The sequence below is a fragment of the Rutidosis leptorrhynchoides genome, chromosome 6 (assembly GCF_046630445.1).
Source record: "Rutidosis leptorrhynchoides isolate AG116_Rl617_1_P2 chromosome 6, CSIRO_AGI_Rlap_v1, whole genome shotgun sequence".
NCBI classification, from domain to species: domain Eukaryota; kingdom Viridiplantae; phylum Streptophyta; class Magnoliopsida; order Asterales; family Asteraceae; genus Rutidosis; species Rutidosis leptorrhynchoides.
The window spans coordinates 284,621,045-284,693,133 of NC_092338.1; the positions used below are offsets into that span (position 1 = coordinate 284,621,045).

At 33.6% G+C, this 72,089-nt stretch overlaps 1 protein-coding gene across 1 annotated transcript; it reads left to right on the forward strand.

Annotated features, from left to right (window-relative positions):
* Window positions 1-24,863: 24,863 nt before the first annotated feature.
* Window positions 24,864-29,732, forward strand: LOC139851468 (protein STRUBBELIG-RECEPTOR FAMILY 8-like). The gene is made up of 16 exons (XM_071840516.1): window positions 24,864-25,201; window positions 25,628-25,760; window positions 25,874-25,945; window positions 26,036-26,101; window positions 26,235-26,306; window positions 26,392-26,463; window positions 26,607-26,678; window positions 26,762-26,827; window positions 26,936-27,001; window positions 27,103-27,416; window positions 27,606-27,859; window positions 27,957-28,228; window positions 28,315-28,450; window positions 28,684-28,823; window positions 29,062-29,218; window positions 29,297-29,732. The coding sequence occupies exons 1-16, from the start codon at window positions 25,099-25,101 to the stop codon at window positions 29,447-29,449; spliced, it is 2,148 nt and encodes a 715-aa protein (XP_071696617.1). The 5' UTR covers window positions 24,864-25,098; the 3' UTR covers window positions 29,450-29,732.
* The last annotated feature ends 42,357 nt before the right edge of the window (window positions 29,733-72,089 follow it).

A 72,089-nucleotide genomic window follows, 5' to 3' on the forward strand; every position in this document is an offset into this window, starting at 1 on the left:
ATTATTATTATCATAAAGGATACAACTTCTTATTTATTATTTAATAATATTTTTTTTTATCAAATAACTATACATAATACATAAAACTGAACTATATTTCTATTTAACATACATAAAATTTAATATTTATGAAACATATGAGTTATTAACACAAAGAAAATAAAAATATATAAATTATTCTATTTCAATTATATGTGTTAATATATATATACTTGATATAGGTTCGTGAATCCGAGACCCACCCTATATTTGTTCAATGACGATATATGTATTTTTACTACAAAATACAGTATGGTGAGTATATAGTCCCTTTTAAACTTTAAATATTTTTGGGCTGTGAATACATGCGCTGTTTTTATAAATGATTTACGTTATGGACACAAGTGACTAAAATTACGTTCTACATGAGTTTGAATCAAAAATCCCCTAGCTTGGTAACTTTAACTATTGGTTTATGAACTGGTAGGCGCGAATCCTAAAGATAGATCTATCGGGTTTTACACCCCCACCCAGATGTTGTTCTAGTCACTACTAAACTAGAAGAACGGGTGTTTAGTACTTCGAGGTTAACGGAACGCACTTGATTCGGTGCACATATTATTATAACTCAGGGGTACACACTCTTGTTAAGGCTAGTTACCGGGTGCCCACTGCTTGGAATGCTTTTTATACACTTGCGAGTGTATTATATTTTTATATATGAAATCTTGTGGTCCATAGTTATAACGCTGCTAGCATCAAACCTATATATCTCACCAACTTTATGTTGACATTTTAAAGCATGTTATTCTCAGGTACGAATTGAGTCTTCCGCTGTGCAATAGCTTATATTAAGGACCTTACTTGGAGTCGATCATCGCAATGGGACCAACTGTTGAAGACTTTGTCCGGGAGGATTAGTTCGGGTCTCTACAGTTGGTATCAGAGCGTTGGTCTTAGCGAACCAGGCCTTGCATTAGTGTGTCTAACTGGTAGTTGTTAGGATACATTAGTGAGTCTGGACTTTGACCGTTTCTGCCTGTCAAAAATCTTGCTTATCATTTCTAGTCGGAAATCATCTGCTTATCATCCCTAGGGAATTTCCTGCTTATCATTCATAAGTCTAGACACGTCTTACTGCATTTAGTGCATCGATAGTGTATAGACAAGATTCATATCTTAGCATATCTGTAGACTTGCCTGATATATGCCGTAAATTCCTCTGTAGTCTACGAAATACATATAGATATTCTATATAGTTATAATATCATTCGATATCCGAAAATCATTTCACGTCGAAGATCTCTTCCATCCACCAAATTGCCCTTTTCAACCTGAAGCGCTTACTGGCGAACCTGTTCGATAAACCATTTTCTCTCCCCTTTTTCCGAGTATCCCATCACGATTACATACTATCCCATAGTTCGAATCTTATTCATTCACTCGCTTCAACCGTCAATCATTCCGTAGTACCAGAAGAAGTTAACGCACTACGCGCTCGTGTGACGACTTTGGAGAACTTGGTGCGAAGGTTACGAACACCAGCAGCAGCACCAGTAGCATAATCAGTACCACCATCATCGACGTCGACAGTACCCTTATCATCTCTAAACCATAACCGCGCCGTAACTCTCAATATCACAATCTGTACCTCAAATATCAACATTACACGCCTCAATATCACCATCTGTACTTCGAGTATGAACTTCATTCTACACATCGATCTACATCGGCTATCTTCGCTTTACGTATCATTCTACCTCATTTTTCCTCGTTCGACATGGTGAATATGTAATTTCTAAAGTTTTAGAGATTATGTAATCTAGTATTAACGGTAAATCAGATGAGTTTTTGACTCATCAAATCCATGATTACATCCGATGAAAATATATATGCAAGTATATTTTCATAAAGATTGTAATTAAAAATTCTTTTGTACAAACTGTTAATGATGAAAATATTTTAACGGGTGGGTAGTACCCGAGGAATATTTAGAATTCACATTAATAAGTTACACTGTACATTCTTCGAATCTGATTCAACGATCATTTACTATCCTACTTACAACTACCGATATACGTATCCGTTCACCACAGAATAACCATTTCTATTCAAATTTCATATTTGGATTTTGACCTATCAGAATCCAACAAGTGGTATAACGAAGAAAACATTGGACAAAAATAAAAAGTGTTAGAAACAAACGAATTAATTAATTGGAATTGTGATAGGATTTCACGCTAACTGTTTCGGCTAACTGTTCCCAGCTAACTGATTAACATTTAATTTATCGCAATTTACATTCTCGCAATTTTATTTATCGTCATTTAATTTCTGTTATTTACTTTTACGCACTTTAAATAACGGGACACGTATGCAAGGTTTCGACTTATCATATAGACCCATCTATATATATATTTCGGAACAACCGTAGACACTCTATATGTGAAGGTGGGAGTTGGCTATACAGGGTCGGAGTTGATTCCAAAATATATATATACCTTGAGTTGTGATCGACACCGAGACCGGTACAAGGGTCACGATACGTATTATTTAATTTGAATATTATATATTAAATTATATATGAATCATTGAACCATCGGACTATTGACTGCTAACTTTGGACAATTAAAATGAATGAATTAAAATGTTGATTATAACATATGAAACTAAACAATTCTTCAAGTTTGCCACTTGATTTCATCCTAAACTTCCTTTGTACCTCGACAATTACAATTCATATTCAAATCGATCATGATTCTTGAAAACACCTCGATCGAGAAGTTGAACCCGCCACACCTTGTCTACGGAAGAAAGATTTATGCATACAGTTATGCATCTGAAAAATTCTCGAACCTAAATTCATAGTTTAACACGTACGTGTGTTAAATCCTTTATCATTTATTAGCAAAAACAACCTTGCGATTCCTTTTCAAAGTAGCCAATTTTGTCACGGCTCCGGCAAGTTAACCCCGATTTTTCATCAAGATTAGTCTTATTATAACCTCGATATATATACGTCATTCTTTCGCCATCGTTACCAAAGAACCTTTTATACTTCACAACATCATCAGCAGATGTACCAGCAACTCGTTATCCCTTTGGCGAAATCCGCAATCAATATTTTGAAAATTTCGCAGAATTATTCCCGTCATACCTAAAAAGTCTATCCCTAAGAATTACATATTTCGAATGTGAAGTTCTGAAAAACACCCTGGACTATGAAGTAGTTCTCGAAATGCTGATGAAGCAGCAAAAACCGTAAACGACCTTAACAGTCAAAAGTTACGATGAAGTAAAGTATGTTGGAAAAGCTCAGAAGAAAAGGGTTGAAATTGGAAAACGGGTTGAGCAAAGTATGAAGGAAACCGTGAACAAATTATGAAAACCAAACTCAACTTCAAAGGATTCAAATGATTCAGTGACTGCTGAAATCGTTAGTAAGAACCCTACTCCTTATTCTAAATCTTTTCGGATGATATCCTTCATCAATATTTTATCTTAGAGATTATAAGATATTTTCATATCTTCCGTTATGCATATTCTTCAAATTTCTGGAGATATTATTCCTATCTGAAATCATTTATCACTTCGTAACATCTGCGTTACAATATAAAAGAAACTGTATTAGTTTCTAAATTCTGAAACCTCTAAAGTTAAAATATGAATGTTTTGAAGTAGTGTTAGGAACTGACGCATGAATTAGTATAATATAATGAAACTTGATCAACTTCATTATATTACAGTAAGTCATGTTAAGTTCCTAATGGAATGTGATGATTTACAGTACCATCATCATGTGCCATGTTACACGACTCTTACATTCTAACCAATCTCCAAACGTATTAGAACGTATTACCCCGATAGTTCTATTTTTCCGGAATATTCTGATAATCTGACCAATCAAAATCGTGCCATTACCGTTTCTTTCTAAGAATATTAGTTATGTTCATTCCAAATTTCATACTTACGAATTCCGGACCATTACTCGCTTGGCTCGAGGACGGGAAGAAGAAACGAAAGGAGATCCTATTTCCTAAATCGCCGAAGAACCAAATCTTATTACGAAAGATTTTCTTTAAATCTTGTGAATTCCGGAAATCAATCATAATCACGTCATCAGTTAAAACGATATCATATTACTCATTTTACTCTCTTTTGTGATAGCTTCGCTCGTACGCTTCACATGATCGAATCGTTTTATCAACATTACTCAATGATGATAAAACTCCATTATTACCTCATATTCGTCATGAAAACATTCCTATTGTTATTTATGACAACCTCTACCAAATTTCGGGGACGAAATTTCTTTAACAGGTGGGTACTGTAACGACCCGGAAATTTCCGACCAAATTTAAACTTTAAACTTTATATGTTTCCGACACGGTAAGCAAAATCTGTAATGTTGAGTCTAGAAAGTTTGAAATCTATATTTAAGTAATCAATGACCATCGACTGTCCCCGACGATTCACGAACAATAGTGTCTAGATAAATAAAAATATATATATGTATATAAAATTTGATACATAAATTTTTTTTATAATTGTTACTAATATTAGTGTTACTATTATTAACATAATTATTATCATACTTAGTAAGATATGATTCTTGTCATTTTTTTTACTTCATTACTATTAATAAAACTAATCGTTAATATTAATATTGTATAGATATATGTATATATATATAACAGATAATATATGTATAATATATGTATAACAGATAAATAGATATAATACGGATATTTATATGCATCATACTAATAAATGTGTATGACAACCATAGAATCAAAAATATGTTCAAGAATTACCAACTGTATTTGATTGTACCTGCTAATCCTAAATTTTGCTACTAAATCGAATAAAATCTCGGATCCAGCCAAGGTTTGTTACAAGTCCATATCAGTTTTATTTTTTTATATTTATTTGGTTGTTTGTTCTTCCTTGTCTTGTACTAAAGGCTGTCACTACTTTATCCTATAAAGGAATCGTATTGTTAAAATCTTGCAATCACCCCATTTCCATATTCAATTAAAATTCAATACAACTTTGTCTGGTTGAATTCAAAAACTGAAACCCAAACAAACTCGAACAACTATTGCTACTATACTTCTAATTCTATTTTTCTGTTTGAAACCATCCTAACAACCTGCAACGTTTATTTATTGCTACTTCTGTTCGACTTCAACTATCATGTATCTTCCTCTCTTTCTCATAATCATCACCGGCATCATATACTAATCGCCTCCGTCGCCACCCATTTCCTTTGTTTCTGTTGTAAACCGAAAACAACCATCTTGATCAACCTACACCACATCTCTTTATCCCTCTTGTTTCGACAACCCACAACCCATCGACAAACACCCATAACCCATCAAGACCCCTCACAATCAAACCGAACCATTCTACTCCAACAGTAACATGAACTTCAAGTTATGGTACTGTTATGCAAAACCCATTTAAACACCACCATGCATACCCAATATGATTTGTTTTCTGTGTCCGGTCAAATTACCTCAAACCACTATTTCCTGTTAAATATCGAGTACCACCCAAAAACCCTTCTTCATGTTTCTTTTTTTTCAAACACCACCGAGTACTACGCAAATTTACTACCTATGATTTCTGTTTCTTCAACCACCAACCACTACCTTCAAGCATCACCAATCCCCACTAACACAAATACCACCATCGGGTATCATCACATCCAACACCACCCTAACCGTTTCCTCTTTCTCCCTTCTGTCATGAGCCACTATTGTGGCAGCCCGTAACCACACACCACCATTACTTAACCTACTACCGCTGCAGATACTTATGTTCTATTTATAATTGTTTTAAAGGCAAACTAGGCTGCTGTAATTCCTCTCGATAGATAAGAATAATGATGACCATAAATTATGCAAAAGTGACGAGTTAATGGGATGATAGGTGGATTGTAGGGTAGGAAGGTATAATCGATATCTTTGTTGCAAGTGGAAGGGAAATTTTGGAACGGGCTGGACAAAGACATTCATTCCACGCACTAACACATTTAACAAATTAAAGGCACCGACTATCTGTTATTTTATTGACTAAATTTAGTGGGTCGATTAAACTGTATTTGGGATTGGGCTTTAGAAATTCAATTGATTAAATTAATTGGGTTATCAACGTGTGGGCTTGAGAAAAATAGTGGTGGGTCGGTTGTGAAACAAGAAATCACAAGAAAACTTCTTGTTTCGTTAACGCTCGATATTATTGATGATGTGATGATGTATGGGGATATGATGACACATGATAGTAATGACGATGATTATAGATAATAATGGTGAGACTTAATGTTTAAGTATGATGATAAAGATGATTAAAGAGTTAGATGATGTTAAACGGGTTCGTATACATTAAGTAAATGATCACGCAAGTTTTAACTAAAACAAACTGATGGATATATGGTTGGAAGTGTGTGACGAGAGGTCGTGGGTTCGAGTCCCTGTTTGTCAAATTCTTTTTGGAAAAGCTGTTAAAGGTAGAATACTCGTTACTTTATTTACTACTATTATTATTATTACTAGTATTATCATAAAATTATCGTTCTTTATAAAAATTATCATATTTTTTTTAATCATTATTATTAATAAAAGTATTGTCATCAAAAATACCACTTTTATAAATATTATTATTAAAAATATTATTTCAATATTATTATTATTTTTAACCTTATTATTATTATTGTCATTATTATTATAATTACTATTATTAGTATTATTATTATTATTATTATCATAAAGGATACAACTTCTTATTTATTATTTAATAATATTTTTTTTTATCAAATAACTATACATAATACATAAAACTGAACTATATTTCTATTTAACATACATAAAATTTAATATTTATGAAACATATGAGTTATTAACACAAAGAAAATAAAAATATATAAATTATTCTATTTCAATTATATGTGTTAATATATATATACTTGATATAGGTTCGTGAATCCGAGACCCACCCTATATTTGTTCAATGACGATATATGTATTTTTACTACAAAATACAGTATGGTGAGTATATAGTCCATTTTAAACTTTAAATATTTTTGGGCTGTGAATACATGCGCTGTTTTTATAAATGATTTACGTTATGGACACAAGTGACTAAAATTACGTTCTACATGGGTTTGAATCAAAAATCCCCTAGCTTGGTAACTTTAACTATTGGTTTATGAACTGGTAGGCGCGAATCCTAAAGATAGATCTATCGGGTTTTACACCCCCACCCAGATGTTGTTCTAGTCACTACTAAACTAGAAGAACGGGTGTTTAGTACTTCGAGGTTAACGGAACGCACTTGATTCGGTGCACATATTATTATAACTCAGGGGTACACACTCTTGTTAAGGCTAGTTACCAGGTGCCCACTGCTTGGAATGCTTTTTATACACTTGCGAGTGTATTATATTTTTATATATGAAATCTTGTGGTCCATAGTTATAACGCTGCTAGCATCAAACCTATATATCTCACCAACTTTATGTTGACATTTTAAAGCATGTTATTCTCAGGTACGAATTGAGTCTTCCGCTGTGCAATAGCTTATATTAAGGACCTTACTTGGAGTCGATCATCGCAATGGGACCAACTGTTGAAGACTTTGTCCGGGAGGATTAGTTCGGGTCTCTACAAAATGATATTACGAACAGGTTCGCCGGTAAGTGCTTCAGGATCTTCGCCAAGAGGGCAATATGGTGGATGAAAGGGGTCACCTACTTCTTGTCTCTAATGATTTAGTAGACTACGAACCCATCAGATGAATTGGGGATGGCTGATTGGTTGATTCATTCATTCTGGTGACGCTGCTTTCGGAGCTTAGGTGAACATCCATGTCGGATTAGATGTCAGGTTCCGAAGAACTTGAACTAGTGACGAGTTCTATTTCGTACGATTGAATAAAGGATGTTTCGATATGAAATGATTTTTAGCTACCGAATGGTATTCTAATTACATAGAGTATCTATATATATAGAACAAAAGATTTCGTAGATTACGGAGGAATCTTCGGAATATATCAAACAAAGTTTATAGTAACAAATACGCTAAGATATGAATTAGCAGATACGCTAAGATATGAATTTTGTCTATACACTATTCATGCAATCAATACAATAAGATGTGTCTTGACTAAGAATGATAAGCAAGTGATTTTCGACACGAAATGATAAGCAAAACATTTGACATGCAGACACGGTCAAAGTCTAGACCCACTAATGCATCTAAACAACTAATAGTTAGACACACTAATGCAAGACCTGGTTCGCTAAGACCACTGCTCTGATACTAACTGAAAGGACCCGTTCATAGGACCCGTTCATATACATTATAAATGATTCACAATAGTTGATTACATCGTGAGGTACTTGACCTCTATATGATACATTTTACAAACATTGCATTCGTTTTTTAAAAGACAAACTTTCATTACATCGACAGTTGACGGCATGTATACCATTTCATAATATATCCAACTATAATTGACTTAGTAATAATCTTGATGAACTCAATGACTCAAATGCAACGTCTTTTGAAATATTTCATGAATGACTCCAAGTAATATCTCTAATATGAGCAAATGTACAGCGAAAGATTTCTTTAATACCTGAGAATAAATATGCTTTAAAGTGTCAACCAAAAGGTTGGTGAGTTCATTAGTTTATCATAAATAATCATTTCCGATAGTATAATAGACCACAAGATACTCATATTTCAAAAACAATCTGTGCAGGTCTGCTCACTACTAGAAAATCATTCATATGATATATAAACACATGGTAATCGACCTTAACAAGATGCATATAGAATATCCCCCGCATACCGATATTTCGCACGGTCATGCAAAAGCATACAAACAGGCCACTCTTTTAAATATAATGGTTGTGTACACCTCACAAACAGATCATATCTTTTAAAGCTGGCGGTTGTATACCTATTTCGAAGTACTAAAGCAGTTCAAATTCTCTGACTGGGGCTTGTGAGTGCCCATAGATCTATCTTTAAGATTCGCGTCAATTAGGAGCTCAGTTTCCTGATTCTTAGATTACCAGACTATAAAGGGGTGATATCCGGTGTACTCGTAACTCAATTGTAGAATGTTTTTAAGTACTTGTGTCTATTTTGTAAAACAGTTATAAAACAGCGCATGTATTCTCAGTCCCAAAAATATATATATTACAAATACATTTAAAAAGGGAGTAATGAAACTCACACATATAAATATTGTAAAATAGTTAATAAAGCATTTGCATGTATTTTCAGCCCAAAAATGTAAAAGGTAAAAAGGGCAAATGAAACTCACTATATTGTATTTTGTAATAAAAATACATATGAAGACATTGAACAATGCAGGGTTGGCCTCGGATTCACGAACCTATATTATTTGTATATATATTAAAACATATAATCGTAATCAAATAAATTTATATATTATTATTAAAGATGTATTTGTTATATTTAATAATTTATAAGTTTCTTTATTTATTTATATATTTTCATTTTATATATAGAAATATTAATGTAGTTAAATTTTGTAATTTAGATATATATTTACTTTTTTTATATATAATCTTTATTTATATACTTATAATCTTAACAACGTTATTAAAACTTTTATTTTCATAATCAATATTATTTTTATAATAATGATATTAGATAATACTTGTTAATAATAATAATGATAGTTTTTAATTATAAAGGCAATCTTGTTATGTATGAAATTTTCAGTACAAAAGTTAATCTTGATACTAATAATAATAAAAATGATAATAATAATAATAATAATAATAATAGTAATATCTATAATAATAATATCTATAATAAAAATACTTTTACTAATAATGATGTTAATAATGATATTACTAATAATAATGCTTCTAATAATAATAATAGTAATAATATATTATTTAGATTATGACTTAATTATAGTTTTACTCATTTTCATATTTGTATTCATAATTAATATGCATATAATTATAATCATTACTATAAATTTTTATCATAATACTAATAATAATAATAACAATAACTAATAATAACAATAATATTAACAATAATAATAATAATAATAAAAATGATAATAATAATAATAATAATAATAATAATAATAATAATAATAATAATAATAATAATAGAAGTAAAGATAACAAGGTATACCCTTTAAACTCCTTTTCTAAAAAGAATTGGCCCAATCGAGGTTCGAACCCCCGACCTCTTGAATACCCGACACTACACCAGACCATCTGCTCCATTTCATTTATCTGTTTTAAAACCCACTCGAATATATATAGCCCGTATAACTGTCTGATTACTTTCTTCTTCTTAGGTTTCAAACTAAAATCAAACAGATGAGTTTTACAAATCAAAATAACAATACAAATATATTTTTTATTCTTCAGTATACTAATAATATATTAATATTAATGCTTAAATAAAAAAAATATAAAAAAATGAAAACAGCAACTGCTGCTGTGCTGTTCGTAATGAAGAAAAAAAAATTTAACTTTTAATTTGTGGAACGTTTTAGATAAAGCTTACAACACCAATTGTGTTTTAATTCATTCCCTAAAACTTTCTAAATTGTCACTTTAACTGTAATCATAACAGATATCACGAATTTGTTTGAAGAACATTAGTTGACTTTTTAAAAACCAAAACTTTGACTCAGCAATTCGAATTCGTTATAAAGAATTGAAAGCTCATTATTTGCAGAAAAATTAAATGAAACATTCCTAACAAAACTACATTTATAGATTTTTAAATTGAATTCGAATTTAGGCTTTTGCTATTCAAAGTTATGAACAATCTAAACTTGAAATTCAATTGAAATTTTTAGAACGTTTTAGTTAGTAATTACAACATGAAATATGCTCTAAACCTTTTCTAGAAACTTTGTGAATCCTCAATTGAACGTTAAACATTAAAACGAACTCGAATTTGATTTTTTTTCATATGTTTGACTTTTTGAAAAATAAGCTTTGACTCGTAAATTCGAGATTAATAGGAAGAATTAGGAGTTGAAAACTTACAAATAGTTAAAATGGATCATTCCTAACAAGACTGCATATCCATATTTTTAAGTTGTGTTTGAATTTGAGTTTTGATTAAAAAGTATAAGAACAGAGGATGACGAGTTGATTTTTGTTTCAATTATAAATGCAGAGGTTGTTATATATAATGAAAGTTTATGTTCTTGATTCTTGATTGACATGGACGTGTAACAAATTCGACAGAAACAAATTCCGTTACAATATTGATGGATATAGCTAACAATTTCGTACGTTTATTAATTTATATAATTAATATATTAATAATAATGATAATAATAATAATAATAATAATAATAATAATAATAATAATAATAATAATAATAATAATAATAAATAATACTGATTTCCTTATTATTTATATATCTCTATTTTTGTATATCTCTTTATTTATTTTTTATAGATTATAATTAATCTTAATATTAAGTATAACTATAATAATAATACACTTAATGTTATAATATTACAAATTTATAATAATATAATAGTAATAATAATATTACGAATGATAATGATAATAATTACCATAAAATGTATAACAATAATATTGTCAATAACAATAATACTAATATTATTAATAATAACAACAATATTAATAATGATAATACTTTATCAATCTATATATATTAATTTCATCTCTATAGATTATTAATAATACTAATATTGATGCTAATATTGGAAGTATTAACAATATTATTATAACAACTATAAATTTTTACTTGTAATTATATTTAATATATTAATTTTACATTTTATTACATATGTAACACTTATTTTGTATAATAACATATTTAAATATTTAACGTTTATATATTTTATATATATTATAATATAATAATTATTAATAGAAATCATATCTATATATGTTCAATTTAAATTACACTAAATACTTATTTTACATATTTGATTTTATTATTTAAATTATATTTTATTACTTTCAATTATTATCTATATATTTACATTTATTTATATATAAATATTTTTATTTACAATATTGATTCGTGAATCGTCGGGAACAGTCAAAGGTCAATTGAATACATGAGCATAGTTTTCAAAGTTTTTGAGTTTGTAACATTACAGACTTTGCTTATCGTGTCAGAAACATATAAAGATTAAGTTTAAATTTAGTCAGAAATTTTCGGGTCGTCACATTGATTTCATCTTAAACCTCGTTTGTATCTTGATAATTACAATCTACGTTCAAACCTTTCATGATTCTTGAAAACACATCAATCGAGAGGATGAACCAACCGCACTTCATCTATGGAAGGAAAAAGTTATGCATATAGTTATGCACCTGAAAACACTTGGAACCTGAGTAAACGTTTAACACGTATCTGTGCTAGCTCCTTTGGCGTTGTTATTACCGAAAATAACTTTGCAATCCCTTTCCAAAGTAGTCAATTTTGTCACAGCTTCAGCAAATCAATTTTGACTTTTCATTCGAATAAACTCTATTATAAGTTTGCTTTTCATCATCGTTACCGGGGAACCTTTTATATTCCGTCACATTATCAGTAAACTTACCAGCAACTTCATTACTCATTGACCTAAGTCTCTTCGAAGAACTATTATATTTGATCATTAAGACCTTATCATATATTCATCCGTATCTTGTAACGAGAACTATCATATCAATTACCGAGAATCAGCGATCAGTATTTTGAATTTTGCAGCGTATTTACATCAACAGTTATATGTATACATATAACATTTATCTCTTAGAATTATGACCTTCCATTATGAAACTCTGAAAAGCACCCAGTCTACAAATCAATACTCCAAATTTTGAAAAAGCTTAATGAAGTAACAAAAACTGTAAACGACTTTAACAGTCAGAAGTTTGATGATAAAGAATAGTATGTTGGCAAAGCTCAGAAAAATGGAAGGTTTAAAACTGGAAAACGAATTGAGAAAACCATGAAGGAGGCTATGGACAAATCACAAATACTAAACCTGCCTTCAAAGAATCCTGATGTTTCTGTTTCTGATGAAATCTTTAGCGAATACCTTACTTCTTAATTGTTTTAAATCATTGTGAATGAATTTCTTCATCATGCTATGATTCTAAAAATTCTAAGATATCATCGTATCTTTCATTATAAATATCTTCCATATTTCTGAAGATATTTTCATAACTACTCTTATCTGAAATCATTTATCTCTTCGTGATATCAGTGTTACCTCAGAAAGGAAATTGTTTTAGTTTCTAAATTCAGAAATTTTCGAGTTTAAAGTATGAATGTTTTTTGAAGTAGTGTTGGGAGCTGAAGCATGAGTTAGTAAAATATAATAACACTTGATCAATGTGATTATATTACAGTAAGTCATGCTGAGTTTCTAATGGGACGTGATGATTCACAGATCATAACGTCATCATGTGCCATGTTACATAACTCTTTCATTATGCTTAACTTCTGAACATATCAAGAAAGTACGTTCTTGATAGTTCTATTCTCAGCGTTTCTGGTAATTTGACAAATCAAATTGTGCTATTACGTTCTTTCTTGTTTAGAACATTAAGTTCATTCGAAACTCCATACTTACGAATTCTGGACCATTACTCGCTTTACTAGAGGTCGAGAAGAGAATAAAAAGGCAAAGAGCTCCAAAATATAAGAGAAAATATAAAGCCCAATAACAACACGGAGGTTACAAACCGTGGATAATAATACGAATAACAATATAAAGACACGGTAGAATTAAGAATAGTATCAGCCCAAGGAAATAGTAGAAGTAAACGGATTTTTCTGGTAGAAGATTGAAAAGAAGGATGACAGAAATGATAATTAGGAAAATATCAAGGATTAGAACTGGATTAAGCAGTTTCACAATCTTTTGGATGTATGAACTAATAAAGAAAGTATAGGAATGGTGAAAATAATGGAACGAAAAAAGTTTAATTTATAATGGAAATATCAGATAGAGTAATGAAGGCAGATCGCCGTATTTAATTATAGAGATCTTAATTTCCTTATTCGCCGAAGAATCAAATCTTTTAGATTTCGAAGTTTTTCTTTAAATCCCTTGAATTCCGGAATTCAACCAAGACAACGTTAAAAGTTAAGAGGCACCTTATTTTCTAAATTCAACCCTGACTACGTCAAAAGTCAAGAAGAATCTTATTTTTCTCAGTTCACTATTTTGTGATAGTTTCACTCGTACTCTTCACAAAATCAAATTGTTTTGTCTATATTAATCGATGATGATAAAACTCTAATTTTCAGCTCGTATGCGTCATGAAAACATACTTATTGTCAGCCATGTCCATCCCAATCAAATTTGGGGACGAAATTTCTTTAACGGGTAGGTACTGTGATGACCCGGAAATTTTCGATCAAATTTAAACTTAATCTTCAAATGATTTAATGTTTCCGACACGATAAACAAAGGCTGTAATGTTGAAATCTCAAAAACTTTGAACTGTGTTTCATATATTCATTTGACCTTCGACTATTCCCGACGATTCACGAACCACTATTTGAAAATAAATACATATATATTTAAATATAAATATATAAATATGAAAGAGAAACTTATGTGATTTAATTCATTTGTGTAAATAAAAATAATATATAATATTACTATAGATCTATATATATATATATATATATATATATATATATATATATATATATATATATATATATATATATATATAGATTTAATCAAGAGGGAAGCACTTTTTTGGGGGGAAGTAATTTTTTTTCGTTTTTTGAAAAAACTTTGTTCACGAACATTATAGATTAGATGAAAATATGAACATTTAAAAAAGATACTTTGTGATGAATGTCATTATTTTGGTGTAAAAATGCTCGAAGAAAAAAATAAAAACATTCAATGCATTGAATATTTTGCTGCTGAGTTTTTTTTAAGGGGTTAGAAATTAGGGTTTAGAAATTAGGGGGTTATAAATTAGGGTTTAGCTATTAGGGTTTAGAAATTAGGTTTTTTGGTTTAGAAATTAGGGTTTAGAAATTAGGGTTTAGATTGAATATTTTAACACGAACGGTTTAGAGTTTAGGGTTTAGGGTTTAGGGTTTTGGGTTGAGGGTTTACGGAGTAAACCCGAAAACCCAAAACCCAAAACCCTAAACGCTAAACCCTAAACTCTAAATCGGGTTAAATTCTAAAATAACACTTCACACAAGATGAAAACAAAACGATGCAAATAAACTCAGCAGCAAAACATTCAATGCATTGAATGTTTTAATTTTTTTATTCGAGCATTTTCCCGCCAAAATAATGACATTCATCACAAAGTGTCTTTTTTAAATGTTCATATTTTCATCTAATCTATAATATTCGTGAACAAAGTTTTTTCAAAAAACGAAAAAATAAAAAAAATAATTTGCTCCCCCTTCCCCCCAAAAAAGTGCTTCCATCTTGATTATGACCCTATATATATATATATATATATATATATATATATATATATATATATATATGATTTAGAATTTATTTAATAAACGCTCGTAGCACTCGGTTGTCATCTTGATAGTTATTAATCAAGTTAAAAATGAACTTATGTGATTTTAAAATAAACGGTGATCCGAAAATGAGTTCTATAAATTTTAGGCTTACTAAAAATGTATTTAGAATTTAGTTATTAAATTTTAACACTTTTTATATTTTACCCATAATTGAGAGGGACAGTTGATTTAATTTTTATTTATTAAATTAATGATTGAATTTTATACCATAATGACCAAAATAAATAAATACATTTAATTTAAAAATTTGGGATTTTTAGGAACACCTTTTTATTTTAACTATTTAGCAATGAACTACGATTTAATATCCGGGTGAAACTGTCGGTAGTATACAACCAACTAATAATCACGGAATGCTAAATTATTGTTGTTGATTGATCTCCACTAACTACCCCTTTGTTGATTGGTTTTCCCTTATGCCTATATTACATATACATATAAATACATATATGCTGAATAAGGAAGTCACCACCTCCCAAAACCATTACTTTCACCAAAACCCACTTGTCTACTTCTCTTATTTTGTTTCTGCGAATAGATAGGTCATCTCAAACCACTTGATTTATGTATATACATATAAGTATGCATACACAGAATATAACTCACATTATATTGTTGCTTCATCCAATCACCCTGCCAATTGAAACCACAACGAACCATTTTTTTTGTTTTGTTGATATGGTTAGATCAAACCCAAACCAAATCACTTATACAGTTTGCAAGTTGTCATATTAATTTAAACATCCTCGATTAACTTGAGGCTCATCCTATCTGTTACTTGGAAGATCATCATCACCATTGTCATGTTTTCACCATTATTACCTCAACCCACTATAACTACATGAAACCCACTTGAAAACTCAATAACCACCTCACCTCATATTAACCGAAGGCCAAGAGCCACCATCATCATATCACCACCCTACGGCCATCAATAAGAACCATTTGTCGAGCAGTTTTTCTGTCGAGACCAACTGCTGCTGTTGCTATTTGAATGATCCCCACACACCACCACAGACCACTATTGTCGAATACTACACTACTACACTCTACAGTTACTATTTCCATGTCATGAAACCTATGTTATATTCACGCTACTGCTATTATGTCATTTCTATTTTTTTCTTCTTCGAATATCAACAACCAACGAAACTGTTGGGGATATGTTGCCAATAACTCAAAACAACCAACACCTTTTATGTTTCTTTCGATTTAAACCCCAAGAACGAAACTGCTATATTGTTTCTGTTTTCAGCATACCATCGAACCACTACCACTCTCGTCACCATAGCCACCTCCATCAAAGCACCCTTTTCCTATTTTCTGGTCACGATAAAACGAGCATAACCTGCATAATTGCAGCCCCTTAACCTGCAACTTTGGGCTCAAGATTAACCCAACAATGTACACTTTCGAAACCAACCAAAAACCCACCTGTTGCTACCATTCTTTTCTGTTTTTAAACGAACTCACAAAGACTCCAACACCACTGTGTACTGCAGCTGCATCTATGTTCTTGATTATGCTCGATGTTATGATTACGAAGTATATGACAGAATTTGATGTAATGATGACGAGATGATTGTGTTATGATGATAATTCACGATGATATTGTTATGTTTCCTGCTGCAATACGATTTCGTTCTATTCCATTAAATTAGCGATGATGATAGTATGAGGATAAATGATATACATAAATTAATGAATAAAGGTGCACATAAGTAAAACAAGTTGCAACATATTGGCCGACCAGTGGGAAGTGGAATGGTCCACATGTGGTTTTTGCTTATCTAATACAGAATGTTATAAAATCTGTTGAAGAAATCTGGTACAAATTTCGTGGGCTTTTTAATCTATTTTAATGGATCGAGATTTAATTAAATAATTGGGCTAAAAGATTAAGCTTACTATGTTGGGCCGTATAATTTATCTTCTGTTGTGTCGAGGCTTATTTTTTTATTGGGCCGAGAAGTTTAGAAATGATGAGGATTAGATAATAGGTTACATGGTAATGACAATTATGACAATGGGTATGATGATGATGAAATCGTGAGATGATGATGTTATGTGCATGATCGTGAGCGATTATGATGATTGATGCATGACGACGATTAGGAGGGTATAATTCCTATTATTATTAGTAATATGATTACTATTAATATTTTTATTAATATTAATATTTTTATTATTATTATTATATAGGTATTATTATTATTATTATTATTATTATTATTATTATTATTATTATTATTATTATTATTATTATTATTATTATTATTATTATTATTGTTATTACTAGTATAAAAGTTATCATTATTATTATTAAGGTTATTAATATAATTATTATCAATATTATTATTATCATTACTAAAATTGACATTATTATAGAAATTATCATTATTAATAAAAGTATCATCATTTTTTTTATTACTAGTATCATTATTATAATAAAATATATGATTATTATTACCAATATTACTATTAATATTATTATTATTATTACAATAAAAATTAGTTATATAAAAATATATTTAACAAAACTATTTTAATATTTTTATATATTTAAAGTATATAAAATAAATATATTTAATTTATTAATGATACATATAATTAAAATAACAACCATATCACTAATAATATGTAAATTTGCTCGATTACAATTATATGTGTTAATATATATACATAAATGATATAGGTTCGTGAATCCGAGGCCAACCTTGCATTGTTCAGTTCCATCGTATGCATATTTTTACTACAAAATATCGTATCGTGAGTTTCATTTGCTCCCTTTTTAAATGCTTTTGCAATATATATTTTTGGGACTGAGAATACATGCGCTTTTATGAATGTTTTACGAAATAGACACAAGTAATCGAAACTACATTCTATGGTTGGATTATCGAACCGAATATGCCCCTTTTTAGCTTGGTAGCCTAAGAATTGGTGTTTATTATAATTGCCACCAATTAACGCGAATCCTAAAGATAAATCTATTTGGCCCAACAAGCCTCATCCGAATTACGGATGCTTTAGTACTTCGATTTATCATGTCCGATGAGAGTCCCGGAATGATGGGGATATTCTATATGCATCCTGTTAAGGTCGGTTACCAGGTGTTCAATCCATATGAATGATTTTTATGCAGATGCATGCTATTTATGAGAAATGAAATGAAAATCTTGTGGTCTATTAAAATTATGGAATGATTGATTACAATAAACTAATGAATTTACCAACCTTTTGGTTGACACTTTAAAGCATGTTTATTCTCAGGTATGAAAGAAATATTCCGCTGTGCATTTGCTCATTTTAAGAATATTACTTGGAGTCATTCATGGCATATTTCAAAAGACGTTGCATTTAGGTCGTTGAGTTCAATAAAGATTATTATTAAGTAAATGACAGATTAGGTCATTTATAATTGGATATTATGAAGTGGTATGCATGCCTGTTAACTTTGGATGAAATGAAAGTTTCTCTTTTAAAAACGAATGCAATGTTTGTAAAATGTATCATTTAGAGGTCAAATGTCTCGCAATATAATCATATGTTATTGTATTCGTCCTTACGGATTAGGACGGGTCGTCTCAGAGTAGATGTGGGTGGGCGGTGGTGGTGGTAGGTGGGTGATGGGTGGAAGTGGATGGTGGTGGTAGGTGGTGGGTGGTGGTGGTAGGTGGGTGGAAGTGGATGGTGGTGGTAGGTGGTGGGTGGTGGTGGTGGTAATAGTGATGGGGTAGTGGGAAGCGGTGGTAGTGGGAGGTGGATGGTGGGGGTAGGAGGTGGATGTGGTGGGCGGATGGTGATGGTTTATGGTTGTGGTGGGTGATGGTGGTAATGTGGGTGATAGTGGGTGGTGGTGGGTGGTAGTGGTGGTACGGGTGGTGGTTGGAAGGTTAGTGATTATGGCAAGTGGTGGTGGATAGTGATGGTGGTGACTAGTGAGTGGTATTGGTGGTTAGTGGTGGAGGTGGTTAATGGTGGTAGTGGTTGGTGGTGGTGACTGTTATTAATGGTTAGTGGCGATGGTGGTCGGTTGTGGTGGTGATTGATGGTGGTGGGTGGTAGTGGTGGTGGGTTGGTAGCTGTGGTGGGTAGAGGTGATTGGTGGTGGTGAGTGGTATTGGTAGTTGTGGTGGTGGGTGGTGGATGTTGGTTAGAGGGTGGTGGTTTGTGATAGTTTTGGATGAAGATGGCGGTGGTGGTGGGTGCTGGTTGGTGGTGGGCGTTGGTGGATGGTGGTGCTGAAGTGGTAGTTTAGATAATATTTTCATGTGAAAAGTGACATATAAGATGCTACTCTCTAATATATAAGTACCATTAATTAATATTAATATCAAAATTACAACAAACTCATTATATAGGTTAGTGTTAAAAACATGAGCAATCTATCTATTTGGTCATGAGTTCGAATCCTCATGCGTGCTGAAATATTGTATTTTTCAGCATGTTCCGTGTAGCTCAGCTCGTGAAGCTCGACTCGTGTTTAAACATACACGAGCATACGAACTATTCGAGCCATAGAACTGATTAACACGTTCGACTATTAAACGAGTTTTCGAGCGAGTCGAGTCGATATTAACCTTTTCATACTCGACTCGTGAAACTAATCGAACACTATTTTTTGTTCAAACTCGGCCCTAGTTCGAACACATCAAAGCTCGAACTCCAAATAGACGAGCTCGAACAAGAGTAGCTCGTTAAAAGTTTGGTTCGTTAACAACCCTAAGCTTGGTACTATTAACAGGGTTAATTGGTCATTTTGCTAATAGTTCAAGGGTGAGAACGGTCATTTGCTAATAGTTTAATATATATAGAGTACTAATCACGTGGGAGGTATCATTTGTATCGTCACCATTTTACTTCATCCTAAAAAATTATGGTGTTCATGCAGTGGTGATTTATTATTTTCGTTACTATAATCTACATTATACGGAGTACTAATCACATGTGAGTTATCATTTGTATCGCCATTTTCTTCTAGTAGTTTGGCTGACGACTTCATCCTAAAAAATTAGGGTTTTCATGTGGTGGTGATTTTTTATTATCATTACTATAATCTACACCATTTTCGTTACTCATCGTGAAAGCAAATGGGCTTAGGGTTTTGCATTTCGTTCTTTGTGTTACGTGTTTGTTAGATTGACATCTTACCGATAACGCGTCAAAATTCATGTTTTTGATCGCGTTATACTATCCATTTATAACACGTTATCAAATAAAACGCCTAAAAATTAGCTTTGATTGGCTTCTTTTGTAGATATAGTAAAAGTGAATCCAATGGCGCAAGAATTGAAGAAAACGGAGTTATAACGAAGAAACCGGAGCCAAAACAGTGAACGATCGAAAAACGCACTCCAGAATAGTATCACGGGACAAAATCAGCCGGTACCCACCAAAAAGGTACCAGGGCCAACACTCGCCGTTGATGTTGGGACCGGGCACCTACGGTACCCACTGGGATAGCACACACGACGTTGGATGAATTCAAAGGTGAAGTAGAATTATTAATATTAATCCTAGAACATGTTATAAGTCTAGAACATGTTGTAAGAGCAGCGAGTGTGTTTAGCGTTTTGGAAAATTTTTTTATCGAAACATTGCTTGAAGCCATCTCTCCCACGTTGTTGCAACATCTCTAAACAACTTCTTCGATGAGACACTACTCGATGCGTTTTGTCCATTTTTAATTTCTTTTCGGTTGCTATTTTGTGTGGTAGAATAAAAAGAAGAGATGTAACATTTAATTTAGGAAGAACTACGATGCTGAAATTTAACATTTTGGACAATATCTAAACGGAATGTTGTATGAAGCTGCCTCTCCCACGTTGTCGCAACATCGCCGTCCAACATCCCCGATGAGAGTCTACTCAACGCGTTTTATCCTTTTTAAATTTGTTTTCTGGTTGCTATTTTGTGAGGATGAAAGAAAAAGAAGAGCTATAAGGTTTGATTTAGGAAGAATTGTGATGTAGAAGAAAAATAATAAAGAAAATGGAGATGATGAAAATAAATGAGGGGAAATAAAAAAAAAAAAATGGAGATGATGAAAATAAATGAGGGGAAAAGGGAGGGTGATGATTTGTGTATAACCACTTTTCATTCATATGCAATTAAATAAATATATTTATTAAAATGTTGTAATGTACAATGACACAATGTCATAAACTATATTTGGTAATGTATAGATAAAAATTAATTTTGTACAAAATCACTCTCGTATTAAAAAACACTAGTTATTCATGAAAAGTTGGATGGTGTAGTCTCTAAGCCGGATTTTTAGAGGTCGGAATGGTTCATCGAAACTAACTGAGTATCAGTTTTTAAGTTTAAAGATGAAGGTTTCTAGTTTTATAGTAATCGTTATTTTTAGTAAAAATATTTCTAAAAAACACAAAAATTCACAAATAAATTAAAATTAAATTAAACGAAATGGATCACTTTCATAAATTCCGCCAGGCAAAAGTTGTGTTCCCAAACATAAAACTCCAAAGTCAAATGCTTGGAAAAAGTGCCTTTTAAAAAGCATGGTGATTTTTTGGTCATTTTTATTGGTTTCTTCTGCTCATTTGGCCTCCCTTGGAATTTACCTGGGTACCCTTCTCGTCGGTGATCATTAAATGGGTAAATGATTCAACTGTGATTTGCACTCCGTAATACTTACCAAGTGGTATGGGTACTTTATTCATTTACACCACCTGAAATCCACTTTACAAGATACGGAGTAGGGATAGCAATGTCCATCATTATTTTCTTACCAACGAATACGTTTTGAACTCTTTCGAGTTATAGCTTAGGGATATGATTTCCAGAGAAAATTTTGATCCGAAGAAGGCAACTCATCTCCTTAGCAAGAAAGTGAATCCATAATAAAACACTACTATTGAATATTCATCTGATCCAATTCATTTAGATACGATATGAGTGATCTAAATAGATTAATAATAGATATTGAAATGAATATGGATGATGTAATATTTTGTGGATCAAATATGAATAACAATTTATCATTCATGAATATATTCATTATCATCCGAAATATATCCATACATACAAATATATACATATATACTTTATAAAATATATGCATGTACTTCTACGTATCAATACATATACATATAACTTATAAAATTTTAAAGTTATTAACAAAAATAAGGGTTATAAAAGTTACAATAATTAAATTACTGTTTTTTAATATTAAATGTCACACATTTAGATTGGTTTAAACGTATATTTACTTATATTGTAACGTATTTTGTTCATTTGAAGTTACACTCGACGACAAATTACAATCAAAACATGTGTATTAAATCAAAACAATAAAGATTATATATTTACATTTGTTATAATTTATATTTCATTTTCAAAATCGCCTTTAGATTAATATCTTATAGAATATACAATGAATATCCATTAAGCCGCTTAACCTATTAGAAATTGAACATATATGGATCTGAATATATTAAAGAACGAAAATTAAATGAATATGACATGTGCGAATCTATGTTTTGGCTTGTGGGGTTACGGATACCACTAGTTTAAAAATGTTGTGTAGAAAATACTTTTTAAAATATATAGAACACTACTAAATTTAAATACAAGATTCATATATTTTTCGAATTTATTGCTTTTCCATTAAACTGTATAAGAAGCCACAAAATTTAACTAGTCGAAAATATGTATATTTTGATTTGTAGTTTTTTAAACATAAACAACAATTAAATAACATTAAAATACAATTACTATTGAAGTTGTGAGATGGTCCAGCGGTTGGTGGCCTGCCTCCTTTAAGGGAGGTCAGGAGTTCGAACCCCGTTGGCTACATATTAAAAACACAATTTCATCCCTGCTATGAAGTATTCACTAATGACACTTTCCCTATATCGTTTGGGGGGTAAAGGGGAGGGGGTTTTACTTGGTCGTGCCCTTGGATTGGTTTCAAGGTTTCCTCCGGGCAGCGATAGGGGCGGGGTTATTATCGCTGCATCAGCATAGTCAAAACGGGAGATGATCGCAACGGGTGGTTTAGTCCCTATCGAGTGATCCCAATCGCTGTTAAAAAAATATATGCATTATTCGATTCATATTCAATCTATTGCGATCTTTAATAAAGACTATATCAATATCAATAATACCATGGGCTTTTAAAATATAAGAATATATGTAAAAAAAAAATACTTGTGGTAGTATTCCACGCAATAATTGCACACTAATTTTTGTTACTTTAATAAAAACTTTAAGTGGTAATCAATTTGAAAATCTATAACATAACATAACATGTATTATTATATTATTATAATAATGTATTATTAAATTAAATAAGAATAAGAATATAAGAATTTATAAAATCCATACTAAGTCAAAATGAACAACAATTAAAGTACGATGAATTCCTTGAATATAATATATGATTTTTCTAACATAACCCTTAGAGTTATGTGTAAAAAATAATTTTAGCACTAAAATGTTATATATAAAGTTAACCCAGTTGGTTAAGAGCAATTTTTTTACAGAAATGTGAATGATTATATAAGCAGTACAAATATTTGATGTATGTCTGAAAAGTTTAAGGATTTCTCTTATGGCTATCTTTATATAAATTCAAAATATATTACTTAAAAATGAAGAAAACTAAAAGTTAGTTGTGTTTTCAGATAAATAATAATAATAATCAAAATAAATAATAAATATTATTAATTTAATAATAATACCAATAATAAAAAATTATAATGATGTCAAACTAACCGTTACTAACCAAGAGTGACTTAAGTCAGTCATCAATAAGTCCATAACGAACAAAAATGAACATCTTATCGATGGCCAAAAGATCCACAACCATCATTAACTCAAATTTGGAACAATCGAATAGGAATCAAGCCCGACATCAACGAGCTCATGTATATACTTAACATTTTTCACTTCGATGAAATCACAAAAGTAAAGAATCAAGCTTTTTAAATAAAGCCGAAGACTTAGCAACTTTCAAGACATCGCCAACCAAACAAGCGACCTTAACTCTATCCAAAGATGCAAACTTGACTAGAACCATCAATCCAAGTATATATAACGGTGATCGTAGTTTGACTGCATTGACTTTGATCTATGAAGTATGAACTATGGGAACACCTTTTTAATTTTAATTATTTAAAATTTAAATTTATACAAGTATATTTTGAAAATAATATTTAACTTATTATTAATTATTATTTTAATATTACTAAATACGGAGTAATAAATAAGTATTAAAAAATAAAAATAAAAATAAAAATAATGGGGTTGTTCGCCGACACCTTCCCTGTGGGTTTCACTTTCTCTCTCTTCATTACTCTGCAATTCAAGCTTCGAATCTCTACTGCTATTTACTCATTCATTCAATCCCTTCTTATTAATTTATTTATAATTATAATTATTTATTTATTATATTTCTTATCATTATTATTAGTTTGTAAATGGCAATACCTTCCATTACCAACTGTTTTTCTTCATTACACACTGTCTCCGTTTACTACATGTCAAACTCTGCTTAAAAAATTAATCATACCAAAAATGGTGATAAATCAACGTCATCATTTTCTTCTGTTAATCAACTCAGTTGCAGCGATCTTCGTTTTCTTAGGTTCCGTTCACGCCACTACTGATCCAACTGATGGTAAGCACTTAATTTATTCACTAATTTATGCCTTTTCATTTACACTTATTACTGTATTATTTTCTCTTTATATATATATATATATATATATATATATATATATATATATATATATATATATATATATGTATGTATGTATGTATGTATGTATGTGTATGTATGTATGTATGTATCATTTCAGTTTTTGAGTAATTAGTTACTTCCATAAAGAGATCTATTCAACAACGATTCGTGCTTTGATTTCTATCAAGCAAATTTACCTCTATTTTTATGCTCTCTGTTCGATTAGGGTTTGTGTGTGTATATAGTTTATAGAGTATTTTTATTTTATTTTATTTTATTTTATTTTTTGAAAATGAGGTTTTATGCATGTTGCTGGTCAATTTGTGTAAAGCATAATAATAGTTTCTGTTTGTTTGTTTGTAGTTCAAGCACTAGGGGTATTATACACATCTTTGAACAATGCTGCACAGCTAACAAATTGGAAACCTAATGGTGTTGATCCATGTGGAGAGTCATGGAGAGGGGTTACATGTGAAGGCACTGCTGTTGTTTCAATGTGAGTTTGTTCATTTTTTTCAATTTAGTTATACGCTTTGTAACTATTTATTTTTATTTGATTCTTGGTTTGTTGAATTAATTGGATTGGATTCATTGCTGTTGTGTTGACAGTCAACTTCCTAATTTGGCGATTGTTGGGACATTGGGATATATGTTGTCTGGCCTCGCATCATTGAAAACATTGTAAGAACAAAATTCTTTATCTTTGCTAAGACTAATGTGCAAGGTTTTTGTGAAATGATATTCTAATTATCTTTTTGGATTTTTTTTTAGGGATTTGAGTGGAAACGACATTCATGATGCACTACCGTATCAGCTACCACCAAATCTCACTAGCCTGTAATTTGTTATCTTCTATTTAAGTGGATCGTTCATTCTTCTTTTTTTTCCCTTTGCCTTCATGATTATAACTTTTATATCATTCTGATGACGATGATGATGATAATGATGATATGTGTTTTCAACCGTGCAGAAATCTCGCAAACAACAATTTAAGTGGAAATCTCCCGTATTCTATTGCGTCGATGTATAATCTAAATTACTTGTGAGAGCTATACCCTTGTAAAATGACAATCTTGTATGTTTTTTATTTACAAAAAAGTTCAAATCCATTATCTTTTGGCTTCCAGGAACCTTAGTCGCAATGTGCTTACTCAAAATATCGGAGATATATTCAATAACCTGACTAGTCTCACTACATTGTAAGTTTGAAGTGAAATACTTGCACTCTTGCAGACTATATTATGTTTGATGCATGCATTTAAAATTCGTATTCCAGATAAATTAACATTCTTTCATTATGCATACCTTTACCAATGTTCTAACTTGCTACAAGTTGATGCAGGGATCTCTCAAACAATGGCTTTGCTGGAGATCTACCAAATTCGCTGAGTTTATTGTCAAGTATTTCCACTTTGTGAGTATCTTTTTGTTCGGCAATTTGTTCTAAATATCGGTTAAATATGTTTGCAATTCTCATGATGATTTCGTTTGCTGCAGTCATGTGCAGAACAATCAATTAACAGGCTCTTTAAATTCATTAGTTGGTTTGCCTTTGACTGATATGTAAGTTTCAATTCTCGTGTACAGTAGTCATCTTGCTTTGTGTTGGTTATCTTATGCTTTTTTTTTTGTTGAAAAACTGGTTATCTTATGCTTTATCTTTATAAACAGAAATGTAGCAAATAACCACTTCAGTGGATGGATACCACATGAGCTTCTTTCTGTTCCTACTTTTATGTAAGTTGTTCTATTATGATTAATTATTATGCTGCTGCTTATGTGTTGCATGCCCATGTATATGAGGTTTGTTAGACTCAGTTTTTTTTTTAATGAAACAGATACGATGGGAATTCGTTTGACAATGGACCTGCTCCTCCTCCACCTCCATACACTGCGCCGCCTCCCGGTAAACCTCACAATAATCGCACACGTTCTCCTCCGTCAAGTACACGTGCGGGCCCTGACGCACCCTCATCGAAAACGAGCAGTGGAAAGAAGTTAGGAATCGGAACTATTTTAGGCATAAGTTTGGGATCTGCATTCTTTATACTTGTTTTACTTCTTGGGCTTCTTTTATGCTTTAAAAAAGGGAAAAAGAAGGAATATAATGCACGAACTTCCACAGTAAACCCTCCTATCAGTAGTGAGAAAGGTTCGTCTCATCTTTTATTTTTCACATCTATTATAAATGTATCACAAATAATAAGTCCTTGTGAACAATATCTATGACTATGACTGTTAAACATGATGCAAGGAAGTAGAATTAGATTTTTTAAATTCTTGGTATTGTATAAAACAAATATTCTACACATTAAAATAACGTCGTTCTTATCTTCTGCAGTTACTGCAGAAATGCAAGAGCAGAGGGTTAAACCCGCAGTTAGCAGCATAGTTGATTTGAAGCCCCCGCCAATAGAAAACTCGACATTTGAGCGTGGAAAAAGTGGATCTACAAAGAGAGTGAAATCCCCAATAACCACTAGTTCATACACTGTTGCAACTCTTCAAACCGCAACAAACAGTTTTTCTCAAGATAATATAATCGGTGAAGGTTCTTTGGGCCGTGTTTATAAAGCAGACTTCCCCAATGGAAAGGTACATATATATTTTTCATTAAATATCTCTATTGGTAAAAAAAAAAATAGTGGATATTTATTCTAATTGTGTACAAAAACTTGTTTCTTTTTCATAGATCATGGCTGTTAAGAAAATAGATAATGCAGCATTATCATTGCAAGAAGAAGATAATTTCGTTGAAGCTGTCTCAAACATGTCTCGTTTAAGGCACCCGAATATAGTTTCACTGGCGGGATATTGTGCTGAGCATGGGCAACGTCTTTTGGTTTATGATTACATCGCAAATGGTAGCTTACAAGATTTACTGCACTTTGCTGATGATAGGAGCAAGACGCTGACGTGGAATGCACGTGTTAGGGTCGCACTTGGTACTGCTAGAGCTCTAGAGTATGTCACCATATAAACTTATTAAAATTTCATCTTTATCGGTTTTGTTTTGCATTTACTAATAGTAATAAATAAATATTTACCAGGTACTTGCATGAAGTTTGCCTACCGTCTGTTGTTCATAGAAACTTAAAGTCAGCAAATATTTTACTTGATGAAGAGCTTAATCCTCATCTATCAGACTGTGGTTTGGCTGCCCTTACACCCAACACAGAGCGAGAGGTAATTTTGACCGAGTAATCCCGGGTTTCGACCACTAAGATTGACTGACATTGACCAAGTTTGATCGAGTAATTGAACCCAGTACTCGTACCAATTATAAAACCGAGAACTTGGCGAGTACTCGCTGAGTTTCAACGAGTTCTACAACCCTGAGCTTTGTAAAATGAAAAGTAATGACAGTTAATGAAAAGTCCTTAATGTCCTTTTGATCAAGTTTCTTCAAATTTCTTCAGGTAGCGGCACAGTTGGTCGGTTCATTTGGTTACAGTGCTCCTGAATTTGCCTTGTCTGGTATATACACCGTAAAAAGTGACGTTTATAGCTTTGGGGTGGTGATGCTGGAGTTGTTAACTGGTCGGAAGCCTTTGGATAGGTAGTTTTTCAACATAACATATTATTATATAATTTTTTTTTTTTTTTTTTTTTTTTTTTTTTTTTTTTTTTTTTTAAGTTCACAACATATTAATGGGTTCCATGTAAAAAACGGAAATGACCAAACTGAGTAAGACCGTACATTTTAGTTTCTCTAGTAATATCTGAAGATAAGCGTATATCGTATTTTTTTGACTTTAAGACATTCATTTATTTCTTTGCATTATCTTTCATAATAGTTCTAGAGTGAGATCTGAACAATCACTTGTAAGATGGGCCACCCCTCAACTTCACGATATCGATTCTTTGGCGAAAATGGTTGATCCTACTTTGAATGGCATGTACCCGGCCAAGTCGCTGTCTCGGTTTGCTGATATCATTGCCCTTTGTGTTCAGGTAAAGTTCTTGAAATTCAGGTTTTTTCTTTTAACGTGATTTAGTGCTTTTGTTTTGATGTTTTGGTCTTGTATACAGCCTGAAGCAGAGTTCCGGCCTCCCATGTCTGAAGTTGTGCAAGCATTGGTTCGGCTGATGCAAAGGGCAAGTGTGGTCAAGAGGCGATCCAGTGACGACTCGGGATTCATATACAAAACACCAGATCACGAAGCCTACGAGATGTCGTATTAGCTTTCTCAACAACTTCTTATCCAGGAGTAAGTTGGGCAACACGAAAGACCTTGAAATTTTCACATATATTTATGCAAGGTCAAAGAGTCAACATTGATAATGACATAGTCTAATGAAGAAGAGATCCAAGAAGGGTAATATCAATATCAGATCTGGAGTATGTACTTATTAATCTAATTCATTTTATTTTAATTTACATCAAAAGCTGGCCACTTTGTCCAAGTTGTTAAGGTAAATAAAGTATATACCTACGACAATTTTCTTATTTGTATGAAAGAAAAGATCTCTGACTTTTGACTTATTCTTATATTTTGAATCTTACTTCTGTTATTTTAACGTAATCTACGCGATAATTGTATTTTTTTGGCATCACAAGAGTTAGCAATTGGCAGAAAATAATATGTTTAAGTAAGGTGATTTTGAACAGCAAAGTACAAACACTTGATGCTGTTGCACGGCATCGTTTCTGCTTTGATACATTTTCTGCCGCTACCGGATGGTTAATATGTATTTTCCGAGTCTAAACACACGATCAGAATCAAATTTTAGAAGTTTAGGAATTTGATCCAAGTTATACTGTATAATACGGAGTATTTTTTAGGAAGCATATTGGCATAGTCTATAATGCATAAAATGGAGTATTTTTTATGTGAATTGGATTTATAATGCATTGTGACATATCTTAATTTCTATCACAATGTATTGGCTAGATCTTATAGAAGGTAATTGGTTAAACCTAATAGATGAGTCTACACTAAATAGATACATCCATGTCGATGTACAGAGATAAACAAGGATAGTTAACCAACAAATTTTTTGTTTATCTTTATCATGCCCCCCAAACGGATGATCGAGATGTAAGACTGATCTTTGATAGCAAGAAACCCAGTTTAACATGAGGTAGTGGCATTGTGAAGACGTCAGCAAGTTGATCATTGGTTGATACTCGTGTAACTCGAAGAGTACCTTGTTGCACGTGTTCAACGTGTTCACGAATAAAATGATACGCAAGTGCTAAATGTTTCATCCGTGAATGAAAAGCATGATTGGCACTTAAAAGAGTAGTAGTAAGGTTATCACAATAAATAACCGGTTGGGGTCTAAGCTGAACTCCCATTTCACGAAGTAAATTAGATACCCATACCACCTCCACCTCCTCATCCGCATTAGTAGACACAATACCTTATACCCCGCTTATGTGGAAGATTGAAAGACGAAACGTTGTTTCTTAGAACACGAGATAGGATTCCTCCGAAGAAAAACAATATGACCCATAGTTGAAGTGTAGTTATCTTTGTCTCCTCCATAGTTTGAGTTCGAAAAAACATGAAGGGTCATGGGAGAATCATGACATAATGCAATCCCATGATCAAGAGAACATGAAGGTATCATAAAAGGCGTTTCAATGAAGCCCAGTGACCGATGCGTGGATCATGCATGAATTGTGACAATCCATTGGCAGTAATGGCCACTGTAAGATATTGAAGACTACCAACTAGCATTCGGTACTACATGGATTGGCAAAAAGAGTACCTGAGTTAAGCATGAGAAGACAACTGGTAGCCATTGGTGTAGCTACTGGTTTGGCATATAGCATGTCAGCTCGCTCAAGAAGATTATGTACTTACGCTAGCTAAGATAAGCATGTAGTAGATGTATAACCTAGACCCCTTGAAAGTAAGAAAGTGCACCGAGATCCTTAAAGAGAGAATTTATGAGATAACCTGTTAATGAAGTCGTTTTACTTGTATTTGGACCCCTAAGTATGATATCATCAACATAAACTATGAGATACATCATGGTTGACTTTGTATGATTGATAAACAGTGAAGCATCCGAGATTGATTATTTGAATCCACATCGTTGAAGAAAATTTGTTAGTGTAATATGCTCGTGGTGCATGTTTAAGGCCATATATTGCCTTACGAAGCTTGCACACATGCGTAGGATACGTTGCATCAAGAAATCTTGGGAGTTGCATCATGTAAACCTCTTCCTACAATGTGGCATTATGAAACACTTTATTGATATCCAGTAGCCTAAGAGACCATTTTTGAATGACTTCGAGACATAGAAGGGTACATATAGTGGCTGACATAACCATGGGACAAAACGTTTTAATGTAATCGATGCCAACTCATTGTTGAAATCCCTTGGAAACAAGACTAGCACAATAGCATTCAATGGCTCCATCTGGGTTGTATTTGATGCGAAAGATCCATTTGCACTTAAAAATGTGTTGGTCCCGATTTTCAATAGGAAGTTCTATATTTGTAGAGGGGATGAATACAATCTTTTCTATAAATGTATGCTTTAAAACAATAAGGATTGTTAGCATGCAAATTAACAAGAGTCTAAACAATTTTCAACTTATTCTTTTATTTATATTAATCTCAAATCTTAAAGCGGAATAGATAACAGATTGATAGCTTAGGACGAACCAAAGCATATACAAGTATTAGACTCGACTTAATTTAAGCTCCACACCACTATCTAAAACAATCGTGGAGCGTATCTATTTATAATAAATCTATTAACCATGTAAACCTCTATTGACCAATGGTTTCAAACTATGTTTGTACTTTGATCGACAAGTTTGGTAGAAAGCTAGTACAGGCATGTGGCTCTCTTTCTTGTTCAGTACCTATTGATGGAAAATCCCAAAAAGGGTGAGCATATTAATTGAATAAAAAATTAGAATGTAGTGTTCCCAAGGCATTGTAAAGTAAATTGATGAATTGTGCGTGCGATATACTTCTTCATTTTACGTTGTCTTGTAAGGTCACTTGACACCGCCGACGTGAAACCCTCTATCTTCGACTTCGTCTTCGATGTCCGTCGAATGCCATGCTTGATTCAACAACACAGGAAACAAACCATTTCTGGAAGAATAGACATAACATGTCTGGGTATTTGTTGATGTTGAGTCTTCTGTTAGTTCTTCTATAAGTCTTCTGTTGGTTCTTCTCTAAGTCTTCTATTGGTTCTTCAACAAACATCTATTGAGTCTTCATATAGAAATCAACTACTGACTATCTTGTGTTGATAGACCAACCAACACAACTAAACACTAAGACATAACACGAAAAGACTGCTTTCGTACTCAAAACTTTTAAGAAACCTATGCCGGTAATGATGCACATAGCTGCACATCTATTGCACAATATCTGATGAGCGTGCATCGCCCTATATAATCACGCAAGATCATATCCATACGCTGGCTAACGCGCCATCTGATTATGCCTTGATAATATGCCCACAACGTTGGTCGCACAGTTTGAACATGGCGCCAACTGAATAGGCACGAATAAGGCTAGAAATGTACTATGACGACACTAAAAAAGAAAGGACACCTGTAGCAGCACGATACGATCCTGACATCGCAGGAGGGCCTAGAAAAAGGACATCAGGGTACAAAGGAGACATCACTAAGATAATGGCAGTACTTGTACAACTTTTTTGGGATAAAAGGACAAAGACAATACAACGTGGCACTAACATATCCTTTTGTCCCCTTACGTGGCACTGAGGGACAAAAGCTTACAAGTTTCGATATGTCCATATATGTCCATCTTGTCCTGAAAACCCATTTTTAATGCGTTCATTACCATTGAACGTAAAATCCTAGAAATTCACCTGGAATTCATTAGGTCACCTGAACCAAATCGGTTGTCAACCGTAAGAACGGTGGTTGCATAGCATGGTCGAAGACAGGACCTTGTGCCAGACCGAAAAACTATAGGGTGAGCTTTACTATTGCTCCTACAAAGGATAGTAATTGCATCCGACACGTTATAGACCATAATTAAAAGCATGTCATGGGACATTGCCTTAACAGTTGCTTTTTCAACGCTTTCCTTTACAACCAGACGGTAGTTTATCGAAAGGTAATATACGGAGCAAGTATACTGGACGTGTTGCTTTCCCAATACAATGTTAGCAAGTGGGTGACACAAAACCATAAGTTTTGAGCTAAAATTTTCAAATCTGAAACCCACCAAACCCACAAAAACATTTTGCAAACACAGGTGAAGGGTTATTCTGGAAAACTTATCTAGGGTAAAAGCTAGATTGTATTTTCAAAAGATCAAATGTTTTCATAAAGATCCAATTTCCTTAAGGATCTAACTTTTCATAGTCATGTGAGACTGTAAACCACAACGTTACTACCATTGTTCATACCGCCGTATAGAATTCACTGATGTACAAAGTGTGAAGAATAAAGAAGTGATTCTAATATGTTTTTATTTCAAGACTATATTGATTGAGGACAAGCAACGCTCAAGTGTGAGAATATTTGATAATGCTAAAAACGAACATATATTTCATAGCATTATCCCTCAAGAAAGATAAGCTTTTAGTTGCAATTGTTCTATTTACAAGTGATATTCGTTTAAATAATAAAAGGTGAAGACAAAAGACAGATTCGACGAATTGAAGACGCAAATGACCAAAAAGCTAAAAAGTACAAAGTACAATCAAAGTGGTTCAAATTATTGATGAGAAACGTCTCGAAATTACAAGAGTACAAGACGCAAAACGCAAAGTACAAGATATTAAATTGTACGCAAGGACGTTCGAAAATCCGGAACCGGGACCAGAGTCAACTCTCAACGCTCGACGCAACGGACTAAAAATTACGAGTCAACTATGCACATAAATATAATATAATATTTAAATAATTCTTAAAATTATTTATATATTATATATATATATATATATATATATATATATATATATATATATATATATATATATATATATATATATATATATATATATATATATATATATATATATATAAACCGTCGGCAAGATGCAAACAAAAACATGTGAGCTCTCCCAGCTAGCCATGCGATCACATGGCCTGGAAGAGTAAAATCCATGCGATCGCATGGCCCCATTTTGAGGGTCAGGTCCTATAAATTCGCAGTTTTGGTTGATCAAAAACACATCTTTTTCTCTTCCTATCTATCAACGTGTATATATATATATATATATATATATATATATATATATATATATATATATATATATATATATATATATATATATATATATATATATATATATATTAATTTTAATTTCAATAATAATAAGGGTATGTTAGCGAATGTTGTAAGGGTGTAAGTCGAAATTCGGTCCGTGTAACGCTACGCTATTATTAATCATTGTAAGTTATGTCCAACCTTTTTAAATTAATGTCTCGTAGCTAAGTTATTATTATGCTTATTTAACACCGAAGTAATCGTGATGTTGGACTAAATATTAAAATTGGGTAATTGGGCTTTGGACCATAATTAGGTTTTGGATAAAAGAATGACACTTGTGGAAATTAGACTATGGGCTATTAATGGGCTTTATATTAACTAAACGATACCTCGTTAATTTAATATATAGACTTATAATTTGACGTATTTATATATAACCGCATACGTTTGACTGGGTACGATGGGTGGGATATCTATAAATACCAATAATTATTCATTTGACCGGACACGGAACTGGATTAATAGTTAATAGACTTGTTGAAACAGGGGTGGATTACATTCAAGGGTAATTGGTGTAATTGTTAACAAAGTAATAAAACCTTGGATTACACGCAGTCGATAACCTGGTGTATTCATTAAACAAAGTATTAAGACCTTGTTACAATTCGAATCCCCAATTAGTTGGAATATTTGACTTCGGGAATAAGAATAATTTGACGAAGACTTTCGCACTTTATGATTATGACTGATGGACTATTATGGACAAATCCGTATGGACATATCGAATAATCCAGGATTAAGGACAATTAACCCATGGTAATAAACTAAAATCAACACGTCAAACATCATGATTACGGAAGTTTAAATAAGCATAATTCCTTTATTTCATATTTAATTGCACTTTTAATTATCACACTTTAATTTATTGTCATTTTAATTATCGTACTTTTTAATTATCGCAATTTTATTTATCGCACTTTTATTTATCGCAATTTCATTATCGTTATTTAATTTACGCTTTAATTTAAGTTATATTTATTTTTAATATTTTACATTAGGTTTTAACTGCGACTAAAGTTTTAAAATCGACAAACCGGTCATTAAACGGTAAAAACCCCCCTTTTATAATAATAATACTACATATATATATATTTACAAATATAGTTTTAAAAATATAGCGTTAAACTTGGCTAAGATCCATGTGAAACGAACCGGACTTACTAAAAACTACACTACTGTACGATTAGGTACACTGGCTATAAATGTTGTAGCAAGGTTTAGGTATATCCACTCTATAAATAAATAAATAACTTGTGTAAAATTATATCGTATTTAATACTATTTTGTAGTAAAAATATAACTATTTTGTATACACCTCTACGCACATCAAGCATTTTTGGCGATGCTGCCGGGGAAAGCTTAAACGCCGAAAGCGCAACGCTATATATATATATATATATATATATATATATATATATATATATATATATATATATATATATATATATATATATATATATATATATATATATATATATATATATATATATATATATATATATATATATATATATATATATATATATATGTATATATATATAAACAAAATCTATATATTTGTTTTTAAGAGTTGTTAAATATATATAAAGTTAAAAAGTGTTTTTATTTTAGTTTTTAAAATCAAATTTTTATTTAAGTTATATTTATATTTTATAATCTAAAAACAAAAAAAACAAAAAAATATAATAAACTGAATTCGGGCCCGGTACTGTAGCAGCCCAATTTCTGGCCCGAAACTCTACTCCATGCGACCGCATGGATTTATAACGCGAAGACCATGCGATCGCATGCCTTGATTTGACCCGCCTGAAACCTCAGCCGACCAGTTTAGGGTTTAAATTATTAATAATTATTATTATTAAACCCTAATTAGGGTTATATTTAATAATAATTTGTTTTAGTTTTTAATTAATTTGTATTATTTAGTTTTATTAATATATAAAAATTAATACTTTTATAAAATAAATAATATAAAAATAATATTTTTATAAAAATTGTACTTTTTACAACTTTAAGTTTATTTTTATATTTTATAACTTTTTATTTGTTTTAGCGTAATATTTGTATTTTTCGCTCGTAATTAGTTTTAAGACATAGTTTTTGCCGTAGTTATTTTTATTTCTAGATTTTTAGGCTTTGCCGTAAAATCCCTTAAGTGCTTTTTCTTTAGAATAAGATTTAGGTGCTTTAGAATTTTGCGACGCCGTTTTTATATTTTAGTACCCTTTTAAGTTATTGCCATTTGGGATATAATATTTCTTTTAAGCTTTAATATTTTTAGACGCAACTTTTAATTCTTAGTTTTTAGTTCCTTTTTAAGTTTCGACGCGCTACTTTCTTGTTTTTATTTTTCGACCTTTTATTTTTCGACGTTTTTCGACGCGTTCTTTTTCTTTATTATTTCACGACGCTCTAGTTTTTAGGATATAGAATTTTCTATTTCTTCTCTAAAATTTCTTTAAACTTCGACGAAGAATTATTTTAAGTGGTTAAATTGATAGACATCCTAAATTTTCTGGTTCGTAGTAATAGTTGGATTTGTTAGTGGCGAGTTGTGGGCTTCCGATTTAAAGGGTCCTGGCTACCTGCTGCATCTATTGGCTATTCGAAACGTGGGCAAAATCAGAAAAGTCTATTAATTTGATAACTTATATAATTTTTATCTTTTATAACTAATAGGATATTCAGTGAATGCACCGAGCAAATCGTTCACCACCTTTTATACGTTCACCACCTGTAACTCGATCAAGACATCTAGCCAATATTGTCGCCGTTGATTTTTCTTTGGAATCGTCATCCAGTCGACCAAGTACTCCAATTCAAATTTCCGATAATCCATTTTTGAACCCGACCTCACAATTGAGAATCCGAAGGATATTCAGGGACAATTCAGAGATCCTGAACCATTAATCTTTCCTCCGGAACCACCAATCATTCAAACGGAGATTGTTGAGGAACAACCCATTAAATCAGAATCCTCTAGTGATTCAGATTCAACAAATTCAATCATGGAGAATCTGGAACCTCTAAGTATGGAAGACCGAATGAGAGCTAAACTCACTGGCCAAGGTCACGCAATTACTCAACCAGACATTAATGCGCCAGATTATGAAATCAAAGGACAAATCCTACACATGGTAACTAATCAATGCCAATTTAGTGGTGCACCGAAGGAAGATCCAAATGAACATCTTCGAACCTTTAATAGGATCTGTACTTTATTTAAAATCCGAGAAGTGGAGGATGAACAGATATATCTCATGTTATTTCCCTGGACTTTAAAGGGAGAAGCCAAAGATTGGTTGGAATCGTTACCTGAAGGGGATATTTATACATGGGATGTTTTAGTTGAAAAATTTCTTAAACAATTCTTTCCGGCATCTAAAGCCGTAAGACTTCAAGGAGAAATTGTTACGTTCACACAAAAGCCAAATGAAACTCTATATGAAGCGTGGACAAGATTTGGAAAATTATTAAGAGGATGTCTGCAACATGGTTTAGACACTTGTCAAATAGTACAAATATTCTACCAAGGATGCGACATCACTACACGAAAAGACATCGATATAGCAGCTGGTGGTTCCATTATGAAGAAAACCGCAACTGACGCTTACAAAATTATTGATAACACTGCTTCCCACTCACATGAGTGGCATCAAGAAAAAGATATCGTTAGATCATCTAAAGCAGCTAGAACCGATTCTAGCCATGACTTCGATTCCATTTCTACAAAGATAGATGCTGTTGAGAGACGAATGGAAAAGATGACTAAAGATATTCACTCAATAAGAATTAGTTGTGAGCAGTGTGGAGGACCACATTTGACAAAAGATTGTCTCAGTATTGAACTAACAATGGAACAAAGAGAGAATGTTTCATACATAAACCAAAGGCCTGAAAATAATTATCAGAATAATTATCAACCGCCAAGACCAATCTACAATCAAAATCAGAACTATAACCGAAATATTCCATACAACAACCAACAAGGTCCTAGCAATCAACAAGTATCCAATAATACTTACAATCAGCAAAGACTAATTTTCAAAACAAACCACCACAAACGGATGATAAAAAGCCAAATTTAGAAGACATGATGTCGAAGCTAGTTGAATCTCAAACGCAATTTTTCACATCTCAGAAACAAACGAATGAACAAAATGCTCAAGCATTTAGAAATCAATAAGCTTCTATTCAAAATTTGGAACAAGAAGTAAGTAACCTATCAAGGTTTATAGGTGAAAGAAAACCGAGAAGTCTACCTAGTGATACAAATACTAACCCCCGGAATGAAATAGCTAAAGCCATAATATCACAAGAAGTGGTATTACACTTAAACCACCTGAAATACCTGTAATTTCTGATGAAGCTATTCCTACTCCACAAGAACCACAGCCTGAGCAAGATAAGGAAACAGAACCGGTAGTTGAAAAGGTTAATGAAGATAACACAGTTAAGGCTAAACCTTATGTTAAACCATACCAACCACCACTTCCTTACCCTAGTAAAATGAGAAAAGAGAGACTTGAAGCCGAACAATCCAAATTCTTGGATATGTTTAAACAAATAAATGTAAATCTTCCTTTTATTGATGTGATTTCAGGAATGCCTAGATATGCTAAATTCTTGAAAGATCTAATCACAAATAGAAAGAAAATGGAAGAACTCTCGGCTGTTACTATGAATGCTAATTGTTCTGCAGTGCTGTTGAATAAGATACCAGAAAAATTATCAGATCCAGGAAGTTTCACGATTCCATGTTTTCTAGGTAGTCTTAGTTCAATAGAAGCATTAGCAGACTTAGGTGCTAGTATAAATTTAATGCCGTATTCACTATACGCAAAACTAGACCTTGGAGAATTGAAACCAACACGAATAAGCATACAACTAGCCGATCGAACAGTAAAATATCCTAGAGGAATAATGGAAAACATGCTAGTTAAAGTTGGTACTTTAGTATTTCCAGTAGATTTTGTTATTCTGGACATGGAAGAAGATTCTCGAGTTCCTCTCATATTAGGAAGACCATTCTTAAACACGGCAAAGCAATAATAGACGTGTTCGGTAAGAAACTAACCCTAAGTATAGAGGACGGGAGTGTTACCTTTTCAGTTGATAGAGCCATGCAACAACCGCAATTCACATATAATACATGTTATTATATTCAAACTATAGATTCACATGCAGAATTGTTAGAAGAATTTTCAGAATTACAAGGAACAGGAGAATGTTCTTTAGGAGAAGGAACTGAACCAATTTGTGAAACTGAAATGTTAGCTACACTTATGGCTAATTGATATGAACCAACAACAGAAGAAATTCAAATGCTAAAAGAAGAAGACAGATATCGATACAAATCATTGATAGGAGAACCACCGACATTAGAGTTAAAGCCACTTCCAAACCATTTGGAATATGCTTATTTACATGGTGAATCTGAATTACCTGTAATAATATCGTCTTCTCTTACTGAAAATGAAAAATCTCAACGCATTTTTGTGCTAAAAGCTCATAAACCAGCTATTGCATGGAAGATTCATGACATTAAAGGAATAAGTCCTTCATATTGCACACATAAAATCCTTATGGAAGAAGGCCATAAAACGTATGTGCAATGCCAACGAAGACTAAATCCTAATATGCAAGATGTTGTTAAGAAAGAAATTATTAAACTGCTAGATGCAGGTTTAATTTATCCAATCTCTGATAGTCCATGGGTAAGCCCAGTTCAATGCGCACCTAAGAAGGGTGGCATGACTGTCATCACAAATGAGAAAAATGAGCTTATTCCTACTAGGACTGTAACAGGATGGCGTATTTGTATTGATTATATAAAATTAAATGACGTCACCAGAAAAGATCACTTTCCCTTACACTTTATTGATCAAATGTTGGAAAGATTAGCCGGAAATAGTTACTATTGTTTTCTTGATGGTTTTTCCGGATATTTTCAAATTCCAATAGCACCCGAGGACCAAGAGAAAACCACATTCACGTGCCCTTATGGTACTTTTGCTTACAAACGCATGCCATTTGGACTTTGCAACGCCCCTGCAACCTTTCAAAGGTGCATGATGGCGATTTTTCACGACATGATAGAGGAATGCATGGAAGTTTTCATGGATGACTTTTCAGTCTTTGGTGATACTTTTGAATCATGTCTAGTTAATCTTGAACGAATGCTTATTAGATGCAAATAATCAAATCTAGTTCTTAATTGGGAGAAATGCCATTTCATGGTTAGAGAAGGCATCGTTCTTGGATATAAAATTTCAAAGGAAGGAATTGAAGTGGATAGAGCTAAAGTAGATGTAATTGCTAAACTTTTACATCCCATCAATGTTAGAGGAGTTAGGAGTTTTCTAGGGCATGCCGATTTTTACCGACGTTTCATAAAAGATTTTTTTAAAATTGCCACTCCTATGAATAAACTCCTAGAAAAGGATGCTCCATTCATCTTTTCAGATGAATGCATCAAATCTTTTAATATTCTTAAAGAAAAACTCACTAATGCGCCGATCATGATAACTCCAAATTGGAATCTACCGTTTGAACTAATGTGCGATGCAAGTGATTTTGCAATGGGAGCTGTTTTAGGACAAAGGATTGAAAAAAGATTTCAACCTATTTATTACGCTAGTAAGACATTACAAGGAGCACAAACGAATTACACAACTACTGAAAAAGAACTCCTTGCTATTGTCTTTGCTTTTGATAAATTTCGTTCATATCTCGTTCTAGCAAAAACGGTGGTCTATACTGACCATTCTGCTCTTAGATACCTATTTTCAAAACAAGATGCCAAGCCACGATTAATCCGTTGGATCTTACTATTACAAGAGTTCGATATTGAAATCCGAGATAAAAAGGGAGCAGAAAATCTCGCCGCTGATCATCTTTCTCGTCTTGAAAATCCTGAATTAGAAGTTCTAAATGAATCGACCATACAAGACAACTTTCCTGATGAATATCTATTGAAGATAGATTATAATGAAATTCTATGGTTTGCAGACTATGCAAACTACTTAGTATGTGGATTCCTTGAAAAAGGATTGTCGTACTAAAAATGAAAGAAATTCTTTAGTGATATAAAACACTATTTATGGGAAGATCCACATTTATTTAAAAGTTGTCCCGATGGAATAATACGCCGATGTGTATTCAGAGATGAAGCTAGTCAAATCTTAAACCATTGTCACACAGGACCAACAGGGGGCATTATGGGCCTCAGCTTACAGCAAGAAAAGTTTACGATGCTGGATTCTATTGGCCTACAATTTTCAAAGACGCACACCTTCTTTGCAAATCCTGTGATGCATGTCAAAGGGCCGGAAAAATAAGTCAACATGATGAAATGCCACAAAATGTCATTCAAGTATGTGAAGTATTTGACATTTGGGGTATTGACTTTATGGGTCCATTTCCAAAATCTCATAATAATCTCTACATTCTCGTTGCCATTGATTACGTATCTAAATGGGCGGAAGCACAAGCTCTCCCAACTAACGATGCACGAGTTGTAGTCAACTTTTTAAAATGTCTTTTTGCAAGGTTCGGAACACCGAAAGCTTTAATAAGTGATCGGGGTACTCATTTTTGTAACAACCAACTTGAGAAAGTTCTCAGAAGATATGGAGTAACTCATAAAATCTCAACCGCTTATCATCCACAAACAAGTGGACAAGTTGAAAATACCAATCGAGCTTTAAAACGTATTCTAGAGAAAACTGTAGGATCAAATCCGAAGGAATGGTCCATGAAATTGGAGGATGCACTCTGGGCTTTTAGAACAGCCTACAAAACTCCAATTAGAACCACACCTTTTAGACTCGTTTACGAAAAAGCATGTCATCTTCCAGTAGAAATTGAATACAAAGCATTTTGGGCTTTGAAGACATGTAATCTTGATTTACATGAAGCCGGACATCTACAATTAAGTCAACTAAACGAATTAGAAGAATTAAGACTTGAGGCATATGAAAATTCCTTAATCTATAAGGAAAGAACGAAGAAATGGCATGATAAAAGAATCAGAAGTTCAAAAGAATTTAAAGAAGGAGACAGAGTTCTTCTTTTCAATTCACGATTCAAGCTATTTCCTGGAAAATTGAAATCAAGATGGTCTGGACCATTCATCGTCAAAAGAGTTTACCCATACGGAACAATAGAGTTAATAAATTCAAATGGGATTGAATTTAAAGTTAATGGTCACAGAGTTAAACATTACATACATAGTCCGATGGAAGTTGACAATGAAGTCAATCATAATTTCACCACCCAAGAAAACCTTCAAAATGAAAACATAAATATGTTATCAACAACATATGAAAAATCAAAATTGGAAAATAGGGAGGATTCAAATTAGAGTGATGAAGAAGAATTTCTATACAAACCTCCCATTCCAAGAAATGAAGAAAAAGAAGTTCAAATAGAAGTGAAAGAACCAAGAAAAGAACACCCGAAAAAGGTTTACAAACCAACTCGACTTACTAAAGTAGGAGACCTGGGTGAATTTATCATTTCTTGCTTGCTTAATGATGGTGCTATATATAATGGCCTCGCAGATTTAGGAGCAAGTGCAAATATTATGCCTCTTTCCTTATACAAAAGATTAGGTATCGGTAAATTAAAACCAACCAAAATAGGTGTTCAATCATTTGACCTAACCATTAAGCACCCGGTTGAAATAGCAAATAATTTACTTGTTAACGTGGGAAGTTTGACCTTTATTGCAAACTTCATAGTGATTATTATGGAGGAAAACCTTGATATTCCTCTAATTTTAGGTCGCCCATTTTTAGCAACCAGGCGTTCATTGATGTAAGAGAAGGTAGAATGACACTTAGGGATGGTGATAAATCGATCACCTTTGTGAACCGAAAGTTTTGATCTCCACCAACCAAAAATGTTAAACCAATAAAAACACATAAGTGTGGGGAGGATGAAGAAACACTTAATGATGATCCGATCACAAAGAACCCCGTTGATGATACAAAATTAGATGAACCCGTTTTTAACAGTTCAATAAAAAAACTTTATAAACTGATTCACGATGCTAAGATTAAGGGAAACTTTAAGTTATCTAACCGATTAGTATCCAATTTATCGCCAAAAGAAAAGGCAATGTTAGTTGAATTTGTGAAAGTTACGGAGAAAATCAACAAATGGATTGAAGCAAAAGTCAGAGATATACAAGTTGTTGATGATCTAATTGAAAATAACATTAATCATAATTTCAACACCACATGTAACTAAGTGTGGGGAGGTTCGAATCTTTTTAGGGTAATATATATTTCTGTTAGAGTTAGATATTCTATTTTCGTGTAGTTCTCGAGAATGGAATCCGAATGGTCTTTCCCTAGCAGACCCTAAAGAACTAGTCTTCTCCCCCCATTCTGAATTTTTATTTTTTTTAGGTTTTACGAGATGAAGAATTCCTTTGATCTGAACCATGGTCTAATGCTACGTGCTATGATTACTAAACGTAATAATGACACACTTCCGAGTGAACTGGTATCATTCATAAGAGGCAAAATGGACGGAGTAAGAAAAGAACTCGGGAAAGATCATCATAAAATACATTTTGGAAAAGAAAAATCAAAATCCGCAACAAAAAGAAGAGCACGGCACCTTGAAAGATGTTATAAATGCGAAAAATGGTCACACGAAGGTAAATGTTCAAATAATCAAACATATTCAAACACCGAATTTGTTACTCTATGCAGAGAAGGACCGTTTATATGTTTAGAAGAAAAGATATTGAAGATTCGAGGTTATGCTTACGTAGCTATGGAAAACCAAATCACACGGCTCTCCTATGAGTCAGCTAAAGCAGGTCTCTGAGAATTCTTTCTCATAGGTAAGTATGTACAGTTTTTATTTTTATTTTTATTGCTTTTAACCTTTTGATAATAAACCCTGAATCGTTCGCTATAAAGTATTAAATAGATATTAAATAAAATTAGGTATGCGTAATCGAAATTATTGATATCATACAAAAATTTATTACATCACTGCGAAATTTACCGTTTATTCTTAAGGTATAAATATCTTTAATCAATCAACCGAAAATATTTCAGAAATTCGTCAGGAGTAAAACTAGGTAATATAGCCGAAATTACTTTACCGAAAAGAGGGGCGTATATTTTTGATAATATTTGATTGATTAAAGTGGGATAAAAGACCAAAAAGATTTTTAATTTTATTTTTACTTTGTTTTTAAAATTAATATTAAATTATTATTATGAACTTTTTAAAATCAATATAATTAAGTTTGTAAATATTTGAAAATTTTATATTTTGAATATAATTTTGTATGTTTAAAAACAAAATTTTTAATATAAAGTTTGTATGTATAAAAATATTAATAATATGAATTTTTAATTTTATGCATTTTAAATTTAAGTTTGGTGTGAATTTAAAAACAAAAATTTACTTTATTTCATTAAGTTAAAAATATGATTTTTAAAATTCACCGTGAGTTGAAAACTAGGTCGTTGAACCGAAATTGCTTTACCCAAGGGAGGGACGAGAACTTTTATTATCATTATTTTTAATCTTATTGAATTAAAGTATGCCAAAAATATTTAAAAAAAAACTCAAAAATCTTTACTTTTAAAAACTGCGCTTAAAAAAGACAAATTTTAAAATTTTGTCGAGGGACGGACTACGACAACGATCCGAAACGCCCTCATCCTAAAAAGAAACAAAATTTTAATTTTTTAATTAATTATATGTTTTATTAGTATAAGGTTTTATATATATAAAAAAAATACAGACCCCCATGCGATTGCATGGGAATCGCACAGCAAAGCCATGCGATCGCATGGCCTCCAAAAACTGGTCAGGAGCATAAAGCTCATCGACCTGCTGCTGCTGCTCCACATTTTACACACACAACTACACGAACACACACCAAAAACCTCTCAAATTTCATCATTTTTTGGCCAAAATTCACCAAATTTCTTACTACAATCCGCTCTAAACATGAATTTGATAAGGAGTTTATCAAGAAGGGTAACAATTTCACCCCTAAACCTCTTTAAATTTTATTTTTAGTGTTCTTGAGCTATATTTTTCCTAATTTGATTTTGTTAATTTATAGTGTAATTAGAGTTAAATTGTTAGTATATAATGCATGTATAACCTAGATTGATGCTATTTAACATGATTTGAAGCAAAAAACTTCAAAATTTTTAGGAATCTAGGGTTTGTGTTCTTGAGCAATTTGGGGCTTTTTGATAAAAACAGGTTATGGCCGATTTTTGTCATGAATTATTGCTAAATTAAGTAATGTAACATGTTTAGGTGGCTAAATGATCCAAACTTTGATCCTAAACATGATTTTTGAGAATTAAAGTGGACTTTTTAGGTATAAAATTCATGAACTTGATTAAATTGATGTAAATGCCATTTGAAACTTGTTTAATTGCTAGTAATGGTTGTTTTAACATGTTATTTGAGTTGAATGCTTATGAACTTTGTAAACATTTTCATATATGCTTATTTGAAAAAGTGTAGAATTGTTAAAATTGTGAAAATGTGTATAAGTTTAATTTTGATTAAACATGTTATTGTAATTGTTTCAAGTTGTTATTTTGCTAACACTAATGCATATTTGGATGCACAAATTTTGTGTTTAATGTGTTTTACAGAGATTTACTAATACTGATGGTGCATCATCATCATCTAGACAACCTGCTCCAGAACCTGAACCAGAAATGCAATATGAACCGGAGCAACAACAGGAACAACAACAACAACCTGATCAACACGTACCTTATTATGATCCGCATCAAGAATATGTTGATGCCTTCATAGTATTTCCGATGCATCCGATAGTACAATATCCGACGATTCATGAAGAACAGTTGCATCCCAATCTAAGATTTGATCGAAGCTGGAAAGATTACCCAACATATCAAAGTAACAAATTCAAACTGATACCGAAAAATGTAGAAGTGCCAAAGGTAATCGATTGGGAGCCTTTGGAAAGGGTCCAACTTGTTAACTCAGTTAGACAGCATTTGATCCAAAGGTATGGCAGCTCTTCTTTTCCCGATTGGGAACGTTTATTCACCATTTGTAGGCCTGTATGTAAGGAATGGTGCGTTGAGCTTATGAGTACTATTTCACTTAATGCGGATGTAGATAGGTTAGATGATAGAAGTTTTCTTAGATTTATACTTGGCCGTAGGATGTACAGGATGTCTATGCTGGACATGGCCAGGGCTTTACAGATATATACGCCCGCTGATTTGCTACTACCCGATTGTATGAATTTGATTTATCGTGGTGAAAGGGTAGATAGGAATTTTGATGCTAATGCCGTCTGGAGGCGTATGTCAGATTTTAATGTTTTTGGGCGAGCAGGAATGCATACCTACTTACATATTAACAAAGCCGAGCTTCGTATAATTCATAGATTTCTGGCTAACTCGATTACACAGAGAGGTCACAACAAGGAGAAAATGACCTTACATGATTTATTTTACCTTAAGTGTATTCGAGACCCAAGAGGCTTTGTTAATATCCCTTACTGTATTGGTTTTTATTTATCTAAGATGGTGGAAGGAATACAGGAAGGGGGAATAATAGGAGGAGGTATTTTTGTTACTCTCATTGGAGAGTATTTGGGTGTAGATAGGGATCAAGGGGGTCCACTTATGGTATGTAGGAAACAGGTTGAGTGTTTAGGATTGCGGGTCTATCAGGGTGCTAAGGTATTGAAGAGCAGACGCAATCAGGCAATACCCTATGTTGGTCGTCATCCACAGGTAGAGAGAGGTTCAGATGAGGAAATGGAGGAAGCGGATGACATTAGGGATGTCATTAGGGAGGCTATAACTGACATCTACCAGCGTGGAAAGCCCGGAATGATTACGAGCATTCCAGGCAACGACAGCATGATAGATGGGACTATCATCAGCGTCAGATCATGAGCCAGCTGTCACCTCAGGATCACTACGTACCGACCCGACCTGCTTACTATCCTCCACACCAGCCCAAGATAAGACCACCATATACTCTCTACGACCCTAACCAGGCCTACCAGTACACCTATCACCAACCATGGAACCCGAACGACGACATGAACTGGAACCCCTATCCAGATTGATATAGTTCCCGTTGGTGATTTCTATGATTTTTATCTTTTTATGATTTTTATTTATTTATGTTTAAACACATTATATTTTGATACTTTTATGTATGTTTAATATATTTATTATGTTGTACTAATATTTCATATTTGATTTGAAAGTGGGATTTTAAGTCCCATTTCAAATTACCATGCATGTTTATATTTGTATTGTATGTATTTTATTTCATGTACACAACAGGGTAAAACATCGCATTTTCAAAGACTGGCATTAAGTTAAGCAAAAGCTACTGATTTTGACGACAAAACGAAAAACAAATGTGATGTAACAACAAGACGGAATGAACAAATGATGTGCACCATTTATCATTCAACAAACAAACGCCAATATGTTTGAAAACTTTGGTAAAATTTAATCATTTTTCTACGCTAATCACCCTCAATAATTTAAATTGTTACTGATTTCTTGCAAATGAGGGCATTGCAAGATCTTAAGTGTGGGAAGGGGTTAAATTCTTTTGGATTTTTAAAATTTTAACTTATACACTTGGTTACCATTAAAAATACTAGTAACACAGTAGTTGTATTAGAATCTAGTGCTCTCTGATAATAAAGAACAGCCCTAGTCTTATATAATGACTACCCAATTCTAGTAAAATTTTTCAAAAATTTTAATTAAATGAACTCAAAATCATGTTTATACATATTTATGAGCGATAAAACTAGGTATTAACACCGAAATTATTGTTACCTCGGAAAGGACATAAATTGAGAAACAACTCAAAATGTTAGAATTCATTTAAAATGGAATAGAGGACAATAAAAAGGCAAAGAAAGGAAAATAAAAGCTAAGTGTGAAAAAAATTTACCAAGTTATTTTGAACATATATCACATATTTTTGTACAAATAATTGAAGATACTTTTGTTTTGGACAAAATTAACTGTTTTACCCGGAAAACTGTAATATATTTGAAAGAAAGACGGATCTACACGATGAATCAATTCCATCATTAAAAGGAAGTAAAGTCTTTCGAAAAAGAAACGCGCTTCTTGATTTAGGTCATGAAGTTGTCATCCAGACCAGTTGTAGAGTCTACGAAAAACCTTGAAAAGTTTTCTCGAAAATCAGCTGGAAATCCACGGACCTCAGCATCAAACAGGGTCGCCAAGTGGTCAGACTTATCCTAACTATGAGAGGATCTGTCTCGTAAAATGGGGAGGGCGCCGTGCAAATTAGCTTGATAAGACTAATGAATCAGACCCCCAGAAAAGGATAATCTCCTTAAAGATCAAAAATCAGCTTTTAAGCCTGATATTACTCAATCCTAGAGATTGACTTTAAAGATTGAGAATTACAAACTCATGGAATTCAATGATATCTAAACTCGAGCTTGAACGAGAAAATATTTTGATCAAAATTACAAACCGATTTGTTTTCTGAAAACCCATTTTTAATGCGTTAACGTAAAATCCTAGAAATTCACCTGGAATTCATTAGGTCACCTGAACCAAATCGGGTGTCAACCGTAAGAACGGTGGTTGCATAGCATGGTCGAAGACAGGACCTTGAGCCAGACCGAAAAACTATAGGGTGAGCTTTATTATTGCTCCTACAAAGGATAGTAATTGCATCTGACACGTTATAGACCATAATTAAAAGCATGTCATGGGACATTGCCTTAACAGTTGCTTGTTCAACGCTTTCCTTTACAACCGGACAGTAGTTTACCGAAAGGTAATATACGGAACAAGTATACTGGACGTGTTGCTTTCCCAATACAATGTTAGCAAGTGGGTGACACAAAACCATAAGTTTTGAGCTAAAATTTTCAAATCTGAAACCCACAAAAACATTTTGCAAACACCGGTGAAGGGTTATTCCGAAAAACTTATCTAGGGTAAAAGCTAGATTGTATTTTCAAAAGATCAAATATTTTCATAAAGATCCAATTTCCTTAAGGATCTAACTTTTCATAGTCATGTGGGACTGTAAACCGCAACGTTACTACCACTGTTCATACCGCCGTATAGAATTCACTGATGTACAAAGTGTGAAGAATAAAGAAGTGATTCTAGTATGTTTTTATTTCAAGACTATATTGCTTGAGGACAAGCAACGCTCAAGTGTGGGAATATTTGATAATGCTAAAAACGAACATATATTTCATAGCATTATCCCTCAAGAAAGACAAGCTTTTAGTTGCAATTGTTCTATTTACAAGTGATATTCGTTTAAATAATAAAAGGTGAATACAAAAGACAGATTCGACGAATTGAAGACGTAAACGACCAAAAAACTAAAAAGTACAAAGTACAATCAAAGTGGTTCAAATTATTGATGAGAAACGTCTCAAAATTACAAGAGTACAAGACGCAAAACGCAAAGTACAAGATATTAAATTGTACGCAAGGACGTTCGAAAATCCGGAACAGGGACCAGAGTCAACTCTCAACGCTCGACGCAACGGACTAAAAATTACGAGTCAACTATGCACATAAATATAATATAATATTTAAATAATTCTTAAAATTATTTATATATTATATATATATTTATAAACCGTCGGCAAGATGCAAACAAAGACATGTGAGCTCTCCCAGCTGGCCATGCGATGGCATGGCCTGGAAGAGTAAAATCCATGCGATCGCATGGCCCCATTTTGAGGGTCAGGTCCTATAAATTCGCAGTTTTGGTTGATCAAAAACACATCTTTTTCTCTTCCTATCTATCAACGTATATATATTAATTATAATTTTAATTTTAATAATAATAAGGGTATGTTAGCGAATGTTGTAAGGGTGTAAGTCGAAATTCTGTCCGTGTAACGCTACGCTATTATTAATTATTGTAAGTTATGTTCAACCTTTTTAAATTAATGTCTCGTAGCTAAGTTATTATTATGCTTATTTAACGCCGAAGTAATCGTGATGTTGGACTAAATATTAAAATTGGGTAATTGGGCTTTGGACCATAATTAGGGTTTGGATAAAAGAACGACACTTGTGGAAATTAGACTATGGGCTATTAATGGGCTTTATATTAACTAAACGATACCTCGCTAATTTAATATATAGACTTATAATTTGACGTATTTATATATAACCACATACGCTTGACTGGGTATGGTGGGCGAGATATCTATAAATACCAATAATTATTCATTTGACCAGACACGGAACTGGATTAATAGTTAATGGACTTGTTGAAACAGGGGTGGATTACATTCAAGGGTAATTGGTGTAATTGTTAACAAAGTAATAAAACCTTGGATTACACGCAGTCGATAACCTGGTGTATTCATTAAACAAAGTATTAAGACCTTGTTATAATTCGAATCCCCAATTAGTTGGAATATTTGACTTCGGGAATAAGAATAATTTGACGAAGACTTCCGCACTTTATGATTATGACTGATGGACTATTATGGAAAAATCCGTATGGACATATCGAATAATCCAGGACAAAGGACAATTAACTCATGGTAATAAACTAAAATCAACACGTCAAACATCATGATTACGGAAGTTTAAATAAGCATAATTCCTTTATTTCATATTTAATTGCACTTTTAATTATCACACTTTAATTTATTGTCATTTTAATTATCGTACTTTTTAATTATCGCAATTTTATTTATCGCACTTTTATATATCGCAATTTCATTATCGTTATTTAATTTACGCTTTAATTTAAGTTATATTTATTTTTAATATTTTACATTAGGTTTTAACTGCGACTAAAGTTTTAAAATCGAAAAACCGGTCATTAAACGGTAAAAACCCCCCTTTTATAATAATAATACTACATATATATATTTACAAATATAGTTTCAAAAATATAGCGTTAAACTTGGCTAAGATCCCTGTGGAACGAACCGGACTTAGTAAAAACTACACTACTGTATGATTAGGTACACACTGCCTATAAGTGTTGTAGCAAGGTTTAGGTATATCCACTCTATAAATAAATAAATAACTTGTGTAAAATTGTATCGTATTTAATAGTATTTTGTAGTAAAAATATAACCATTTTGTATACACCTCTACGCACATCAAGTATAAATAGAAGTAACTTGAACAACTTCACAGAGGAGGATTCCATTTTTCTAAAACAGAACACTCTCGATTATATCAATCACCTCAGCTAACCTGCGCGACCAGAATAGCTCTCTCAAACACTCTGCGATTTCAGGTAGCGCACACGACGTAAATCCTAACATCGCCCTTGGGCCATCAACTCCGGTTAACCTGAATGATGGTGGGTTACGTTTAACCATCCTTTCTGAGATCATCATCTCGTATAAGGGTTATTCACGAGACTCCGGACCGGAGAGTTAAACTCAAAAAACTCTTAAACCCCCTTTATTTGTTAATCTTGCATGAACCGAACCCCTTGGACCATTTATGCTTGATAAAATGGCGCCACCCTTTCTGTCCCCTCTTTTTTTTTGTCTCCAATGTGGCAAGAAAAGGACTACTATTCCCACCTATAAATACTCATATCAAAGCTCATAAACACAAGGATCAGGTAGAGAGAAAACACATCACTCATTATTGAACTCTACCTGCACAATTAGAACATATCAACTACGGTTCTCAGGTAACGTTCCTTGAATATTAAATCCTAACACCGTCCATGAGCCATCGACTCCGGCTGACCCGAACGATGGTGGGTCATGTTTATCCACCCTTTCTGAGATCAAATGGCGCCATCCGTGGGACAACGAAGTTAAAAGGTTTAAATATATCTTTTTTCTTTATTGTTCTTAACGTTCATTAATTTTTCTTCTCAGCTCTAGCTGCGATATCGATCATAAGCAACCAAAGGAAGACAGGCGTCATAATGACCAATGTCTTCTTGCGTTGGGTGGGAAGCGCAAAGCTGACCAGATAGATGAAGAGGTGACAGGAATTTCCTTCCCGGCTATCCAGCTAAATAACACTTCATGCGCACCCATAGTGGTTCAAGGATACTTGCCAGAATCTGGATACAGGATAAGACGCTTGCATATGGATACCGACAGCAGTGTGGATATAATGTATGAACAATGTTTCAGGCAATTACCATAATTTGTAACGCAAGCTATCTGGACTTCGACCATGGCGCTCTCCAGCTTCTCGGGATAATCAGCATGGCCCATAGGCACTTTAGATCTAAGGCTATAGTTAAGAGATGACAAGGATAAGTTTAAGACGCGCACTAAAGATGTTGAGTTCTGCATTGTGCGCTCAGTCAAGATACAATGCCATATTAGGAAGGATATCCCTCCACAGGTTTGGCGCAATACCATCAACGGCTCATGGATTAGTGAATTTTCCAACAAAGCAAGGTATCGCTACATTGGACGTCCTAAGTAAGCTTGCAGAGCTGACATTTAATCATTTCGAAAAGAAAGTCTTGGTTGAACAGATTTTTAAAAAATCCATCAAACCTAATCAGTTGGTCGCAGTCGTAGAAGAAACTGAGCGCTGTTAGATGACCAACATAATTAAATTCTTAAAGAAAGGGTCTCTACCTGAAGATGACAAAGAAGCAAAAAAGGTTAAGAGCCAAGGCTCCAATATACGAGTTAAGAGATGACGTCCTGTATAGGAAGTCATACCTTGAGCCTAGTCTGCACTGTGTAGGACCCAAGCAATCAGAAAAGAATATAGATGAAGTCCATGCAGGAGCTTGGGCTCGCACTCTGGCTTCAGGACAGTGGCAGAAAAAATTAAAAGATTAGGTTATTACTGGCCCGACGTGTATAATGATGTAGCAGAAAGAGTACGAATATGTCAAGAGAGTCAACAACATGCACCAGTCTGCAAAGTTCCGAGCCACCCAATGATCCTTAAAACATCACCATGGCCTTTCTGTAAATGGGCTATTAATATAGTAGGAACTTTTCCCGACGGATCAGGAAATGTTGATTATTTAGTGGTCGCACTTGATTTCTTCACAGAATGAGTAGAGGCAAAACCGCTAAACAAAATCACGACTAAGAAAGTAAGGGATTTTTTTTGGGAAAGCATTGTTTGGGCATTTGGCATTCCAAATGAAATAGTAAGCGATAATGCAACACATTTTGAGGGAGACCCGTTTCACAGTTGGTGCCAAGGGATGAACATAAAGCAGAGCTTCATATCCGTAGTGCATTCACAAGCCAATGGGCAATGTGAAGTCACCTATAGGGACATAGTTCACGCGATCAAGGCAAGTGATGTGTAAAATCGCGTCAATAATTTATAATTGGAAATACCGGTTTAGAGATTACTACACATTAACGGGCAGTGTACCCGATCGTGCAATAGTATAAATTTGATAAATCCGTGATCGTTCCAAGGACAGTTTAAACGCGAGAATTAAGATTGTAACTAATGAAAATAAACTAAAGTTAATCTAAAAAAATTTAAAGTACGAGATAGTTTGGTTTATGGCTATTTAACGATTAGCCGAATCAAGAGTAACTTTAAAAGTAAAGACAATATTTTTGGTGTTTTATATTGATAAAACATTTTTAAATAGATGTGATATCGATAAGATGAAAATATGTTCACCTAGACTTTCTTCACAAATGTTGGATGTTTCTAAATTACGCCCTGATCAATTGCCAAATGCTTGCGACTTAACTAATCGGTTCAAGAAGAATTCCCTTGAGTGAACACTTCAAACTAGATTACACGACACATAATTCCCTATAGCCTAAGACCTCTAATCTGTGATTAATCAAATTGACTGACTGATAGACCCAAACCGTGACCTAGGGTTCCCTAAGATCAACAATCGTACCAACTCTCGTTGTACACAATCTATCCCTGCTTCAACTAATTATTTCCTATGATTCAATACCGTCTCTGGTTAAAGGCACAAGTATCTAAAACAGTTTAATCAATTTATTTAATATGATAGACTCCAACAAACGTCACTAAATTGGACAACCAAATCAATCAATCAACTAAAAGCTTAGATCTTTATGAACAATTAGAATAGACTCCAATGAAATCTCTTTCTATTAGACAACCACACTTATCAATCAATTCAAGAATAAGTATCAACAAGAATAATCAAGTGTTCAAGCTATCAATCATCAAACAAATAATAATCAATCATAAAAATTACATCCAACAATGTATTTAGTCTAGATGAACATAAAGAAATTAGCCAACAACCATGTTAAAAGATAAAATCAAAATCAATTGGGAATTCATAAGTTTGAGGAAAGAATCAACCAAAGATGATGATGAATCTTCAATGTTTGTGGGATTGCAACGCGTTATTGGAACGATTGGATGAGATTGGTGACCTTGGAATTCCTTAAAAATCACCTTTTACGTCCTTGAAGCTACCCTAAATCGCCCAAAGTGAAGCCCTTCCAATTAGGGTTGAAATTTAGCTTTTATACCCGAAAAAGTCACCAGGCCGAGCCGCGGCGCGGCGTTCAGAAAGATTGTGCGGCGCTCCGTAACAAAGGAACAGTCTATTTCTTTTTATTTTCTCTCTGCTTGAAAATCCTGTTATACGGAGCGGAGCGCCGGTTATTGGAGCGGAGCGCCAGTTAGTGGAGCGCAGCGCCATATAACTGTCACTTTGATTTTCACTTTCCCTTCAACTTGAATGCATCAAAACTCGAATAATACCCACATGATCATAAATTACTCGGCAATTCAAGCACATAGAATATCATGGTGTCAAATGTACCTCGAAAATCCTCCAACTTCCCACAGTCTTTTGGGCGCTCCGTACGACTCCCAAAAATAGCACTGGAGAAACGCCTGGTATATGGTTCGTAAGCAGTCTTGCCTGTAGAGATAGCCATCCCAACAGAGCGAACGTTGGCGTTTAGCCAAGAAGAAAACTTTAAGATCTGCGCACCAACCTCGATTTACTAGAAGATCACAGGGAGATAGCAGCTGCGCGCGAAGCTAATAACAAGCAACAGATCGCAAGATATTACGAAAGGTTGGTGACCTTATTTGGCGCGACAATCAGGCGAGCAGAATCGAATATACTGGAAAACTAGGACCCAATTGGGAGGGTCCATACAAAGTTATAGGTATTAGCAAAACTGGAACCTACAAATTGGCGGATCTGAATGGGAAGGCAATTAAACGCACTTGGCACGCTACCGCGCTGAAACGATGTTATATGTAATAAAGAAAGTAAGGTAACTGATCATTCCATTAATTTGTCTTGATTTACATATACCGATACTATTATTACGCGCAAAAGTAGGTTATTAGTGAATATTACTGTTGAACAATATCTTTGTAAGCGTACTTTACATACATCAAATTATTTCCAGTCTACAATTTCATGTACCTGCCTTAAGAAGAATAGCTACTTAACTTAAGCTATCCGCGCACGGAAAAATGCCTGCGCTGGTCCTTCCTACGTAAAGGAATGTCTTCTCTAGCTCCCATGTGGCAGAAACCAGATTAGCGACATGCTAGATTTTATTAACCGGAGGGTGACAGAATTTGGTTTGTCCTAGCCCCGCCTGTATAGAACTAGAGATCTATAAGTCATGACTATAAACGATAGGGTTGGTCGCCCTTGACCTCAATCCTAAGTGTTGGCGCACTTAGAGGACTCCTGAACATGCGCAATGAGTGTTACATTAATATGTATACTGTGTGCACGACAATATACATAGAGACCAACACTGATATACCTCGAGTATAAAACTAGATACTTAAATAGGTCCATAGCACAAAACGTGAAAAGCCACATTAACACATTATTTATCAATACTCACTTTAGTAAAATAACCAATGATTACTTCGCGCGCACTAAATGATACCGTTAATATGAATAATTGGTGAAAAGGCTTATGATCATCGTAAATTCATTAACTATGCCTAGAAAAGGGTGAAGCTACATGTACAAATAAAGGGATGCCAATTCGTAAATTTTACAAAGTCAATACATGCGCAAATAGTAATTTCTCATTTATCAACTCACGCGCAGTCATCCTTGGATTGCGCGAATACCTCTTTAGGCGAATGATATCGATGTTCTCTAAAGACTTAACCACCTCTTTGGCAACCACTTCGGCGTGAGGAGTAAGGAAAGCCTCAATAGCAGCGGGGGTAGGTTCGGGAACATGCATGTGCTTTTTAATAAACTTCCAAAACCTGACGCACTCTACATCTTGAACAACCTTAACCAATGAGTTGTAAGCATAGTTAACTGTTTCACATTTGAGCGCATTCCTACTATGTGGGGAAGACCAGCTTTGAGGCGTTTGAACTCACGTTCTGCCTTTTTTGCCTCTTGGACAACGTCATAATGACGATCCATTAACTTTCACAGATCAGCCTCCGATTTAGTTTTATCCGAAATAGGAATCCCTAGTTTCAGTTGCAGGTCATCTTTTTCATAATTGGATTTCTACAGTGCCTCGTTGAGGCGCTGATTCTCTTCTCACAGCGCTTGTGGCTCATTCACCGCATCAACGCCTATGTCATAGCATGTGGCTCTGCCAGACTGATTGTCATCCCGAAAAGGAAGTCCGCAGAACTCGCGGGGGTAGCTTTATCATCGTCATCTGTCAATGGCAGAGTATATTAAAAAGATAAGCAACAATGAAGAAGCAAATGGCGCGATCAAAATTATACCAAGTATTCTGCGCTTTGGGTACGTTGACAGGTTATAAATAAAATGAGGGTCGAAGGGCGCGAACATGTCATTGGATTGTTTAGGCGTCAATTTTCGCTTACCAACGGAAAAAGGATAGTAGATAGATGACGCCGTTTCGGCAGACTTACGCTTGTGTAAAGAACCGCTAGTCGAGCTGGAAGAATGAGCGCGGCTAGAAGAACCGGGTATCGGGACATGAGTGGGAGTTGCGTAAGCCAGTTTCTCAACCTTCAAATACTCCGAAAATGTTATCTCTAAGAGAAACGATTTTAGATCAAGCTATCATATAATGAGAGGAAAAAGATACAGGAAATATACTAACCCTTAAGGTGCCGCATAAAACATGGATGAGAGCCAGGATAAGGCCAATGTTCTGAGATCCTGTCAGCATACATGGCATAGTTTTGATACATGAGCATATATAAAGACTGCCCCACGCACTTATCAAATATAGCGCGTTCCACGGAGCTCATTAAAGGTACGTTATTTACATTAGGATCAAAATCATAATGCCACCGACTTATGTTGGCACATGAAGGAGGGATAAAAGTGTTGTCGACAAAAAAGTAATTCTCTATCCAAAAAGCAAGAATCTTTCATGCAATTTCACGAGTGAAGTCCCGGTCGTCTTTGAAACTATACCAGCCCTGGTTGAGCTTTTCATAACTAAAAATATTCTTAAAAAGGTTTACTGTCGGTGTAAAATCATGTGCACGACACCACATTTTAAACAAAGAAACTCTACAAGCGCTATTTGGGTCCAGCAACGTAACATCGATGTTGAAGTGAGACAACACAAGCATGTAGAAGTTATTAGGGTGAGTACAGATCTTACCCATCTCTATCACCAAGTTTTAAATCGCAAATGTAGCTACCCGACAAAATCGTCATTGACGGCGCCGCTAACTTAGGTCCCGTTACGTGGTCGTAGTCCCTATATGAGACTCGTTTGACCAAAATTATGTCGCATTCATTTGAAATGTACAAAACTTACAAAGTTTAGTTTACCAAATGGTTCGACAACAAGTTTAAGTTTACAAAAGTTGTAAAGTATAAATGAAATAACTTGCGACATAATATAAGTTGAAAGTCACGGTTTGCTATAAATAGCGTAAGTATGTAAACAACATGTTTGAATCCAAAGGTGCTATCACTAGCGTATGCATGTATGTATGCTTGACCCCAAGCAAGTATGAGTGTACGCGGAAGCATGTATCAAATAGCCATGTATGAACCTGAGAAACATATAGAAAACTGTCAATGAAAAACATTGGTGAAATCATAGGTGTTTTAGTAAACGTTGCATTTGAACCACAAGATTTAGTATAAGATGATTATCAAAATCATTTGCATTCCAAAGTTGTTGTTTGTATCCCGGGCACCCAATTATCAAACTTAACTGTTTTGCACCCTTTGCGTAGTGTTAGAACATACACTAGACCCGAACATATATTTCATCCGCTAACAGTAGCGAACCGTCCGAATGAGGCTCGTCAAGCCCATGTGATCACATAATATAAGTTCACGTTTACACCCTGCAAGTGTAACTAATGATAATTGAATTGAGGCTTTTTGTTCAAACCCGTACGTGGAATGTTCGTTTTCGTACTTGTGTTCAAGTGTAAAAGTATGATACGTATATGTTTCTCATCCCATAGTTTAAAGCATAAAAGTTGTTGAAAGATGGGACTATGATCTCACCTCGAGTGCACGAGTATAAATGTACTTCACAAAGTAAACGTGTGCATGAATGTTGCTTAGCCTTGACCTAAACAAGTAAGTTGTATCAATTAACCGGTAACGACACAAGGTCGAGCGAAATGTGTTCAATTAGTCCTATGGCTCATTACGACTCGATTATATAGCATGTGAATCACGTTGTCAAGTTTCATGCAAGAATCAAGTATAAAATAAGATTAGAACGATTGTATAAGTGTTTTGTTAAGTTTGACTAAAAGTCAAACTTGGTCAAAGTCAACGAAAAAGTCAACGGGGTCGGGTCGGGTCCCGAACTATTTTTCTGAGGTTTTTATTTATATATAAGCATGTTAGAACAAGTTACATGTGAATCGGAGGTGCGTAGCATAGCAAACATTTTTCGAAATTTGACAAAGTAGGTCAGAACCCAAACACGGCTATTGTCGCGCCGCGGCCAGAGGTGTCGCGCCGCGACATTAGGCGTGGCCTGGTACCTGGTCAGTTTCAAAAGTTCAAGTCTTGATCTAAAATTCAATTTACCACAAAACACAAACCGTAAACACTTAGAATACGCATCTTATATCATTGGAAAGCTCTTTTGACAAGGAATACAATTAACTACCTTTCACCAAGCAAAAACATCAATTACAATAACCGAAAACTCGTCAATTGATCAAGAAAGGTTTATTTTCAAAGTTTCAAGTTCGTAAAACGTATTTTATGATTCAGGAATCCAATTTACACATACGATATGCCGTTTCGAAGGTAATTAAGCATACATTGCATCTAAACACTTACTAACAACATTAACAAGCATTCAACACATCAAAAGTTCATTTCAAAGTCTATCAAACCCTAACCAAAATTCACAAAAATCAATAATCATGTGTTTGAAGTTTTCTTAATCAACCTACGCATCAAAACGAAGCTAGTGATACTAGTAACACAATTAAAACATGAACTTTAACAATTTAACAACATTAACTCATCCAAAATCAAAGATTAAGCAAACCCATTTCAAATGTTCAAACTAGTTACTCAAAATAACAAATCGAGCAAACAAAACATATATTCATGTTATACACGAGCCATAGACACTAACTAACACCATTTCAAGTATATAAAACGAATTTAGAGAAATTTAATGTTTTAGAAATGTTACCCAAACGAGATGAAATTGGTACCAAAATGTAGAGGATGAAGAGAGGATCACGAATATGTAATTTGTTTTGATGTTTGCTTCTTGATTCGGATTTGGATGATGATCTTTGTTGAGAGGATTTGAGAGAAAATGGTGAAAGTGTTAAGAAAATGGAAAAAGAAAGTGGTGGATAATGAGTGGTGGTGGTGGGATTGACTAGTTGACCTAGTCAACTAGTTTGATCCCTTGGCAAGTTCGGTCCCTCAAGTTTCAAAGCGGGTACGGGAATTAACCAAACGAATATTTTAAAAACGCTCGAGTAAACGAGTGATGTTATAATTAAATAACGGGAATATTATGAACGTTAGTCAACGGAAAATACGAATTTAAATAACGAAAGATATTATTTAAAAAAAAAAAGACGGTGTTAAAATAAATTTAACGGAAAAACGCGGGATGCTACATTACCTACACCTTAAAAGAAATTTCGTCCCGAAATTTAGTTGGAAGTAGTAGTTGTTTCTTCTTCGAAATGTTGTGTTGCTGATTCTACGAATAAGTGAAGGTACTTCCTTGAGTATTTCAACGAACCTTGACATTTGGGATTTTACGTTGTTTTAAAGTTTGGTTTCACGATTTATAATTCAACCGGTCCTCCTAGGAAGTGAAGTTTGTCATCGATAGTAAGTTCATCGAAAGGAATAACAAGTTCTTGTTTCACAAGACACTTCTGTAAGTTGATTCATAGAATGTAGGATGAACGGAGACTCAAACGTGTCGGAAAATCTAAACGGCTAGTAACGGGTTCAAAACGCCCCCGGATTCTAAAAGGTTTTGTGTATCGCAGATTTAGCTTTCTATGTTTCCCGAAACGGACACCTTCTCAAGGTGCGACTTTTAACGTTACGCGGTTGCCCACTTGGAATTTGAAATGTTTACGTCTAACATCGGTGTAGCTCTTTTGGCGACTACGGGCCGTCTTGAGCCCTTCTTGGAATTGAATAATTTTTCGGTTGTTTCATGAATGAGTTCGGGTCCAGTGGTTTGCTTGTCACCTACTTCGGCTCAACGATTAAGAAAACGATAATTGCGGCTATACGGGTCCTCGAAAAGTGTGACGTTAATACTCGAATGAAAATTATTGTAGTAAGAGAATTCGGCTAAAGACAACTACTTTTCTCAAGTAAATTGAAGTTGATAACGCAAATTCGTTTTATGGTTTCCAAGGTTTGAATCGTATGTTTGCTCGGTCCGTCGGGTTGTGGTTGATGTGTTGTACTCATATTTAAACGTGGTCCCGAGGCTTTTTGTAAGGCACCCCGAAATCTAGAAGTGAAACGAGGATCTCGATCCGAAACGAAGTATATCTCCACAAGATATATTTTGAACAAGTTTTTGTTTCTCAAGAATTTCGCGCCGCGAAAGATTTATCGGTTTCCGAAAACGTTCGTTATGACTATTCACCCTCGAGGCGAATACTAGTATAATGTGAAGAGTCTCTCTCTCCATTAAGAATTTAGATAAAAGGATTTCCTTAAACGGAAGTACGAGTGTAAGGCGAGAGAAGTTTTCGCCTCGATGTGAGCATACCAAGCATTTTGTAGTTCGTCTATAAAAACTATAAGAAAACGAGATAGTACACACGTGTAACATATGTTTGAAGTCGAAAGAATTTGTCATTCATTCGGAAGCATCAATATGGTTCGACAATAATCGAAGATGTGTCCCGGGTATGGTTGTTATCAGTATTCTCGGAGTTTTCGGATGTTCAAACAAGAAAAATAAAGTCATGTACATGGCACATGGTGATGATTAGGTTGATCGAGTCCAATCACCATCACGAGTCATTAGAACTTTGGTATGACTTACCATAATATAACCACGTTGATCGAGTGTCATTATATTACGCTAACTCATACCTCCATCCCCACATCACTCCATAGATTCAGGTTCGTGTAATCGTGAAGTTTTAAAATGAACAAAGCATAGCGACATCACCTACATGACTCGTATTTACTATCAAGAATTAGTGCAACTCTAAAGAAGCGTTCCCCGAGGGAAGTGTATAAATGATTGTTCACGTCAATGCGGTTCAAGTCAAACGATAATGCCTTTAGGCACGAAAAGAGTAACGAATCATGATAACAAATAGTACGCAGCCTTAGTGATAAGCATTGATGATGATACTCACATAGAGTAGTGATGGTAGTAACAAGAAGTGGTAGATAGTAAGGAACACCGGTGTGACACCGATAGTAAGTTGAAACGGTGGCGAATAACAATCTGGGAGGCAGAGTTCCCGAACAAGTGTGACTAATGAAGTCGTCGTCATCCTTACGGGTATGAATCCTGAATTTACGCGTGTTACTAGAAAGTTGCAGAATACGAGTTCGTATGATGAAAACTTGGTACCATTAAGAAGTTTGCCCAAGAATGATTCAAGTATAACGCACAAGTAGTCAAGTAAGTGCTATCTATAGCAAATGTATGTGAGAATGCAATGGCTAACTATCCGGTTGTAGTCTAGATTCACTAATGCGTCCTAAAGACTCTGTCAGATACACTAATGCACATCCTAGATCCCTACAACCAACGCTCTGATACCATCTGTAGCGACCCGACAAAATCGTCATTGACGGCGCCACTAACTTAGGTCCCGTTACGTGGTCGTAGTCCCTATATGAGACTCGTTTGACCAAAATTATGTCGCATTCATTTGAAATGTACAAAACTTACAAAGTTTAGTTTACCAAACGGTTCGACAACAAGTTTAAGTTTACAAAAGTTGTAAAGTATAAATGAAATAACTTGCGACATAATATAAGTTGAAAGTCACGGTTTGCTATAAATAGCGTAAGTATGTAAACAACATGTTTGAATCCAAAGGTGCTATCACTAGCGTATGCATGTATGTATGCTTGACCCCAAGCAAGTATGAGTGTACGCGGAAGCATGTATCAAATAGCCATGTATGAACCTGAGAAACATATAGAAAACTGTAAACGAAAAACGTTGGTGAAATCATAGGTGTTTTAGTAAACGTTGCATTTGAACCACAAGATTTAGTATAAGATGATTATCAAAATCATTTGCATTCCAAAGTTGTTGTTTGTATCCCGGGCACCCAATTATCAAACTTAACTGTTTTGAACCCTTTGCGTAGTGTTAGAACATACACTAGACCAGAACATATATTTCATCCGCTAACGGTAGCGAACCGTCCGAATGAGGCTCGTCAAGCCCATGTGATCACATAATATAAGTTCACGTTTACACCCTGTAAGTGTAACTAATGATAATTGAATTGAGGCTTTTTGTTCAAACCCGTACGTGGAATGTTCATTTTCGTACTTTTGTTCAAGTGTAAAAGTATGATACGTATATGTTTCTCATCCCATAGTTTAAAGCATAAAAGTTGTTGAAAGATGGGACTATGATCTCACCTCGAGTGCACGAGTATAAATGTACTTCATAAAGTAAACGTGTGCATGAATGTTGCTTAGCCTTGACCTAAACAAGTAAGTTGTATCAATTAACCGGTAACGACACAAGGTCGAACAAAATGTGTTCAATTAGTCCTATGGCTCATTACGACTCGATTATATAGCATGTGAATCACGTTGTCAAGTTTCATGCAAGAATCAAGTATAAAATAAGATTAGAACGATTGTATAAGTGTTTTGTTAAGTTTGACTAAAAGTCAAACTTGGTCAAAGTCAACAAAAAAGTCAACGAGGTCGGGTCGGGTCCCGAACTATTTTTCTGAGGTTTTTATTCATATATAAGCATGTTAGAACAAGTTACATGTGAATCGGAGGTGCGTAGCATAGCAAACATTTTTCGAAATTTGACAAAGTAGGTCAGAACCCAAACACGGCTATTGCCGCGCCGCGGCCAGAGGTGTCGCGCCGCGACATTAGGCGTGGCTTGGTACCTGGTCAGTTTCAAAAGTTCAAGTCTTGATCCAAAATTCAATTTAGCACAAAACACAAACCGTAAACACTTAGAATACGCATCTTATATCATTGGAAAGCTCTTTTGACAAGGAATACAATTAACTACCTTTCACCAAGCAAAAACATCAATTACAATAACCGAAAACTCGTCAATTGATCAAGAAAGGTTTATTTTCAAAGTTTCAAGTTCGTAAAACGTATTTTATGATTCGGTAATCCAATTTACACATACGATATGCCGTTTCGAAGGTAATTAAGCATACATTGCATCTAAATACTTACTAACAACATTAACAAGCATTCAACGCATCAAAAGTTCATTTCAAAGTCTATCAAACCCTAACCAAAATTCACAAAAATCAATAATCATGTGTTTGAAGTTTTCTTAATCAACCTACGCATCAAAACGAAGCTAGTGATACTAGTAACACAATTAAAACATGAACTTTAACAATTTAACAACATTAACTCATCCAAAATCAAAGATTAAGCAAACCCATTTCAAATGTTCAAAGTAGTTACTCAAAATAACAAATCGAGCAAACAAAACATATATTCATGTTATACACGAGCCATAGACACTAACTAACACCATTTCAAGTATATAAAACGAATTTAGAGAAATTTAGTGTTTTAGAAATGTTACCCAAACGAGATGAAATTGGTACCAAAATGTAGAGGATGAAGAGAGGATCACGAATATGTAATTTGTTTTGATGTTTGCTTCTTGATTCGGATTTGGATGATGATCTTTGTTGAGAGGATTTGAGAGAAAATGGTGAAAGTGTTAAGAAAATGGAAAAAGAAAGTGGTGGATAATGAGTGGTGGTGGTGGGATTGACTAGTTGACCTAGTCAACTAGTTTGATCCCTTGGCAAGTTCGGTCCCTCAAGTTTCAAAGCGGGTACGGGAATTAACCAAACGAATATTTTAAAAACGCTCGAGTAAACGAGTGATGTTATAATTAAATAACGGGAATATTATGAACGTTAGTCAACGGAAAATACGAATTTAAATAACGAAAGATATTATTTAAAAAAAAAAGACGGTGTTAAAATAAATTTAACGGAAAAACGCGGGATGTTACAGCAAATTTACGTGGAGGAGGGTGATTAGCATGATCGCATAAGCTAGGAACATTTGGATTCAGGTCTTTGAGAGGATACCACGCGATGATATTTTCTATAAACTTTAGACCAACGTGAGACATAATAGATCCTACATTCGAAAAATTGGTATGTGCGCTACTTGTAGCCATTATATAGCGTGTGTGTATAATGAAGGAGGATAAGAGTAAAGATGAAAACAAGAAGTTAAGGGTATTTATAGGGAAGAAAAAGGAAGAATGAGAAGACGGATTGAATCTGAACTGCATACGTGTCAGATAAGATCTGACAGTTAAACATGGAATTCAATGAGCTGACTACGGAAGTGACAGTTATGAAACCCAATAATGATTGCGTCAGAGTTGTCACATCAAAATTAAATATGAAATGACAATAGTTCTACGCCATGCGCAAATGAATTGCGCATTCCATAGAACTAGGGGGACTTAATGATGCGCATAAAATACGCTAACATTATGTGCAAATCTGCAGCCGTGATTGCGCATCTAAATACATCGAAAGGCCAATGGCGTACAACATATATTGTAATACAACTAACGTTACACACAATAATGCTGTACAAACCAGAGGATGGCGTTGAATAAAAGCGCAGGCTAAATAAGACAAAATACGGTACAACGAATAAAGGTTGGAATATTCATAATCGTACAAGCAGCAGAGAGTGGCAGAATAATAGGATATGGAGGGGACCACGCGAGTGCATGGTTCTATGCGACAGACAGTTTTGTAAATCTCCTTATTTCTCCCCGAAATCCCTCCGAGATCTCTTTTTTAGAAGGCCACTGAGACGAGATGTTGATATTGATCATCCACGCTATGTTTTTCACGTAATATCTACCTCGTGTCACTCGATTTTCATTTCTAAAGTGCTCAAAAAGGTTATGATCTTGGGTTCAATTGCCTTCTGAGTGCTTTTGTAGTTCTAAGTGTAAAATTGGTATACAATTGACCAAAGTGTGCAAAATGATCAAGAAAACTGCAAAGTGCTCTTCCTGGCAACAAGAACGACATTCCAGAATCAAGGAATGCCGTTCCATCATCAAGAATGATGTTCTAGAACCCAGAACGACGTTCTACCTGAGAAATTTACAGAGAAAATAGAAACAGAACAAGATGGAAATTCTAGCACGATTCAGGAACGTCGTTCCTTTGAAAGAACAACATTCCACATTTGTTCAAGAACGACGTTGTGTTAACAAGAACGGCGTTCTTCACCTAGTAAAAGAACGACGTTCCTTAAAGAGGAACGACGTTCCTTAAAGAGGAACGATGTTCCACCTGCGTTTTCTGGGCAGATTTTGAAGAGTATAAAAAGGAAGAGATTAAGGGTTTCAAGATATCATTCACTCAATAGAATAGTTCGTGGTGGCTGATGAAATTTAGGGTTTCTTAGCTATTTTATTAAGGTTTTCATCAAGTTTCCATCATCCATTCCATTCTACATCAAGGATTTAAAGATTGAATCAAGATCTAAAGCTTGTTCTTCATCATCTTCATCTTTTTCATCTAGTCACTTTTATAATTTCATAAGTTTGGTACAATTTACTTTCGTTTATTGCTTAATCATGTTTAGATTTACTCTATTAGCTTGTATTGATTTAGTTCTAGCCATGAATGGCTAGATTTTACTTGTTTATGAAGCTTGATAGCTATGGGTTGTTCATATTTATGATTGTGTTTATATGAATTTATAGTTGATGATTGTGATTTGTCATTAGAATTAGTCAAAAGATCCTTTGTTATGATTGTTTTGGACTTTACTTTGATTATATAGGTTGTGTAGCATTCAAAGGGATTTGTTTAGTGAAGTAACTTATACTTCAACACTTAGGTGATATAGACAATCAAATTAAGGCTTTCAAGGGATTGGGGTCTTGGTTTGGGTTGGTAATCAATTGGTCCTTAGTCAACATAGTAGGTTTGGTTTTCTTAAGGGATTTTGATCACCAAAGGGTTTTAGGGGACTTTAACCTAGGCTAAGTACTTGTGATGATTGTATATTTCAACTAAGATCAATTGGTATACGCTTATGGGAATTTGCAAGTATTAATTTGATCACAATAACATCTAGTAGGGATACTAATCCAAAGTTTGAACACAATTATCACTTAAGTGAACAAGGAATAACCTGAATGCTTCAAGTGGATTAAACGAGTGTACATGCTTTTAATATTGATATTTACTTAATCACTTTAGTTCTTAGTTTAAATTGAATTAGTCTTCTTAATATCTTAACTTCAAAACCCCCCAATCAAACACAACATAGGATGATTATGAGTTTACATCGATTTAAATAGCAACTACCACTCTCTTGGGACGAACGTTAAATGGAACACTTGCTAATTACAACTACCGAGTCATAGTTTCTCGTGAGTTTGTTTTATAGTCAAGACAAAGTTTAATATTATAAATTTAAAAGAGAGTAGAAGCATGTGTTTGAAATGAACATCATCAAACTTCTTGGTGTCGCTGCCGGGGACGGTTAGCTAGTTGTATCTTTTCTTTTATCTTTTAATCGTCCGATCCTTTTGTAAGGATTTATCCTTACAAAAGTTACTTTTCTTGTTTTAATATATTATATTGTGTTTGGAAAATTGTTTGTGTTTGTGTTGTGATTGAAGGATAGGTATTTTGGTGTATGAAAAGGAGATCCTAAAAGGATTAAGAGTATACACAACCATTTTTCGATCCGGAGAAACACGTGCACGGGGTTTACAAGCGTAGAGAAGAAAGGGTATTAAGGAAAAGTTTCAAGGTTTTGCCATTTTGTATCGAAGATATGGATGCTAACGGTGAACCAATTCAAAATGAGGAAAATCCATTCGGTCATGGGTTACCTGTTAATCAAGAAGATCAAGTTGATCCAACGACACTCCGATGTGGAATGTTAGGTTGGTTGCACCTACGTTGGTGCCTCCCGCCATTACAAAACCACCCATTGGGGCTGATAATTGGAAGATCGAGGGTAACTTTTTCATAATGACCAAGGATATGTTATTTCATGGGTTGATAGAAGAAAATCCGTTTGAGCACATTCAACAATTTAACGATATTTGTGACATCTATAAGAATAAGGATGTTACCGATGATGCTTTCAAGTTAAGGGCATTCCCCTTTACTCTTCAAGGTGATGCGAAAGTGTGGTTAACGAACTTACCTTCTGAAATGTCCCGTTCTTATTGATTAAAAACGTTCCATATTAATTGATTTCGTTGCGAGGTTTTGACCTCTATATGAGACGTTTTTCAAAGACTGCATTCATTTTTAAAACAAACCATAACCTTTATTTCATAAATAAAGGTTTAAAAAGCTTTACGTAGATTATCAAATAATGATAATCTAAAATATCCTGTTTACACACGACCATTACATAATGGTTTACAATACAAATATGTTACATCGAAATCAGTTTCTTGAATGCAGTTTTTACACAATATCATACAAACATGGACTCCAAATCTTGTCCTTATTTTAGTATGCAACAGCGGAAGCTCTTAATATTCACCTGAGAATAAACATGCTTTAAACGTCAACAAAAATGTTGGTGAGTTATAGGTTTAACCTATATATATCAAATCGTAACAATAGACCACAAGATTTCATATTTCAATACACATCCCATACATAGAGATAAAAATCATTCATATGGTGAACACCTGGTAACCGACATTAACAAGATGCATATATAAGAATATCCCCATCATTCCGGGACACCCTTCGGATATGATATAAATTTCGAAGTACTAAAGCATCCGGTACTTTGGATGGGGTTTGTTAGGCCCAATAGATCTATCTTTAGGATTCGCGTCAATTAGGGTGTCTGTTCCCTAATTCTTAGATTACCAGACTTAATAAAAAGGGGCATATTCGATTTCGATAATTCAACCATAGAATGTAGTTTCACGTACTTGTGTCTATTTTGTAAATCATTTATAAAACCTGCATGTATTCTCATCCCAAAAATATTAGATTTTAAAAGTGGGACTATAACTCACTTTCACAGATTTTTACTTCGTCGGGAAGTAAGACTTGGCCACTGTTGATTCACGAACCTATAACAATATATACATATATATTAAAGTATGTTCAAAATATATTTACAACACTTTTAATATATTTTGATGTTTTAAGTTTATTAAGTCAGCTGTCCTCGTTAGTAACCTATAACTAGTTGTCCACAGTTAGATGTACAGAAATAAATCGATAAATATTATCTTGAATCAATCCACGACCCAGTGTATACGTATCTCAGTATTGATCACAACTCAAACTATATATATTTTGGAATCAACCTCAACCCTGTATAGCTAACTCCAACATTCACATATAGAGTGTCTATGGTTGTTCCGAAATATATATAGATGTGTCGACATGATAGGTCGAAACATTGTATACGTGTCTATGGTATCTCAAGATTACATAATATACAATACAAGTTGATTAAGTTATGGTTGGAATAGATTTGTTACCAATTTTCACGTAGCTAAAATGAGAAAAATTATCCAATCTTGTTTTACCCATAACTTCTTCATTTTAAATCCGTTTTGAGTGAATCAAATTGCTATGGTTTCATATTGAACTCTATTTTATGAATATAAACAGAAAAAGTATAGGTTTATAGTCGGAAAAATAAGTTACAAGTCGTTTTTGTAAAGGTAGTCATTTCAGTCGAAAGAACGACGTCTAGATGACCATTTTAGAAAACATACTTCCACTTTGAGTTTAACCATAATTTTTGGATATAGTTTCATGTTCATAACAAAAATCATTTTCTCAGAATAACAACTTTTAAATCAAAGTTTATCATAGTTTTTAATTAACTAACCCAAAACAGCCCGCGGTGTTACTACGACGGCGTAAATCCGGTTTTACGGTGTTTTTCTTGTTTCCAGGTTTTAAATCATTAAGTTAGCATATCATATAGATATAGAACATGTGTTTAGTTGATTTTAAAAGTCAATTTAGAAGGATTAACTTTTGTTTGCGAACAAGTTTATAATTAACTAAACTATGTTCTAGTGATTACAAGTTTAAACCTTCGAATAAGATAGCTTTATATGTATGAATCGAATGATGTTATGAACATCATTACTACCTTAATTTCCTTGGATAAACCTACTGGAAAAGAGAAAAATGGATCTAGCTTCAATGGATCCTTGGATGGCTCGAAGTTCTTGAAGCAGAATCATGACACGAAAACAAGTTCAAGTAAGATCATCACTTGAAATAAGATTGTTATAGTTATAGAAATTGAACCAAAGTTTGAATATGATTATTACCTTGTATTAGAATGATAACCTACTGTAATAAACAAAGATTTCTTGAGGTTGGATGATCACCTTACAAGATTGGAAGTGAGCTAGCAAACTTGAAAGTATTCTTGATTTTATGAAACTAGAACTTTTGGAATTTATGAAGAACACTTAGAACTTGAAGATAGAACTTGAGAGAGATCAATTATATGAAGAAAATTGAAGAATGAAAGTGTTTGTAGGTGTTTTTGGTCGTTGGTGTATGGATTAGATATAAAGGATATGTAATTTTGTTTTCATGTAAATAAGTCATGAGTGATTACTCATATTTTTGTAATTTTATGAGATATTTCATGCTAGTTGCCAAATGATGGTTCCCACATGTGCTAGGTGACTCACATGGGCTGCTAAGAGCTGATCATTGGAGTGTATATACCAATAGTACATACATCTAAAAGCTGTGTATTGTACGAGTACGAATACGGGTGCATACGAGTAGAATTGTTGATGAAACTGAACGAGGATGTAATTGTAAGCATTTTTGTTAAGTAGAAGTATTTTGATAAGTGTATTGAAGTCTTTCAAAAGTGTATAAATACATATTAAAACACTACATGTATATACATTTTAACTGAGTCGTTAAGTCATCGTTAGTCGTTACATGTAAGTGTTGTTTTGAAACCTTTAGGTTAACGATCTTGTTAAATGTTGTTAACCCAATGTTTATAATATCAAATGAGATTTTAAATTATTATATTATCATGATATTATCATGTATGAATATCTCTTAATATGATATATATACATTAAATGTCTTTACAACGATAATCGTTACATATATGTCTCGTTTAAAAATCATTAAGTTAGTAGTCTTGTTTTTACATATGTAGTTCATTGTTAATATACTTTATGATATGTTTTCTTATCATAGTATCATGTTAACTATATATATATATCCATATATATGTCATCATATAGTTTTTACAAGTTTTAACGTTCGTGAATCACCGATCAACTTGGGTGGTCAATTGTCTATATGAAACATATTTCAATTAATCAAGTCTTAAAAAGTTTGATTGCTTAACATGTTGGAAACATTTAATCATATAAATATCAATCTCAATTAATATATATAAACATGGAAAAGTTCGGGTCACTACAGTACCTACCCGTTAAATAAATTTCGTCCCGAAATTTTAAGCTGTTGAAGGTGTTGACGAATCTTCTGGAAATAGATGCGGGTATTTCTTCTTCATCTGATCTTCACGCTCCCAGGTGAACTCGGGTCCTCTACGAGCATTCCATCGAACCTTAACAATTGGTATCTTGTTTTGCTTAAGTCTTTTAACCTCACGATCCATTATTTCGACGGGTTCTTCGATGAATTGAAGTTTTTCGTTGATTTGGATTTCATCTAACGGAATAGTGAGATCTTCTTTAGCAAAATATTTCTTTAAATTTGAGACGTGGAAAGTGTTATGTACAGCCGCGAGTTGTTGAGGTAACTCTAGTCGGTAAGCTACTGGTCCGACACGATCAATAATCTTGAATGGTCCAATATACCTTGGATTTAATTTCCCTCGTTTACCAAATCGAACAACGCCTTTCCAAGGTGCAACTTTAAGCATGACCATCTCTCTAATTTCAAATTCTATATCTTTTCTTTTAATGTCAGCGTAGCTCTTTTGTCGAC

Coding starts and splice junctions, on each gene's coding strand:
- LOC139851468 (XM_071840516.1), top strand. CDS start 25,099: ATGGTGATAAATCAACGTCATCATTTTCTTCTGTTAATCAACTCAGTT. Junction 25,946..26,035: donor CTCGCATCATTGAAAACATT/GTAAGAACAAAA, acceptor ATTTTTTTTTAG/GGATTTGAGTGGAAACGACA. Junction 26,679..26,761: donor TTGTCAAGTATTTCCACTTT/GTGAGTATCTTT, acceptor CGTTTGCTGCAG/TCATGTGCAGAACAATCAAT.